Source organism: Ceratotherium simum, chromosome 32 (genome assembly GCF_057802395.1).
Source record: "Ceratotherium simum simum isolate JZ-2026a chromosome 32, ASM5780239v1, whole genome shotgun sequence".
Taxonomy (NCBI): Eukaryota; Metazoa; Chordata; class Mammalia; order Perissodactyla; family Rhinocerotidae; genus Ceratotherium; species Ceratotherium simum.
In genome coordinates, this window is record NC_141931.1 from 29,507,038 (window position 1) to 29,579,126 (window position 72,089).

A 72,089-nucleotide genomic window follows, 5' to 3' on the forward strand; every position below is an offset into this window, starting at 1 on the left:
TCGCTTGTCTAGAGCACAGCAGGGTTCCCAGGCAGAGGAGAGCCCGTGAGACAGAAGACGCAAGAACGTATATAGAAGTCGCTTGTCCAGAGAACAGCAGGGTTCCCAGGCAGAGGAGAGCCCGTGAGACAGAAGACGCAAGAACGTAGATAGAAGTCGCTTGTCTAGAGCACAGCAGGGTTCCCAGGCAGAGGAGAGCCTGTGAGACAGAAGATGCACAGGGCTTTCAGTTACCGCCTGGAAAGGGCATTAGGAAATAGTGATGGAGAATGTGACTGTATAAACTCTGTGAAGCTTCTTAAGCTTTACAATTTCCTAGTGTTTGCTTATTTTTGCTCTCCGTTATTTCTTTCCTCAGTGACTCACATAGTGTAGAAAACCTTCAAGTCGAACAGGCAGCGCAAAGGTGCCCTCTCCTGGCAGATCCGCGAGGAGCTTGACCAACAAGTGGTTCTCTGGCGCCACCAGGTGGCAGATTGGGCTAGGAGCTCTGATGCGGGCTGGGGAATAAATCCTTGAACGTAAAGGCAGGCGGTAATTATTCTGGGTTCCGTATTTGAGTATTTGCCTAGTCGCTGAAATTTATTTGTAATACCAAAATCAACACTCTCAGTGCCTCCCTGATCATTCTAGGACATGCACAGAACAACAAAAAAATTGAGCCACCTGAGCTGGTTCCCAGCTGAAGCAGAACAAGGCGATGCTCTCTGTGTGAACGTGACCCGTTTTGTACCGTTTCTCATTTTTGTGACATTTGTTGGTGGTTTTGCTATTTAAAATGGTCCTAGTAAAAAAACTATTTAAAAATTTGTAAAAAGTTTTCTATAAAATGTAAAGTGATATAAATGTGGTAGCTATTATTGGAACATATAGTACCCTGGCACTGTTTAATTTCTCAAGGCTCACATATGTGAATTGACATTCGTCAGCACCCAAGCTAAAGTATAAAGGTAAGATGAAAATTCTCTCTCCAGCACTCAGTGCCTTTGGAAGGTTTGAATTTAATTTGTACTAATAAGAAGACAGTGTAAAACGTGGAACTCAGACTAGGTAGCAAGATATTATGGTCAGTTAAAGCTATGTTGTTTAAAACATAGAAAATTAAACATCCCATGATATTTATTTATTTGCTGTTGCTTATCAAAACATTAATGAACGGCTTATATGTGTATCCAGTATGTTTGTATGTGTATGTTTGTATTTAAGAAAAGTAAGTTACAAATTGTATATGCTCTGGGTGATAGGTTTTGTGAGATATTTATGCACTTTTATTATATATGTATATGTATTACATATTTTATATAATTTATCCATCCGTATATGCCATAGATATGCGCACAGATTAGAAGGATCCACTACAAAGAGATGATTCTTCTTGGGTATTGGTATTTTACGCCCTTTTTATTTTCTTTCATGGAGCTTTTTTCAGTTTTCTTTGCATTCTGAATCAAGTAGAATTACTTCGTTAAATAGAAAAATATTGTAAATATTGTTAATAAAAAGCTCTATTAGCCAATTGGGCAGAATTTTTATTACACAACATAAAAAGAGAAACATCTGGCAATTAATTCATGAAAATGAGCCTTTTTAATCTAACATAATAAAGTAATTTATTACTTTATTAAATTTATTACAAATTAAATTTATTAATTTATTACTACAATATTACTTTATAGCGGCTTTAAGGAAAAAAATTGGCCCCCAAGCGTAGAGCTGAAATGCTGTCTCTGGTTCCTAAGAGACATGCCTCACAGAGAAAACACGTGTGTGAGATCAGCTTTGTTCACGCATGAATTATGGGGCTGTTGGCTGTGAGTTCAATGTTAGTGACTCAACGATATATACCCAATTCGGTGCCTTTAAACAGAAACCCATATAAACTGAGGTTATGCATTGATCGGTGATGAAAATGCTGTGAAAGAGGCTCACATAGAACTCACCCTGTTTTTTCCAGGAGAAGAGGGTCTGCGTCTGCTAATTCTGTGTTCACAGTGACTTTATAGAACATAACCACGGTGAATAATGGGAATTGAATGTATTAACTGAAAGTATTTCAGGAGGTCAGAGCGTTTTCAACACAGGAAATGAGGCGCTAACTATCTTTTACCAAAAATAATTCTCCAGGGCTCATGGCCCATGAATCGCCTAGAACCTCCTGCGCCCTGGGACACAGCCAGTTCCCCCAGCAGGAGGCAACACTGTTCCTGGACAGGGCTCAGCTGGGCTCGAGTCACTGCCCTGCGGGGACGAGTGGGGCGACCCCGCAGATCTCAGGATCTTCTGCGGAAACAGAGAACGCAGCACCGTCTTTGAGGGCTTTGTGAGGGTGGGCTGGGGTACTGTGTGAACCCCGTGTCTCACAGGCCTACTCTCCCTCAGGAACGCAGACCGGGCCCTTCAGCAACCACCCCCTCTGCAGTCACACTGGGACCAGAAAGAAGGGAAAACCACAAACTGTCTTCTTGAAACTCAAGCAGAAAAAGCTTGTCTCCACATCACCAGTGGATTTTGTGTCCTCTGGGTGTCAGGGATCAGCTGGAAACCAAACAGTGACTGGACAAAAGAGGAGACTCGCCCAGCTCTGTCTCCATGATCGCTGGGAAAGGTGAGGGGTGGGTGGGCAGCTCCCTTCTTCGGTGAGTCCCAGCAGAGAACACAAGGCCCCTTGGCAGACAAGCTGAGTGAAAGCAGAGGAGGGGCTGGCTGGGCCCCCGCCCTTCAGGGCTCGCAGACGGTTCACGGACTCCATTGGGTCACACATTTACCCAGATAGACTGGCAGTGTCTGAAGACCTAGGCCCCCACGTCTGTTCCTCAGTCCACGGTTCCAGCCACTGGTTTGTTCAGGAAGAGCATGAGATTCTAACTTTCCACATTAGAGTTTGGGGCAAGCGCTGACCCCCTACTAGTGTTCCTGAGCACTCCAGCACCACCCCATCTCATCTGATAGATGGAGCGCATTCACACCCAAGCCGTCCTGAGTGGAAGAACCCTGGGACCACCCCCCTCCCCTGGGAATCAGTGCCTGAGAGAGAGACAGAGACAGAGACAGAGATAGAGAGAGATAGAGACAGAGATACAGAGAGCGAGACAGAGACAGAGACAGAGAAACAGAGAAAGAAATCCCAGAGCAAATGCTAAACTTATATTTTGCAGGTGAAATATGCCCAGAAATGTCGGGACACCATGCATCTATTTCCTGAAAAACCAGAAAGCAAGATAAAAAGAAGAAAGAGCAAAGTTCACAGCCAGTCCCTCACTGTCATATATTTGAAAGACAGGCTTTCTACAAAACTCTGGTCAGGGCAGAAGTAACAGGGAATGTAGATGAAAGGAGACGGGCAAAACATTGGAGCCTGGCCAAGGCAGATACATTTGGGTCCATTACACTAGTCACTCTCCTTTGGTGTTTATTTGCAATTTTTCACACCCCAATTTTTTTAATAAAATGTAATCTATTAAAACAGTCACTCTCCTAAGACCCTCACGCTCAGTGGTTGGGAAACAAAGCTCACCAGGGGGCTGTCATTAGAAATAACAGCAACATCAGCTGCTGAGCCACCCCTAGGCCAATGAAATGGGAACTGGGGGAGACCTTTCACCGCCCGCCACCACCCCAGCCCCTTTCTTCTGAACGCCGCAGCAGATGGGGGTCCTCTTCTGGGACAGCCTGTGCGCAAGCTCGTCAGGGGAGATTGCTAAGCCCAGAGGACATGTGAGCTGCAGCTCTCTCTCTTCTCCTGGATGGGAACCAGAGTCCTAGAGCGTAGCAGCTGTGGTGTCAATGAAGTGCACACCCCTGGGCATCCCAGAGAACCATGACGACACAGATGCACCACACGGGTTCAGCGAGAAACAGCTTAAGAGCCTGGGGCCCTGCACGGGAGCTGGAGACAGATGAAGTCTGGAGAATCCCAGTCCTCATGTGTGAGGCCAGGATTGAAGCAGCTTACTGACCAAGACCATGCCACAGCACTGCTGTGGGCCCTGACTCTTGTGTCCAGGCAGACTCGCTGAAAACTGGCTCATTTGTTGATGTGAGATACTCCTCCTTTACAGAGGGCAAGAGCAACATCACGTGAATCAGAGCTAAGAAACAAAAATGTTGCAAGTGAGCAAATGAGCTATGGTTTAGGTATAAATGACCACAGGTACAGGCTAAGTGGACAGTTAGATTTGTGACTCCGTGTGGGAAACGTAGAGAATGAAAAATACGCACACACACAGGCATGTGCATGGACAACACACACACACATACATGTCCCCATACATACACACATGCAACACAAATACATGTGCATGCACAACACACACACATATACATGTTCCCATGCATACACACATGCACACACAACGCAAATACATGTGCATGTACAACACACACACATACATGTCTCCGTACATACACACATGCACACACACAACAGAAATACATGTGCATGCACAACACACACACATACATGTCCTCATACATACACACATACAACACAAACACATGTGCATGCACATCACAACACACATACATGAGCACACACATACATGCATGTGGACACACATGTGCCTGCATGTGCATACATGCATACACAGATATGTACATAGTGCTATGTGGATCGTTGGGTTAAGTGCTTTACATGCACTGTGTCATTTAATCCTAACACCTCTAGGTAGATATGATAGAAAATTTAAGGTTTAAGAGATTATGTAATTTGCACAGTCACATAACTAGTGAGTAGGGAGTCATGAACATGGGAACATTGAAGTCCAAGGTGGTGGGGCCGGGAGGGTCAGAAACCGTTCGATACTATCATGGAGTGTCAGAGACCCTCAAGGAGCCCACTCACTCTCCGGACCCATCCAATCCCTGGTCTTTCACAGTCTCTTCAAACCTCTCCTGGGAGCTTTGGTCAAACCATGACACCCCGTCCCCAGTTCCATCCCCAGGTGACTAACGTTCCATGTCACACAAACTGGGCTTCCTTCCTGCATCACTAACAAATGTCTTTTCATCTGGACAGGCATGTGGCAGACCCCTCTAGGGGTCCCAGAGCCAGGAGATTCACACAGACCCCGGTGGGCAGGGAGGTGGAGAGGGAGGGGGCTGGGCAGGGAGGTGGAGAGGACCTACCGAGGTCAGTCTGCAGGAGGAATAAAGGAGCAAGGTGATGGCAACAGTAACAGTAATATAATACCCACATCCTACTGGGACTGATCATGGGCTGGCCATCATCTCAACAACCTTGTGAGGTACCAAAATTATCCCCACTTAGCAGGGACGGAGCTGAGCACTGGAAGGTTACGTAACGTGCCAGGATCCCGGAGCCAGAAAGTGATGGGGCTGAGCTCACACTCAGGATGCCAGACTTCAGAAGCTGCTTCCAGTGTGGCCTGGGATAAGATGGGAATGGAAACCACGCAGAGGCCAGCCATCCCCAAACCAGATGTGTTCAGCCATGGGGCAATGAAAGCAGCTCTGGACCTCCATCCCTTCCCCAGGCCTTGTGCCAGGAGGGTGGACTCTGGGCTCATACAGTAGGCTGAGGGGGACATGTGGGGACAGACCGGGGGGTACCCTGGGCGCACACACCCAGGTTTCCCTCTGAGTAACTCCCTGAAGATGGAAGCCAAGACCTAGAGGCAGGCTGGCTGAAATGACCAGCAGGTCCAGTAAGTCCTATCCCCGGAGACTGTGTGCGCTGAAGGCACAGAGCCAGGCTGCAGAGGGACATGGATCACCCTGCACAAGGCTGCATGGACACCCAGCTGTCCTTTCGCAAGAGGACAGGACTCCTGCCCCTCCTGATACACTGAGTCTGAACAGACTGAACACTGAGTGCCCGGGCGGGGGATGACCCGAATCTCATCTCTGATTTGGAGTTTCCACGGGTATAATTTGACTCCCCAGAAGACTTTCCTAAAAAATGGAATTTAAAAATTACAATTTAGATTTTGAATGACAGCAAGGGCCTCTGTGTTCAACTGAGACAGCTCCCTGCCTTCACCCAGTTTTCTTCTGGATGTGTGAAGGTCCGGATTCTGCTGTAGGATCATCTCGGGGGACGAGTGGGGGCAGAGGAGTTCGGTCAAGGCGAGACAGGCCAGGATGGTAAGAGCTGCAGCAGTGCAGTGGGAGGCGAGGTTCACGGTCCTCTCATCTCAGCTCCTGAACACGTTTCCGTATTTCCTATCCCAATTTCTTTTAACATGAAGGCAAATGGTTGATGAGTCATTAAATATGTTTTTTTTGAGGGTCAGGCCACGTGGCACATCTTGTGAAAATCCCATCCCACTGTGCGCTCAGAAGATTCCTACCTCCTGTGTGGGTTCTCCATGGAGAGCGGTCACTGCTCTCGGGACGCCTCCTCTTTCAGTCACAGAACACAGTCCAGTCTTTGGATTTCTCAGGGAACTCGGCTTCTCCTCCAAGCAGGAATCCACCCAGATCAAACCCTGTCCCTCCCTTCCCTGGCCGAGGCCGCCCCTGCCTCGGAGAGCGCAGGCCCTACGCAGGGCGGGTGGACGCTTCAGACACGGATGGGTTTGTGTGGGTCGAGCAGGAGGAGGAAGAGGTGAGGCTGCCCTCAGTACTGTATGTTGAAAGGATAGTCCTTATGATTTTCAGCTCTGAAAAACAGAAAACAAAAACAGAAACAAACAAGGATTATTATTTTTAAGAGAAACATTTTAAAAGACACAGTTACATATTTTTAAACTCCCCACTGTATTCAATCAGTCTTTGGATTCAGCCAGTGGCCCATCCTCAAACAGAAAAGAATCATGAGAAAAAGGTGTAATTAACCTAAAATGTATATAACAAACACACTCGGGAACCAATCATTGAATCTGAATTTTCCGAAAGTAGTAAAGGAGCCATATTTACATGGGGAACCTTGCCAATCGGAGATTTCTGTTCAGGCTGAGGAGGACATTCATATCCTCTTCTGATAATTCAAAATCAAACACCTGGAACCAAAATAAAATGTTCACAGGAAATTCAGTTCAGTGACCATTAGTTGCCACATGTTACCTGCAAAGCACTATGGGGAAACAAAGATGCAAATGAGACACTTCACGTAACACCCAAAACTTCCCCTGAACGTCAGCCTCGGCTCCGGGATGCTCTTGGACCTGGACCATTTGCCCCAGGTTGGCTGAGCCTGGGCTGGTCAGGAGCCCTGGGGAAGACAGGATGCACAGCCTTCGTCCCATAGGAGCAAGGGACAAAGGGACACACTGCAACAGTTAAATGATACAGCAAAGAATTTTTCCCATTGCTCAAAAAAACCCCAACAGACTCCGGGACCATTAACTCTAACACTATCTATAACACAACACCATTTTTATTTCTGTTCCTTTTAAAACAGTGTTCTAAGCTGCCCACCCCCAATCCCTGCTTTTTTTGCCCCTAACACCCATGAGGATTGTGACCCATTCCTAAAATCGGAGGTTTTCACAGGGGTGAGCCAACCTCGCCCCACAGCTGCGGAGCTGGGAAAGAAGAGTGCACAGTGATTCCGTTTGCCCCCAGGAGGGGACATGCCACCGACCCCCAGCCTCGACCCCCAGGAGACCCTCCACCCCGATGTCTAGCAGCATCAGGGACTCTGTCAACAGTTCTGACTGGAGGGAGAGCTGGGCGCTGGGGCGTAGTTTGAAAGTGAACAGTTCTTGGAGGGTCCCTGCACATCAAGGTCGGGCAGCCTGGTGAGCATCACTGAGCAGCGCTGGGGGCGGGCAGTCCCGTGAGCTCTGGCCAGCACCCCGCCCACTCGTCACCTCTCCTTCCCCTGTAACCCTGGCGGCCAGCTCCCAGGCTGCTAGGTGCCTGTCCCCGCTGTTGGGATCCCCTTGATGTGGCTGATGCTTCATCCTCCCCCTCGGCTGGGTCAAAGCCACAGGGGCCAGGCCTGCTTGTCACAGTGGTGAGCCCCCCTAGCTAACACATGACACCAAACCCCCTGACATAAAAGAGGGAGAACACTTTCCTGGATGTTCTCGAGAATCCACTTTGGGGTGATGGACTTGGGAATCACTATCACATTCCTTTGGATCTGAAATCGGATCAAAATCTGCGGGAAAAAATAAAGTCTAATATCAGACAGAGGGAAATCACATCGGGTCAGCTCAGTCATCTCCCTTAGAGTTTGTGTTTTATTGTGCGCAAAGTCCAAAACTCAGGGGCAGCAGGAGCTTCTGTTCGCTCTACAAGCTCTTTTGTTTCAGAGTCCTTTAGAAACCAAACTAGCACTTTCTGAACACTGCCAGCAGTGTGTCTGTGGTGACTGCCGCCAGCCAAGGAGACGCTCAGAGGACCTTCATCAATGAGTCCGGTCCCCCAAACAACTGGACATTAGAGCAAGGAAGAGAGAGAGAAACTACTTTTCTGTTGCATCAGCTGTGGGGCTGAGGGACACAGCCACGGTGCTCCACATGCACAGAATCCCCCGCTGGGCATGGATGGGCTGAGAGACAAGAGCGTGTGGCCGGAAGAAACGGAACATGGCGGCCCCCAATGTGCTGGTGGGAACACCGGAAAGTTCTAGTCAGTCATCAGCCTGCCCAGAGTGAGTGGATCCTTCCTCTTTCCAGTTCATGGCCCCAAGATGAGGCAGAGGAGTGTCCTCCCAGCCCAGCGGGCAGGCCCCACCTACCTGAGCTGCAGACTTGTTGTACTTCTGTGCCATCCTCTGAATCACGGGGTCGTCCATCAGGTCCACCCCCTCTCTGGAGAGAAGAGCACAGGGCAGGCAGCTGTGAGATCAAACGTGCATGCTTCTTTCTTAAAAAAACAAAATTTTCTCCAGAATGGAAAATCTAGATTTATTTTTGTCTGATCATGATACTTGCTCAGTGTAGGAAATGTAAATGATGCAGAAAAGCTTATCACCCAAATCCCCCCATCTAGAGAGGACTCCTGTAACATTTCGGGGGAGACAGCTGGACACACGGCCTTTCCTGTATAGTTGGTGCTTTTTCTGAGAACCAGGTGGCATCCCCAGACCGTGTAAGACTACAGGTCCTCCACGCTTTGACGGGCCCCTCTGACATCTAAAGGCTCTCTGACTTCTTGGCTCTTCTTGTAGGACCAAGAGCAGAGCCTACAGCACCATGATAAATAATGGTTGGTGAGGATGATAATTTCAGAAAAGTTCACCTCCAATACCAAGAAAAAGTTGACACTGTGAACACGTGGAATCTTTAGTGCAGAGAATTTGAAGACGATGATGGCGGCTCTATCCCTTGATATCTGTCCAGCAGGGGGTGGGCTCTAATCACTCTGGAGAGCCACTTTTTTCAGCAAACATTTATTAAGCAGTTACTATGTTCAAGCACTGGCCTGGAAACAGCCCTCACCATCTACTGAAGGCATGAGCACAGCCCATTCCATTTGGGCATGGGCCCAGGATCTCAGCCGGCTGCCCTCCCCTCGCATGGCTCTTACCACTCGCTCTCTCACAGGGTTCCACCACCCCAAGATCAGCCGCAGATACGACCCGGCCTTCTAGGAATTCCCGAGCTGCTACCAAGTTCACACACACACACGCCCCATTTCACGTGGGGAACACACAGGTAATAACAGTCAAATAATCCCAGCCTTTCCTGGACCCCTGATATGTCCCAGGCATTGAGCTGGGGGCTGGGCAGAGAGTCATGCGTTGGGTGCCTTGAAGTAGCTCTGACAAATGAAAGAGACTGAGAAGAAAGTAATGACAAGATAGTGTGACATGGGCTGTGGACAAAACGTGAATAAGGGGAGTTAGCTGGGCTTCCTGGAGGAGGTGATGCCGAATTTTGCCTTTCATTAGAAATTGGAGTTAGCCAGATTAAAAAAAAAAAGACATTAACAGAATTTCTCGGTAAAGAGAACAGTATATGCAAACACTGTATACACAGAGACCAGAAAGAACATGTCCCATTCAAGGAACCCCACGTGGTTTCAAACAGTACAAGAGTGTTTGCAGGAAGAAATGAGGCCAAAGGTAGGCAGAGCCCAGACCAGCAAGAACTCTTAGGCCATGCCAAGAATTGAAGGAGTTTTAAGCAGGAAAGTGACATGAGCATACTGAGACAGCTCCCTTCAGCTACTGTGTGGGCATGGATTGGAACGGGGCAGATCTGGCAGGAGTTAAGAGGCGGCTATAATAACCTGAGAGAATTCCCACTTAACTAAGGCAGCGACGGTGAGGACAGAGACCAGGAGACAGACAGGGCAATCCGTGGACGTTGCTGATGGACTGGACTGTGGGGATCAGAAAGGGGTGACTCCCAGCTTTCTGGCCGAGGTGGCTGAGTGGGTGGTGGCTCATTAGCTGCTGTAGGGACCACAGTATACAGCTCAGGATCTGGGGAAAGTTGACATGTGGAGTTGGAATTCTATAGAGATGGAGATGTCCGTGAACCATCCCGACAGAGGTCTAGAGGAGGACCACATGTAGTCAAGGGCTCAGCAAAGAGGTTGCTCCCAGCTGGTTATGTCCCTAAATGGTCATTGCCCTTCTCGAGCCCTCAAAGCGGCTCTCCTCTGGCTCCCAGTGCCGCCTCCCTCCCTGAGCCCACAGGGTCCAGAGGTTCAGAAAGCGCCACCTGCAGGGAGCCTGTGGTCTCTCCACGCCCCGCCCACGACTTCGTTAGGCTCTCGGCTAAATAACCAAATTAAATTGGAAGTGCATCCATTTCCTGCTAGGGCCTCGACTCACAACCACTGACCAGCCTTACCTGGAACCACCAAGAGGCAGGTAAGCAGTCACAGACACACCTCTGGACTGGCAATAACGGATGAGGTTGTTCTGAGTAAGATGCGGGTGGCACTCGATCTACAAAAAGAATCGCAGCTTACCAGAGGAAATTGAGTCTCACAGCACGCTCGAAAAGAGGGCCTGCATTCACATGTGGGCTCTGTCATGGACGAGCTACGTGAGCATCTCAAGGCTCAAGGGTCTACGCTGTGACGTGAAAAGGCTGGACTAAGTGATCGCTGGGATGCCAGCCCGCTGTAAATGAGCCTGAGGGACACCTACGTCATCTGGATTCTCCCATGGCACCTGCTGAGTGAGGCCCTCCCACCTGCTCCTCTCCTTTACCTCCCCCGCAGCACGGGCACTACCCGACATCTCACGTGTGGCAGTTATCTGCTTTGTCTATCTGGTCCCACTAGGATGTGAGCATCATGAAGCAGGGGTTTTTGTTGAGTGAGTGAATGAAGCTGGGAGTTATATGTGACAAGCACATGCTACAGGCGACTCCAACGGACCATTTAAGAAACTTGAGTGCACGATTCTCTGAATTCTCATGCACAATCCTAGGTCCTAAGTTGACTTAAAATAAATACTCGTTTAGAGTGAAGTAAGAACTACCAACAGTGCCTCTGCGGGTGCCAAGCAGGCTCTCAGGAACACGATGGGCCGTCAGGAGAACCCCAAAAGAGAAGCCCCCAGGCTCTCTGAAAACTCTTGCAAGGGCGCGTTCCTGGGGCCTCACGATCCAAATCAGGAAACAGACCCTCCAGCCCCTCCTCAGCCCACAGACTGGACAACAGCCCTCCACGGTTTAAACTGCTGCTCAACAAAACCTAAGACAGAGAAGGAGCTGTCACGCACAGAAGCAGATTCTGTGCCCGTAAGGTTTTAAAGCAGAGACACTGAGCTATGCTACACCTCGGGACAGTGGCTACTCTTCACGAGCTGTGACTAGAAGCGCTTCAGGGAGGCGGAGAAAGTTCTGTTTCTTGCTCTGGGTGCTGAATGCTTGAGCGTGTTCACCTGTGGAAATCCACTGAGCTATGCCCTCTAAGATCCATGCACTGTCCTGTATCCACATCACACCTCGATTTAAAGAACAGAACCTCATGCTCTATTCTGAACAGCCCCAACCTGGGAACTACCCAAGCGCCCATCAACAACAGAATGGTGAACTCACTCGGTGGCATACCACATGGAAATAAGAATGATGAGTGATCATACACAAATACGGAAGACTCTAACAAACAGAATGTTGAGTGAAAGAAGCCAGATCCAAGAGTATGTACTGTGTAATTTATCTGTATAAAGTTCAAAACCTAATCGATGCTGTTGGAAGTCAGAGCAGAGGCTGCCTGTTGGGGGAAGGGGCACGGTTGGGGGCTTCTAGGTGCCGGTGGGGCCCTGGTCCTTGATCTGGATGCTGGTCACACAGCTAGGTTCAGTCATGAGAATTTATCAAGCCCTATTCTTATGGGTTCATTTTTTTGTATGCACATAACACTTTAATAAGAAGTTCAAATAAAATAAAGTACTGCAAAAAATGCCCTTTCTACATACAAAGCCAGCTGGTCTAGAAAACACAGTAAGTCTTTCCTCATAAGTCATTTCTCTGCAGTAAGGTCTCAGCAGAGTCTGTGCACCTGGTCTGACCTCTCTCAGCTCTCCACCCCTCTCAGGCTGCAATTGCACGGGCTGCAGGGAGGGGAGAGGGGTACCTGGTGCTTGCCCAGGAAGCTGGCGCCACCTTCGAGCACCGTCATCAATGAGGGATGAGGGCCTGCCAGGCCGCTTCACCACTTCTGCACACACCTGGTCATGCCCCCCACAACGGCCAGTGGAAAACCAAGCTCAGCCAAGCCCTTCCTTCCAAGGGCACCACCTGAGACCAGCCTTTAAAGCAAAGGTTCTTGCCTATTCACCCGTCACTTGCCTCACTGCTCTCTAAGTCAGGATTTTTAACAGACGTGGGGGAAAATGCCTCCTTCATGCTCTGTCCCCTGCTTCTGTGTCCAGTGTGGCCACGTGGAGATAACAGCTGAAAAGCCAACTCCATCCCTGAAAGCCTTGTGGCTGCCCACAAGCTCACCTGGTTAGTCACTGGCTTGAACCTCAGGTTGGGTTTATCCAAAATTCTCTGAAGCTGCTCGTGGCTGAAGTTGGACACCCCGATGTCTTTCACCAGCCCCGCAACCACCAGGTCCTCCATGGCCTGGAGAGAACAAGGAGTTATCTGGGCGTACGGGCTCTGTCTGCTCCACTGATGCTACACGGCGCACTACTCTAACACTGGCTCCGCCCACCAGTTTTAACTATTTCACTCAAGACTTCATCAGCATTTCCACACTCAAGGTCTCCCAGGTGCATCACTTCGTAGCTGAGGGACCTCAGCCACATCAGATGACCTCACTAAGCCTCCATGTCCTCGTCTGCAAGAGGGGATGACCTTGTCCAGGTCCCAGGGCTGGTTCCAGGATTCCATCAAAGGATGCACACGGAGCATCAGCTCAGGGCGGGATCTAGCAAACACTCGGCACCTCAGCTCTTGTTGCCGCTGGTACCCTGCGTATCTGCAGATATGGGGTTTGGCGAGGATGTCCACTGTGGCTTTCTCTCCTGGCCTCTCCTGCCACCGGGAGTATAACCTTTTCAAGCACCATGATGCATCACCACTCTCCTAGTCCACCCTCCATTTAACATTTTAAGGGACTCGAGGGCAGAGTGACCCAAAGTTTTGTGCTGATCACGGACCAGCAGGCCGGACTGGCCCTCAGCTTCAGAAAGAGTGTGGCCTGAGGCCACGGTAAGTGTCAGCGACAAGTTCACAGTGGCCCTGGGGCTGGTGACCAAGTCAGTGTGCACCAGCTATTGCCTCAAAGCTCCAACAATCACTGGGGTCCTCATTCATGCTGCACAAAAGCCCAGAGTTTAACCCAAGTCTTTCAGGAGAGGCAACATAGTGTGACAGAAAGGACTGGCTCCTGACACTGGTCCTGACAGCTCAGACATCTCTGGTAATCTCTGCTTCACTGGGAGGAGAGCACCGCCTGGCTTGGCACTCCTCCCTGCCTGTGCTCTCTTCCTTGCCCTGCATGGATGACCTCCGTGCTCCCATGCCTGCAGCCGTCAATCTCACACAAATGGCTCCAGAATCATCTCCCAAAACTCAGCAAGTTCCAATTTGAACCTGCTTCCCCCCCATGCCCTCACACTTGCCCTCCTCTACCCCCGTGTCGATTTGTAAGATTACCCACACTTGGTCGGCTGTGCTAGAAGCTGGGGTCAGCAGCAACCCTCCTGGTCCTCCTTCCACACCCTCAATTCACTGCCACGCATCTGACGCCCATCACCTCCCCTGACCCCCGCGCTCATCACTTTACTTCACGCCTCATGGCTTTTCGCCTGGACTCGGGCAGCAGGCTTGAAACGTGGTAACCCTCCCTCCAGTCTCCCAGCCCCACCCCAAACTTCACCATGCTGCCAAAGTTGTCACTCTGAAATGCTTACAAAAGAGTGAAAAGGAATTATAAAACATTAGTAGTGGTTACTGCCGGATAACGGAAAAATGGATTTTTTAATTTTATTTTTTATACTCTTCTGTATTTTCTGTAATGACCATGTGATATTTTTTAACCAAAAAAATAAACATTTGAGAATAAAAAGGAAATCTGAATTAGTTATTGCTAAAATAAATGTTTCAGAGATGAACCAAACAAAACTAAGGAAACCAGACAGCTGTCTGAGGTCTCTGAGGTCCTCAGCCAGGTATCCGTTCCAGCTTCACACTGTACACCTCCATCTCGAGGAGACAACCCAGCGTCTCTGAAACAAGAATCTCAGGATCTCACAGCTCAGCTTACCTCCCACGTGTCCAGGAAGTCCGTGTTACTGGGTATAATCATGCCACTGTGGTCCACGGGCACGTCTTTTTTCCCAGACTGTGAGAACCAGAAGAAAAGAGCTTACTGGGGGCTTGTGGTCACCCTTGAAGAGAAGACTGGGGTGAGGGAGAATCAAGACATAGGGGGGAGCACTGGAGCATGGATCAGCAAGTCTGGGTTGGAGCCATGGCCCTCACACTAAGCCGCCTGCCTTCCCTTCCCAAGGCCTGGCGTCACCTGTACAAGACCAAGGGTTGGATGGACTGGATGGCCAGCAAAGTTCCTGTTAGCCTTGAAGTTCACGGCCCACCTCCCACAGACGGGACAGGGAGACCCTGAGTCCTTGCCTGTTGTCAGAAAATCATTTAGCAACTTCAGGTAAAGAATGGGAAAAAGGGTCTTCCTCCACATCTTAAGAGCTCCCTCCATCGACCTTCTCCCAAGCCCACTGTTAGGATCTTCTTTTCTTAGAATTCTCATCACAGTGAGAGGGAATGGAGTGAGAATTAACACAAAGTGCGAGGGAGAGTAGGGCAGAGGGAGTGTAGGGCAGAGAGAGACGGCCTGAAAGGGCGAGTGTGAAGTCAGCCTTCAGAGCAGCTGCAGGTACCGATTCACAATCCACCTGCCTAGCCCACACACGGCTCCACGTAGCATGTCACAGGGGGCATGGTGGACAACTCGTGTTTACTTAACGCTTCCTTCTCTTGAGCAGCAGTGGGGAGAAGGTCTAAAACTGCAGCCTGGCCCACACGTTAGAGGAATTTTTCATGATGAACTGAAGCAACCAGCTCACTGCAAAGCCACCTCCCACGCTGACATTTCTCTCTGCCTCCGCACAAGTGCTTTCCTGGCCTCGGCCTCGGATGCTGCTCTCCCCACCAGCACACAGCACACCAGGCCCAGCGGTTCCCACCTGGCGGAAGACGTGCTGTCTACACCGCACTGAGGATAAGGCCCAAGGAGTCTCAGTATTTCTGCATGATGTTTGGATTCCCCTTCTAAGCATTTATGCTTTATTTCGTTAACTCTCAATGTCTCATAAATGGAATTCCACTTGGTAATTTGTTGAGCGATCGGAGGCCTTTTCCTTTTCTACCACCGAGGCATCTACCAGAAGATGAGGGCCCGGCAGAGCGACGGGTGTCTGACCTGAGCATCTGCTTCTGGGCCCCGATAATCTTAAATCTTTCTGTGCCTCAGTTTCATCATCTGTACGATGGAGATATTAACAGGACCCACCTGACAGAGCTGTTGTGAGGATTAAATGAGACCATATGTGTAATGAGCCTAAAACGGGACCTGCTTCTTCATTAAAACAATACTAAAAGCTGATAGTAAGTGCAACCCAGCTGTTATCATTATTTTAAGTATTATTCTCTGAGTGCACTGGATTTCAAGGAAACAGAAATCATTTCTGAGTCATGTTCTCTTGTTCTGCTTTCTGGGCATCTCTGTTCTCTACTGATGTGACGGATGCACAGCTGCCACATCCTCTAGTGAAACTAAACACAAAGCCTTCAAGTAAAGCTGCTCTAGAATGAAGTGGTTTTTGTGTTGGTGCATCATGAGATCCTCCAACAGCGGCACACACGGGAGATAACTGAGCGGCGCTCGCCCACTCTGATGTGGAGGGAATCCTTCCAAGGACTGCTATACACCCCGGTGCCACTGTGTGACCGTGTCCTTGTCCAGGCAGGCTGTCATCTTGGTCTGGGGCAGCAGTGCAGGGACATCCTGGCCAGGCCAACGTGAGACTGAGGCTGGGAGGCTGCTGAGCAGGGTGTAGAGGGAGAGAGGGGGTGTGAGACGCAATCAAGTGAAGAGAATAAAACCAAGTGAAGAAATCATCCACCACCACGCCCACTGGACCCTGCTGCAGGTGGACAAGTGAATGGCTGCCATATCGCAAAGGAGCAGCCACTCCCCAAAGAGAACAGGCCCTGCACGGAGAGACGGGGCCAAGACGCTCACGGGGCCCTGAGAGGTGACACAGCAACCGCTCTGAGCTCAGTATTTCCTGTCTCACACCTGCTCTCACCTAAAGACCTATGGGAAAACCACCACTCTCGTGGCTTGAAGAAATGACTGGCTTGGAAGAAAGAACGACAGTATGTCAGAACTGTGGGGGCCTCGGAGGTCCCCAAGTCCAGGCCTCTCCTGAGCTGAGGCCCCGAGATAACTGGATATGTGTGCGTGGCTGATGCAGCCCAGGAACCCAAATGCCCCAGCTGCTGGCCCAAGTTCTTTCCACCACCCGATGGGGCACAACCAGGAAGAAAGGTGCTGCCAGCAGGGTATCTCACCACCTCCTGAACGGTACCTTGAAACCCATGGGCCAGTGTATGAGGTAGAGGTCCAAGTAGCTCAGCTTCAAGGCATTGAGACTCTGGGTACATGCTAATTTCACCCGGGACTTCTTATGGAAGGTGCACCAGAGCTACAGAGGAGAGGAAAGAAGCACTGACACACGCAACAGAGCCTGTGTTAACCCAACGTCTGCCCCGGGCCCCACAAACCCAGGATCTGGAGGATGAACAACATCCAAGACCAGGTGCTATAAATATAGTAGGGCACTGGTGTTATCTGCAGACGGTTCCAGGACCCCCTCAGGGAGGGATCTCCAAAGCTGGGCTCCTTCTGCCTGATTTCTACTAAAGGGGAGTTGGGGACCCCATGAAATATTTGATGGGAAGGCTGTCTGGTTGTTTGGATCTATTGGGACCCCCCCCAAAAAAAAGTGCCTGCAGGCAGAAAGGATATGAGGAAAAATCAGAAGAATTTCTATGTTGTGTTTCTCACTTAAATGGCCAGCATGTTAAAGGTCCTCTGTTCCTAAGACCTCACGATCATGCACATTAAGGAAGTGGGGAAGTTAATATATACACCTTATCCTTGTTAGATATCCACCCCCTTTAAGGAGAAAATCAGCCACTTGCTTTCCCCTCATTATTTAGCACTAACTGTGACAGAAACTAATCTGAAGGTCCAATACAGCAAGAGAAAAAACAAAAATAAATAAAAGAAAGAGGATTAGAGGATATAAAAACAAACTACAAACCCAGCATATTAACAAAACAGAAAAAAACTATAAGTAAATACATCATAGTGTAAACAATAGTACTCTCCAGATGGTGAGGATATAAGTGATTTATTTCTTTCAATTATATTTCCATGACTTTTCCAAACTTCAAGCATAATGAGCACACTTGCATTGCTGGCTGTGACTCACTCAGGAATAACTAGTCCCCAGACTACTGGCCAGCCTTAGAAATCCCCGGTCACCCATCGCCCTACCGTCAGTGTCACGAGGGATTTCTGCTCCTCGGCCACCTTCACACCCAGGCCTCTCCTATACCAGCCCTCTGCTCTAACTATAGACAGCATTGAGGAGTTACAGAAATTACCTTAAATTAAAACAGAAAAGCAAATCTACTACAGAAACAACACTGAATCTTGCAATTATGGAAATTTAAATCACTTGGGAGATGATCAGATCCAGAACATCCTTTTACATGAGGAAGCTGGGACCCTGAGCCATCCAGTGACTGACCCTGTCTGTCACAGCTAGAACGTGAACCCGTGACTCCTGGCCTAACGGTCTTGATATTCTGCTTCCAAGTCGAATGCAAAGGAATTCTTTAATTCTCCACCATCTCGGTCTACCCCGGCATTCCTACAGGGCCCGCTCCTAACTGGCCTTCATAACCATTCCTCTTCTCCATCGTCTCCCTCTGTCCTAGTTCAGGCTGCCATCACCTCCCACCTACGCTGCCATTGATGTCTCCTGTCTCCTGGTCAAACGCTTCTTTCAGCTGCTACAATCTCCTGCCTACACACAAGTCTCGCTGATATAGAATATGAGCCCCCTACTTAACAACCTCCAACGCTGCTCCTCTGCCTATGGGAAAAAGAGTAAGCTCTCTAAATGACATCCAGGACTTCCAAGATCTGGCCCGTCCACTCCTTCAGCCTCACTTCTCTTTGTTCTCTGCTGCCTAACATTTTTCCATCCAGGAACGGCAAGCTTCTTATAGGCCCCTGTACCCCCCGCACACTGCCTGTGCCTCGTGCCTTTGCTCAGGTTGTCCCCTCCGCTTGTCACACTACCCTGATACCTTCACCTGCTCCACTCTTGGCGTGCACACAAAGCTGGAGAAGTCCTTGTCAGGTCTGGTTCAGGTAAAAATAGAGTCATCAGCACCTCTGAGGGGCCTGGGCATCCTCCACACGCTACTTCAGCCACTGTTACCCAAACCCCAGACCAGACCAGAGTGGTCTACACCCTGCTCTCCCTGCCCGGGAAGTCCTACCTTACTGGCAACGAACAGGTCCTCCCTCTTCACCACGCCCTCCTTGATCTTCCACAAGATCCCTGCTCCAACTGCACTCTCGCTGCGGTACAAGTAGGCACAGTCGAAGTGCCGATACCCCGCGTCTATTGCCACCTTCACAGCCTCCATCACTTCCCATGGAGCCGCCTGCGAAATGAACAAGACAGAAGCAATCCACCCACATTCAGGAGAACTCAACCCCAAATCCCCCTTTTCACTAAAACATAGAGTCAACAATACATAAAAAAGGAAGTCACTGAATTGGTACTGGTGTCAATCAGTCTGAAAACTAGGGGATGTCAGAGTCAGAAAGGATTTATAGGTAATCTACTTTCCAACTCCTTGACTTATTTGGGGAAAACTCTATGGGTATTTTTGGTCCCTGCAAGTAACCGAGCTAGACGCTGTGCTTCCTGAATGAATAAAGGAATCAATAATTGTAGGATGAATAATAATAATAACCGAGATACAAGGAGGTTAAGACTCACCCTCTATCCACAAAGACCACAAGTCCCAGTGTAAAGGTAAACTGGTGTGTACTCACACAAAGATAATCCATCACACGGAGCATCTGCCCAAGCCCCAGGCACAGCACGGGTTCTGTGGGGCATGTGGAAGTTCAGAAAAGAAGGCACTCCCTGTAAACGGGGCTGCTCAACGACGAGGACTGGAAACAGAGGGAGAAGCACGGCAAAGGCTCCCGGCACCAGGAGACGGAACGTTCCCAGAGAGCTTCACAGAGCACAAAGCACCCCTCACTTGAACTTCACACGTACCCCACGAGATGGACCAGTATAATGGTCTTCATTGAACAAGGAACAGATTCAGAGTGGCTGAAAGCTAATGAACCAAGTATCCATCTGAGTGAGAAAAAGAACACCAAGAAATTAGGAGGAAAGAGAAAATAAAAATAAGAAGGAATATCAGATAAAGATACGATAGAGAAAATCAACAAAGCTAGAGGTTGGTTCTTTGAAAAAGCTTAAGAAAGCAGATAAACTTCAGACAAGACTGAGAAGACCATTTTTTCCAAAATGACATGAATGAAAAATAGCCCATACAGATAAAATAGATTTAAAATATAAGAAAATATTATCAATAACTATAAGCCAACAACTCAGAAAAATGAAACAAAATGAAAAAATTCCTGGAAAAACTTAAGAAGAAATAATAAAGCATTATAAACCGATGTTACCACAATTTAAAAAAAGAAGAAATAAAAGCTCAATTGTCCTACAATTATTTCAAAAACGAAGCAATTAGTTAAACACACACACACACAGAGCTCTATAAAGTTTTCAAGAAAGAAATCATCCCAATTTAACACAAAATCTTTCAGACAAAAGAAAAAGAGGGAAGATTTCCAACTCATTCTACCAAAGCAGCATAATCCTGAAATCAAAAGTAGACAAAAATATTAAAAGGAAAGTTACACATTCATCTCACTTATGAATATAGTTGCAAAAATCCTAAGTAAAATAATATCAAATTGGATGCAACGATATATATGGAAAAATAATATACGCACCCACATTGAGTTAACTTAGATATCCAAGAATGGCCTGATATTAGAAAATCCACAATAATTTACCACATTAGTAGATTAAAAGAGGAAAAAAAACAACAACAAAAAATCATCTCAGTCGATGTTGGATAAGATTTAACACCCATTCTTGATTTAAACTCTCAATAAATTAGGCTAAAAGGACACTCTTTAACCTGATAAAGAATGTCCATATTTAAAACAACAGCAAGAACAAAATCAAGAACAAAAACAAACAAGCCAAAATACCTAGGGCAAACATCATCCTAATCCTGGAAATATCAGAAGCGTTCCTTTTAAAATCAGGAACAAGGCGAGAATGGCCACTACGGTAGAGGTCCTAGCCAGAACAAGCAGTTCAGAAAAGGCAATTTGGGACTTAAGGATTAGAAAAAAGGAAATGAAACTATCATTATTCGCAGATATGATCATTTATGTAGAAAATCCAAAAGAATCTATATAGGCAAATTAATAGAAATAATAGTATAGCTTAGCAAAGTGGCTGGAAACGTAATGAATATACTAAAGATGATTGTTTTTCTATGCACCAACAGCAAACAAGTTGAAAACAATTTCAGAGAAGTGTCATTTCCAATAGTATCACAGACTATCAAGTATCCAGGAATAAGTCCAGCAAATGAAGTGTATGTTCTCTACAGGAAAAACCATCCAACCACAAGAAGAGATACTTAGAGATGAAATATTCAGAGGAAAATCTAGATATTAGGATATTTGGAGTATAATTTACTAACAGAGAAAGATACCATGCTTGTAGAAAGCTGGATTTAACATCATAAAGATGTCAATTCTCCCCAAATTGATCCATAGATTTAACGTGATTCCACAGGCCCAGTCAGAGCTATATTTCCACCTCTCGAATCTGGGCTGTCCTTGTGTTTTATTTTGGCCAATAAAATGCCACAGAGAGGCCAGTTCCAGACTCAGGCCTCAGGACACCTCACAGGGCCCACATGGTCCTCCCTGCTCTCTTGTGCCTCACCTGTTACCATGAGAATACCCCCAGACTAGCCTGCTTGAGGAGGAGAGGTAAATGAAGCCAAGCGGAGTAGCCACAATGGTCCCAACTGAGACCGGACAAACCCCAGAAGTGTGAGGGAGTCAGGCCAAGATCCACAGAGCTGCCCAGATGACCACCTACGTGCAGGAGTAATAGACCACATGCTGTTGTAAGCCACCGAGTTTTGTGGTTGGTTGTCGATGTAGCATCTCTGGTGCAAGAGACAGCTGACGGTAATTTGGGTTGTTACACCATCCAAAGTAACTAAAACAAGCCTTTGCATGGATCAGGGAAGGGAGACTGTGATCAATGCAATTCTATGCAACTCAAGTCAATAACAACAACAAAGGAAAGTTTTGGCCTGTTAAGCACAGTTCTTACAGCTTTTCCTTACCCTGTGTGCAAGAACACGGGTGTGGACTCCTACATGGAGCTATGTGCAGAAGACACAGCACAAAAAAGAATTAAAGTCAGGCAAGAGGTCAAAACAGTTAAACCCATCGAGTGTTTACTGAACAGCTGCCAACTGCATGTCCTTGGCTAGATGCTGAGAACCACAATGAATAAAACTACATCCTTGGCCTCTAACAGTTGATAAGTGGATAGAAGAAATAACTGAAATAATAATTTGATGAGCAGGGGTTGATCATTCTAATTCCTACTCATCCAGTAACTTCCTATGTACCTTCTTAAATGAACATCTTTTTATCAAAGACTAAGTATTAAAAAAGAAGCACATTTGGGCCGGCCCCGTGGCTTAGCGGTTAAGTGTGCAAGCTCTGCTACTGGCGTCCCGGCTTCGGATCACAGGCGCACACTGACGCACCGCTTCTCCAGCCACGCTGAGGCCGCGTCCCACATACAGGAACTAGAAGGATGTGCAACTATGACATACAACTATCTACTGGGGCTTTGGGGAAAAGAAAAAAGAAGGAGGATTGGCAATAGATGTTAGCTTAGAGCCGGTCTTCTTCAGCAAAAAGAGGAGAATTAGCACGGATGTTAGCTCAGGGCTGATCTTCCTCAAAAAAAAAAAAAAAGCACATTTGAAAGGCTTTTTAGTTAGTGCTGTGTCTTAATCGCTGACAGGAATTACAAAGTCCAAAGTAGAGAAAGCGCCAAAGTGCTTCTGCTGTCAGGTTTTTACAGAGGGAAGGAGATGGAGTTCCAAAGTTTCTTTTTAAAACCCAGTTAGCAATGTCAGCAGTTCCTTATCCTTTTGATCCAGATAACATTTCCGAATCTTCTAGGTTGGCTGCTGTTCTGATCTAGTTAGGTGACTGTCACTCTCTCTGCCCCAACCCAAGCCTGACAATCTTTTCTTCTGTGCTTCCCCAAACATTATTTCTGAATAATTATGATATGGCCTCAATATGAAATACCAGAGGCACAACCTACACTATCAGAAAACCTGATATCTAACAAGTCCATCTATCAAACACAGGCGGAGGCCGCCCCAAGGGAGGTATGGGTGACCAGCTGACCCGGGTCACCGTTGCAGCAGGTGTCCCCGCGGGTGTCCTGGTGGGTGGCCCCGCAGGTGGCCCCTCCACTCAGGGCGCACCTCGGAAAGGAAAGGCGCCCCTCCTCCACTGGGAGGCTCCCTCACCTTGCAGGCGCCCAGGCCCAGAATAGGTATCTTATTTATCCTCTCCATGCTTCAGGACATGTCCGCGGCTGCCCCGAGAATCCCGAAGGACGCCACCTCGGCGGACACCCCGATTGTTAGGCGGCTCGGCGGCTGAAGGTCGGATGTTGGGAAGTGGATGTGCGCACGCGCCAGCCGTTGAGCCACACGCAGGACCGCTGCCGGCACCCAGTCTCCTAGCAACACGCCGGCAGAGCACAGCAGGGGCGTGATGGGGAGAGATGCTGGGCTGATGGGCTGGGGTCCCGAGGTTCCCAGGGTCAGCAGGGCCGGGACATCCCCAGGGCGGCCCGGGGAGGGCAAGGTCTGGGGCCCTGTGTCCACCGCTCGGACGAGGGTAAGCCCCGGACCCGCACCCCATGGGGATGGGGCTCCATGATAGGGAGGGAAGGCCTGATTCTTCCTTTAGAAATTGACGGGCTTGGGGCGGGGACCCTGAGGGTCTAACAGGCTCGTAGAAGAGTTTAGTGACCTTGGTTCTCCATCGATGGCCCGCTGCGCTGAGTTCAGTAAATGCTTTCTACCCCCTGCCGTCCGTGGGAACAGAGGGCAGCCTGGGGTCCTGGGGCGGAGGACCGGGGTTAGTACAGAACATGGCAGAGCACTGGACTGCTCCTCCCAGGACCAGGGACCAGACCATCATTGCTGGAGCCTGGGGTCCTCAGATGGAAGTGGACGGAGTCATTGCCCTGGCTGGGGTGAGGAGGCCTCGTGAGTGAACTGGACACCCTAGGATGATGGACGGAAACTGGGAGACATGGAGGATCCGAGGTCCCTCTCATCCCCCCTGGAGCCTGCAAGTCCTGCTCCTTTGCCCCCTGGGGCCTGAAAGCCCCACTGACTTGATGACCCCAAACAGATGTGTTTTAATTTCAGGTTTCCTGCCTGGGCCTGCAGTGCTGGAGCTGACCACCAGGGGGCGGCTGTGCCCACTGTGCTCAACGGAGCAGCTGGAGCCAGGAAGGGGCAGCCAGAGGTCCTTCTGCGGGTCGGTCCCCGTCTCCGACCCAACATGCACCTTTTATCCTTAGCACGCATGTCCACAATGTGAGCTGCTCAGATGCAGGAGGGGGCTCTGAGATCCTCTCATTATTCATTCAGCAACTGTGCCCCCAGCACTCACCCTGAACAGGGGCAGCTTTAGGCCAAAGGGCCAACATGGTCCCTGCCCTCCAGGAGCTCACAGCCTGGAGGGGGAAATGGACAAAACCATGAAAGCAAATTCATGTGGAAGAGAAGAGCAGATGCTACAGGGAAATGAAGCAGCATGCTAGAGGGAGGACTGGGAGGGTGAGGAGGCCAGGGATGGGTGCATGTGAGCATATGAGGAGGGATCCCTACTGGGCCTCTAGGGTGGGGTCCCCAGAGGCTGGTGTAGGGCCAGGAGCAAAGACTGGCCTCAGACCACCCATCAGGTGGCCTGCAGCCTGGGAAGACTTACTCTTGTGGGGTCCTGAGCTAAATAAATCATTTTAAATTGTGCAATTTAGAGGCATTAGGTACTTCCCCATGCTGTGCACCCGGGACTACTATCTAATTGCAGATTATTTTCATCTCCCCACAAGGAAAGCCCGTACCTAAAGCTGTCACTCCCCATTGGTCCCTTCCCCAAAACCCCAGCAGCGGCTAATCTGTTTTGTCTATTTCTTTACCTAGTCTGGATTATTCATATAAATAGAATCACAGATGTCACGTTTTATGTGTGCCTGCATATTTTAAGAGAGAACTAATTAATTTTTGCTTTTTATTAAAATAGCACTTTTTTATTTAAAAGGGAAATCCCAGATGAATCAAAGGTTACATGTGAAAACTGAAGCCCTTATAGGACGTAGATAAGTTCAAAATCTTGGGGTAGAAACCACTCTTCTAAGTGTCACATGAGAGCCAGGAGCCATAAAGAAACAGCTGGCCCTTCTGTGGCCAACCCAAAACAGGGGAAACATCACCAGTGGACGGACAAACCAAACCGGGAGGGCATTCCTCAGAACCCACAGCCAGAGAAAGTTTTAACATTCCCGTGGTACCAACAACTCTCAAAAATCAATATTTTAAAAAGGGTCAAAGAACAAATACCGGCAGTTCAAACAAGAGGCAATGCGTGTGGCCAAATGTCAGAGATGCTTGCCTCCCTGCCGAGGACACATACAAATGTGAACACTAGGGAGATGGCGTTTGTCACCATCACTGGCAGGTGTTTGTGTCTGGTGAGACAGCCCTGGTGACAGTGTGAGGAGGCAGAGGCCCCTCCAGACCTGCTGGAGGGAAGTGTGACACTGGAGGGAAGGACACAGGACACTCCCTTCTGGGGGAACAGCTCACAGGACCCATCAGGTCCCACAGATCCATACCTTTACCCAGCAGTGCTGATCCTAGGAATTTATCCAAAAGAAATTCTTCTACAATTTTTCAAAGATATAAGACTACTCATTACAGTCTACACAGACTATTCACCGCAGGACTATCGTCCCGGTCCTGGCTCTGTCCATGCACCTCCCCTCCTGCTCCATAACCCAGCTTCTGAGCTGAGCAGCCCAGCCCTGCCACCCAGGACAGAGGATGGTGCAGCCTGGCTGCTCCTGTCTGCTCCCTCTCCCTCCAGGAACGGAGCCCCTTCCCCTCAGTCAGGAAAGCACATTTAGGGCAGCTCAGCGAGTCACAGGGATGACCTTGAACATGCTCCATCCAGGTGAAACTCTCAGTTGCAACAGCAGGACCCACCTGAGCTTGTGTGAGCAGAGGAGGTCTTTACAAAACACAGAGGTGGCTCAGCGAAGCTACTGGAAGGTCAGAGCATGAGGCTGGGGCTTTGGAGATGGAAAAAGTGCTGGAACCAGGAGGGACTCCTGCCCCACCCCTGCGCCAGCCCCCAGCCCACATATCCAGCACATTCAGCTTCTATGTGGGAGGGGGCTTTGCTTAGTTGGGAGGAGGGAGAGAGCCCACATTTCCCCCTCAAAGTAGGGTCAGGTGGGTTCCACTTGGTCTGAGGCTATTGGGTGAAGCCATGGTCAGTGGTATGTCTGCCCAGACATGGAGCCTGCCAAGCAGAGAATATCTGTCCTCAAGGGGGGAACTCACCAGGTTCTCCCTGGAGGAAGAAGAAAGAAGCCGCTGATTGTAATAGGAGCAGGTGAGAGCAGAGGGCGGTGAGCAACAGCTACCAGGTGTGAGGGCAGTGCCACCTACTGGTTAGGGGCACAGACAGACCCAGTGACCTCAGAGAGGTGTTACCATTGGAGCCTCAGTTTCCTCCCTGTGAATGTGTGTCTATCCTTGCGCCACTACCTCACTGCCTTGTTTACTGCAGCTTAATAAAAAGTCTGGTGTTGTATGTCCTCCAACTTTGTTCTTTGGGATTGTTCTGACTATTCTTAGCCCTTTGTATCTCTCCATAAATTTTGAAATTAGCTCATCAGTTTCCACAAAGAGATATCTGCTGAGGCATTTTATAGGGATTGTATCAAAACAATAAATCAAACTGGGGAGAAGTGGCATTTTAAGATTATACCAGGGGAAAACACATCCTAACTTAAAAAGGAAGAAATATAAGCTGGGAACAAATATTTGCAACTTATATCTCAGGCAAAGGGCCTAACAACCCCTATAGATAAAGAGATCCTAGAAACTGATAGGAAAAAGAGAAGCCACACAATATAAAAATGGGCAAAAGACATTATCATACACTTCACAAAAGTAGCTTTAAACACATGAAATATGCTCAGTCTCAGTCATGATATGACAAAATTACTAAATCCAAAAGACTGAAAGTATACTGTGAAGCTGTGTAGAAAAGGAACTTTATTCTTTGTTGGTGGGAATGCAAGTTGCCTTCCAATGGAGGCACTTTGACCATATCTATCAAAATTACAAATGTATTTACCCTTTGATTCAACAATCCCCGTTCAGGGAATTTATACCATGGAAACACCTCTACCCTAGACATATGTACATAGTTATTCAGTGCAGCTTTTGTCATAGGAGCAAAAGATAGGATACAACCCAATTTCCTTCCTTAGCGATCTGGTTAAATGAATGATGACCATCCACGAGATGAAATACAGTGTAGGTGAGAAAAGACAGCAAAAGTACGAAGGAAGGGAGCTCTTTATCTACTGATTTGCAAAGCTGCCTCCCTGGTCCTGCTTGCTCCCAGCGCTGACCCTCGCTGTTCTGTTCCTCCCACTTGAAGATGGCTTTTTAGAGCACCTGGAGACATGGCTTGACTAGTGTGCCACCAATGCCAGGGTCACTGTGGCCACTGGGAGTTAAAGCCCAGGGATCCGGTTCCAGCATGGACACTGACCAAAGGGGGGACTCTAACCAGTCTCCTGGAAGACATTGCCTGGTTCCCCTGGTGAACTCAAATGCCAGTTCTCTGGGGTTACCAGTGGGAAGACGTCACAGGGAGTTCTTTTTCTATCTTGTAGGTTCAAGATAAACTTCATGGAGGAACCTAGGAGTGGGTTTCCTCACATGCCCATTTTAAAGATGACAAAACTGAGGACCTGTGAAGGGAATGGTCACATGGGGATCACGTGTAGCATGCACATTCAGACCAAGGAGCCCACATCCCCTCCAGCCCCACCCAAGTTGGTCTTGAGCTGCTGGACAAAGACATGTGTATGACCTGCTGATCCTGGCAGCTGCTCCCAACTGCGCTTGGACCCCTCATCTGTGATCCACATTCCCTCATTTAAGCCCTGCTCCAGTCAGCTCCATGCAAGCACGGCTGTGCCTTTTCTCTGCTGTATTCCCAAGCCTCCAAAATGGTGGCTCGCACAGAGCAGGCACTTACAGTGTATCGCATCAGTGTAATCCTCCCAACCGTTCTTTGAGGTAGCTGCTGTTCTTTTACAGATGTAAAACCCGAGACCCAAGGGGCGATTCATGTATTCAGCACCTGTGTCCCGCTCCCTGTAGTGTGCAGGCACCCGGTGTATAAATGAGAACCCCAGACACCTTCCCAACCCTCAGAGCCCACAGCCTAACAGGTGGGACAACATCTAACCCACAGCCAGTGAGTGGCGGCTACAAAGCTACAGCCAGCCACCTCTAGCTCAAGACCTTACACAGCCATGGAGCTAGAGGCAGCCCTGATACACGAGTGGAGCTAGATCTAGGACCAGCCACGGAATCAGACACCTCCAGCTTGAAGACTTGGACCAGCTCAAGAGTGACAGCCAGATCGGGTTCTAGATCCAGACCTAAAGCAATATCCATCATCAGTTCTCTCACCAAGTCTGGAACCGCAACCAGAATCAGAGTCAGCCACAGGACTACGGCCAGTTCTAGATCTAGCGTTGGCAGAACTGCTGGAGATGGAGCCCACGCCAGCACTGGCACCAGACCCCATGCCAGTTCCACACCCAAAGCCAGCTGCACCTCTAGCATCAGCCGCAGCGCTGGCTCCAGCGCTGGAGCTGGCGTTCCCTCCCTTGTGATGACAACTTTTGTTTCAGATTTTCCTTTTCTATTTCATATACTTTACGGTTTATAAGAGCTTATGTTTTAAAATTTACACACAGTGAAAATTTATCTTTTATTCATTTTAAATTTTTCAATTCAGTGGCATTAAGTAAATTCAATATGCTGTGCAACCATCACCACTGTCTATTTCTAGAATGTTTTTCTCACACCAAACAGAAATCCTGTACACATTAAAGTAGATGCCTGGATTCTGCCAGGCACTCTAGACCTGCTTCTGGCTCTGGGGCATTCCAGAAGCTCTGTTCAGGAGCCAGGGGTACTTGGCTCTTTCTGTGGGTGCAGAGTGGGAAACACTGGCACCAGGAAGGGTCCCAATCCACATACCCCTCACCCCCTGACCACCACTAATCTTCTTTCTGTTGCTATGCATATCCTTCTCCCTGGCCTGCAGCCCTCTCCTGAGCACAGGTGAGCCTTCCTCTGCCTCTCTCCCACCAGAGCTGCAGACTCCTAACAAAGCCAACCTGTGCTATGCCGTGAACCCCACCGCCCACTGTGACTATGTCCAGAAGAAGCGGACTTGCACCAAAAGGGCAAAGGTCAGGCATGGAGCCAGCTCAACCTTCCCTCACATGAAGCAGATGGGACTCGAGATAGACAAGGACACTTACTACTTGGTCCCTACCGCTGGCCAGCACAAGGCTGCAACCCCCAGTGTCTGGCTAGTCAGGTAGCTAAGCACTTACAGACTTCAGTGTCCCAGGCCACCTCCAGAGTCCAGATTCACCCGGCAACTCTCCTGCTGCCAGCCACGATGCCTGCCCTTCCACAGGCGGGCCTGGCTTCCCTTTGTCCACTCACGGCCTTAGGTGTCTTCTGCTCTTTGGGAACCAGAAGACTAGCTGACACTTGTCAAGGAGCACTGGCATAGCATCCTGCCCACCTCAGGGCAATGCTCTCTGCACACGTCTCTCACACCTTCCAGAGTGCTGGTCACAGCGACCAGTGCCCACGGGCACGTCTCGCCACCCAGCCACAAGTGCACCAATATGGAGCCCAGGACTGGCGGCAGCTCCCACTCCTGGTCCTCACACTCAGGTGTGTCCACCACCTCAGCAGCAGGCATGTCGCTGATGTGTTCAGCGTGCACTCAGTCGGCTCTGCCAGCTCTGGAGTGTGGGAGGTCACCACGAGCTTTGTCCTGGAGGCCTCTGACAGCCAAGAAAGGCAGCTCAGTGCCCGCCCCTTCTCCCTGGCAGCACTTCCGCAGCCTTTCCCTTCCCAATCTGTACCCACAAAATGAGCCAAGCCCCAGTTTCTAGAAGCCCCCAAATCTGCTCCCTGGCACGGGGTGCCCTGCAGAGTCCAGGGCCTCTGCTGACCCTGCCATACCCCACTGTTCTGAGCGGCCACCTCCTCGCGGTTCCCCCAGATCGACAGCATCAGTTTGGCCTCCAGCAGCACCTCCTCCTCTTCAGCGTCCACCACGCCTGTGACTGCCACACAGTCACAAGCACCGTCTCTGGGCTCTGCAACCACAGCTTTTCGCTGTTCTGCATCCAGCAGGTGGGCCACGCTGCTTCATCCTCAGCCTGGAGGAGGCCAACAGCAACATGAACAAGAGTGCCCTGGTGATGTGGACAGGTGGCTTGTCCCCTTGGTCCCCTTGTCTCCCGCCCACCCCCAATTTGCAGTGGCCCCTGACTCCCTGCCTGGCATTGCACCCTCTGTGATCTGGTCCAGAGGCCCTCACCCCTCACCCCCACTCCAGCCTCCCTACAGCCTTCCTCCCCCAGGCACCCCACCAAGCCCTTGCTCCCTCACAGCCCCCAGCCTGCAGCGCCCCTCCCCATAGCCCCCCATCCTCGATGGACTCACCTCCACGTCTGGGCTCAGGGGCCACCTCCTCGGGCTCCTGTGCACAGCACAGCCTTTGGGGTCAGACTCACCTGGGGCCACATCACAGCTCTGTGACAAGTAAGCTTATGTCGTGACTTCTCAGAACCTCAGTTGGGCCAGGCTTGGTCACTCAGCTGAGTGACCTTAAGCACTGGTGCCACTGCTCATCTATACAAGGAAGTGAACTCACTGAGTGCCCAGGAGGGGCTCCCTAATAACAGTAACTACCCCCAACCCTTCCTCTGTCATCATTGCGGGGCCACCTCCTCCTGGGGCTCCCTCCAGGCCCCCTTATACCAGCCAGGGAGGCCAGGGACAGGCTGGACCCTGTGTCCCAGGGTCCTGCCAGAGAAGACAGGAAGATGGGGTATAGAGGAGGCAGAAGGGGCGGCCTGACCTGTTCCCTGCCTGGGCACAGAATCCACTGCCCTCTCCAGGACCCCTGACCCAGCCATCCATCGAGCTGGCCCTTGGGGTGGAGTCTGAGGACCAGGACAGTGGGGTGGGGGTGTTCCGTGACTCTCATGTCCCCAGTCTCTGGCCCTCCTGGCTGGAGGTCCCAGGGCAGCAGCTGGTGGGAACACATGGTACTGGCCAGCTGTGAGCCATTGGTGTGTTGCACACGCTGTCTGTGTCTACGGACCTGAGGCCCGCTGCCCCGAGTGGGGTCCACAGGTGGGAGGGAGGCCCGTGTGTCCCTGGGCACTCAGTGCCCCACCACACCCACCCACGGGGGGGAGCCCGGTCACGTTCACACAGTTCTGTGTCCACCCCCTCATGGGACAAGTGGGAAACTGAGGCTAGGAGAGGCAGGAACTGGCCCGGGTCCCAGGAAGTGGGCGGAGTCCAGAGGAGAACGCAGGGTTCCGTACTCCTAGGCCAGAGCTCAACCCTCCCGTGGGGTTTGCTTTGGGAATGAGAGCCCCTAAGATCAAGGGGACCCCTGCCCACTCCTCCCATGTGCAGCTGTTTCCTCTGGGCATCCCCACGCAAGCACAAGTGTGGGTGGATACACACCTCTCCTGCCTATCCTTCTATATGCTTGGTGTGCAGAGAACATTTTTAGAGTATATGAGAAACTTAGCAGTGTTACCTGTGGAATGGAGCAACGAGGAAGAAATAATTGAAAACATTTTGGATGTTGTGAGATTATTTTTACAATATACATAATTTTTTTTAATTTTGAAAAAAATAGTTCATAAGGTGAAGCAGTGTGAGAAAAGGTATTTTTATATTTCTTTGAGCAGATCAAAAACGTAGGGCTAACGTACTTCTTATAGACATCATTTTGGAAATAATTACTTTATTGTTGATTATAGACAGATACAGAGAAAATTCACAAATTGTAAATCAAGTAGATTAGTATTTAGAATGTGCTTTTCTTGAGCTTGTGAAATATCTTGTGATTCTGTACAGATGGGTTTATTTATTTTGGAAATACAATTGAGGAAAAATAGTTGTATGATAAAAAATAGTTACCTACTGGTTGAGAATACTCCTTCTAATACAGTACTTCAGTCTTGGTGAACCGCATGGAGACTTCATAGTTTGGTTCTCCTGCCCTCTAGTGGTCATTTCTCAAAATGCAGACAAAGCTGTGTTAAGGTCAAATGTTTGAAACTGTTAATACAACCCAGGTGTGTGAATCATGCTCCGAATTTTGGAGATTTGAGGAAACTGAGAAATTTTCTCACTCAGTTTATCATCTTAATTTTGCAACATAATCAGTATGTCTCGATTACATACTCCCTTGAGAATACTGACATAAAACTGAATTCTGGCATCTCTTGACTATTTCACTTAGATAGTAAATTATCCAAAGCTACAGTAATTTTCCATAACTTTTTTACATATATAGTATAATACTAGACCTTATAACTACCGCATAAAGAGTTTTGCAAATAGATGAAACACTTTTAAATGGACTTACTCTGTTTCCCACTATTAGGTGTGTCCTTTCTATACTGTATTTTTTATTCCTTATAACTACCCCATACATTGTGAAGTATATACCATATCCAGATTTCATGAGGAAATAAAGTGATACTGAAGGAGGCTGATAAAACTTAGGAAGTGGTATACCCCAGGCTTAAAAGACTGAATTTTATGCCTTAACTTTCCTTCTTCTTTTTGAAATCCATTCAGTTAATTAACTTTAAATTAATTTAAAGTTATTTAACCAGAATAAATTGGTAGTGTGTTTTAAAGTTTTAACAATGTTAGTTTGTTTACAGCAACACTTGTATGTCATATTTTTTCATATGGTAATGTACGTGATCCTCAAAGGCCTAGGTTCTTCTATAAAGTTGAAGAATCAGGCCCCATGATTTTAGAGAAGATAAATTTTTAGGAAGTCTTAAAAAAGAGGTTTTTCATTTTTTAACTGAAGAACTTAGCAGCAGAAACTAGCACTTAAGTGTCCTTTTCATGGTAGACAGGAAATAGATGCTTGTGGGCCAAGAAAAAGTGCACCCTGGGAAAGAGTTACACCCTACAGAATTAAGAGGATGATAGATAAAAATGATTAACTCTGAAAAGAGTTTTCATTGCTGTGGAACTCCAGGCTAAACTTTCTTAGAGTCCTTGGGCTAAAGCAGATTCAATAAAACATCCCTTGGGCATTGCTCTTACAGCCAGTTCCAGGTCAGATCACCTCTGATTACGCTACTGGGCATCTACAGAAAGGTCACCCTGGTCATTCTAGCCAGCAATGACTTTCCCTCTCTCGAATTTCTAGGACATCTGGTTTATGCTGCTCATACAGTTCTGACTTTGCACACAGGAACAATGGCGCAACCCCTAAGACCTAAAGAAAGAGAATCACCCTATAAGAGTCAAGCACATAAAACCCATCCATAATGAACAAGGTTAGCTGCTTGTAAAACAACTGGAGATGTGTCTAGAAATGTGTGACACTTCACAGGATCAAGTGACTGGAGTGAAGCCTCAGGGACAGAGGTCAGAGCCTCAGCTGTAAACAGGAAAGCTCAAATCTGGGGCCAGTTGTACCACATCCTGTGTGAAGAGCCTATGAAAATATTTATGTGATTGTTTTGATGTTAATTTAATAATAATAGCTATGTGAAATACTTAAAACCCAATCCTTCTTAGTATTAATTCAAGAAATTCTCACCCCCATCTCTTGTTAACCACACATTCACAATGAATAAACCGAGACATGGACAAGTTCAGTAACTTCCAGGATTTCGATCTATAAGTGATGGAGCAGGACTCATTCCTGGGTTCTAGATCAGCACACAAGCACCCACTATTCTGCCTTGGTCTGCCCACAAGTGCCCAGATATTTGGTCAAACATTATTCTGGGTGTTTCTGTGAGGGTTTTTCTGGATGAGATTAACATTTTAAACGGCAGAATAAAGGAGATTGCCCTCCCTAATGCAGGCAGGCCTCATCCAATCCTTTGAAGGACTAAATAGAACAATAAGGCTGATTCTCCCGAGTAAGAAGGAACTCCTCCTGCCTGATGGCCTTTGACCTGGGACACTGGTCCTCTCCTGCTTTCAGACTTGGACTCAGACTGGAATTTACACCGTCACCTCTCCTGAGTCTCTAGCTTGTTGACTGTTGACATTGGGATTTCTCAGCCTCCATAGTCATGTGAACCAATTCCTTACAATAAAAATTAAATATATATATTTATATATATATATTTATATCATATATTTATATTTTATATTATTATATATATTATATATTATAGATATTTACATATTTATATTTATATTTACATACAGACGAAGAGACCCCAGACTAATACAGGTTTTTGTACTGAGAATGGGGATACTATATATACAAATACATAAATATACATATATATACACATATAAGAAACCCTCATGTGCTATAAGTTCCCAACAATGTGGAAATTATGTTATCTTTCTTGTATATCTAGCACCTGTTATAATTCCTGCTGCAGTGTAGGCTTCCTAAATTAAGTATGTGTTTATCGGAGAGAAGAAGTGTCAAGACTGCAAGGATTTGCCCTTATTCTTTTCACATAGCACTGCCTGGAAAAGGGACCAGACCTTGGTGGAGAGGAAGAATTCTTTCACTTATTTATCAGTCATTTATTGCGTATGTAGTATGTACTATGAAACAGATCTTGTGCTAAGTGAAAGAATACAGAGATAAAATACACAATTCCTACCCTCACGGGCCTCATACTTCTTAGGATGACAAGTAAAATCTATACGGATAAAATCCTAATTAACAGGGTGACCTCCGCATTAATCACGAACGTGTATGGACCTAATAACGGAGCTTCAACATATATGAACCCAAAGCTGATACAAATGAGAAGGGAAACAGATCTGCAATCATAGCTGGAGATTTCAATAGGCTGCTCACTAATCGATGGAATGAGTACACAAAAATTCAGTAAGGACAGGGAAGATCTGAACAACTCTACCCACCGCCGGGACATCACTAGCAGGTACAGAGCACCGGACCCAAACAAAGCAGAACGCACATTCTCTTCAGAAGCACTTGGAACATTCCCCAAGAGAGACCGTATCTTGGGCGTAAAATGAGTTTGGGTACGTTTAAAAGGATGGAAATCCTCCGACATTTGCTTCCCCCCCAGCCGCAAAGCCTCCCCTCTCCGGGTGCAGGCGGAGAGAACTCGGAAGGGACAAGGTTGCATTCGGGGTGCCAGGCAGCAACTGTTTACAATTACACGAGCCTGCGCTAAACAGTGTTAGAGGGCGGGAGAGGAGTGGAAGATTGTGAGAGATGTGGGAGAGGTATAACGAACACGACTCGACCTCCGGTAGCGACCGTGGGGAGGAGGAGAGGCGTGTCAGCCAGGAATCGCCCCAGGCGTCTGGCTTGGGTAACTGGATGAATAACTGTACGGTTTCCCAATAATAAAAACAAAAGACAGGCCCCCTCTTTCTTGTCTTCCTGCAACAGGAACGATTGCTCCAGCTCGTCTTCCTTCTCAAGTCCCGCCCTTCCACCTACCGGCTCTGGAGAGGACCAGGCAGCGGAACCGCCGGCTAGCGCGCCGCCATGTTCAGAGGAGCGGAAGTGGAGCTCACGGGGAGCCGTAAAGCGCGCCTCCCTTCCGGTTCACGACAGCAGCGCCGACCGTCCCCGCCGGCCCGCCTCGGGTAAGCGCCTGTGCCGGACCCTCGCGAATTCGCTCTTTTCCGCATTCGGGGCCCGTGTCTGTCGTCGCCCCCCCTCCCTCCAAACCTTGGATCATGTTCAAGAAATTCGATGAAAAGGAAAATGTGTCCAACTGCATCCAGTTGAAAACCTCGGTTATTAAGGGTATCAAGAGCCAGTTGGTAGAGCAGTTTCCAGGCGTCGAGCCGTGGCTCCCTCAAATCATGCCCAGGAAGGACCCCGTGAAGATCGTGCGGTGCCACGAGCACATCGAGATCCTGACCGTCAACGGGGAGTTACTGTTTTTCAGACAGAGAGAAGGGCCCTTCTACCCGACCCTCAGGCTGCTTCACAAGTATCCTTTCATCCTGCCGCGCCAGCAGGTGGATAAAGGAGCCATCAAATTCGTCCTCAGTGGAGCCAACATCATGTGCCCGGGCCTGACCTCCCCTGGAGCCAGGCTCTACCCTGCTGCGGAAGACACGGTGGTTGCGATCATGGCGGAGGGGAAACAGCACGCGCTGTGTGTCGGGGTCATGAAGATGTCTGCGGAGGACATTGGGCGAGTCAACAAAGGGATCGGCATCGAGAACATCCATTATTTAAATGACGGGCTGTGGCATATGAAGACGTACAAATGAGCCGCCGAAGGAATGCGCCGGGGCTAAATGTGGACACTGTGCTGTATCTGTGTTGGTGTCTGTGTGTGCTGGCAGGAAGGCACTGCCTCTGTGGTTATGCTGAATAAATTCAACAGATGCTAAAAAAAAAAAAAAAAAAAAAAAAAAGACAAAAGTAAAGATTTGGAACGAGCCCACGTGTTTGTGTATCTGTGTCATTGTGTGCGTGTGAGTGCGTGCGTGTGTGTGTGTGTGTGTGTGTGTTTGCAGAGGGGTGATTAGTTTAGATTTGCTGTCTCCTCTGCCCAAGCGGATATCAGTTCAAACACAGGTAAATTGTCTCTCGTAGAAGCAAAGATTTCGAAGTCAAGAGGGTACAGTTGGTAGACAGACCCAAAGTTGTGAGGGAACAGATGGGAGGAAAAAAATGATGGGAGAGGGGCCCTAAACAACTCTATAAATATGAACACTTAAGGGATGAGCAGAAGATGGGAAGCTTGAACAGTTGTACTAGAAGCAGAAAATCCAGTAAAAAATATACAGCAGGCGTTGTTGTCCACCCAACAAATATCACCCCTTCCTCCTCGCTGGCAGAACTGTGTCCATCCGTTTTCTAGTTTTCTACCTGAATCAGGAAAATTCTGATTAGTCTAGGCCTGTCATGGTGGTCTTTCCCTATGAGAATTAATTCATTTATAGGTGGGCATGGGACCTAAAGCCAAGTAGGATCTTCTCTATTTAGGAACCCTTAGGAAAATAGGCGTCTTTTCTACCATGGTTTTGCGTCATTTATAGGTGGGTATGTAACCTGTGTTAGGAGGGGCTACTAAAAGATTTCTGGAAAAAGTTTTCAGGCTCTCAAAGATAGGTAAATGGGGAGAAACACTCCCTGCTTTGGATGGGCATTGGCATGTGCAATTTTGCTCTTGCCAAAGATACACACACACACCACCTTGATAAACGTAAAGTCTGAAAATGGTAAAATTGAAAATGAAAAGCAGCAGTGCCCTTGATTCATGAAATGATGATTAATCAACCATGGAGTCTCCATATATTGGTGCCTCTTATTAAGGGGTGGTGGCTAAGTTATGTGAGATAAAATTTCCATATAGACTACTTCATTTTTACTTGAGTTTTCTGAAATTTAAAGCCAAAGATATCCCAATTTTTGTAGAATGTCATCATAGACACAACTGAAAAATTCCTTTAAGGAGGATAAAGTAAGTCGACTGAAAGCTTGTCAGTGACTTTCATATGAGCAGTTTCAGTGTAATTTATATGAACGCAAGACACACTGCAGTTGATTTAGGGGTGAATGGAAAGGGAGAAGGTAGGTTGTGGAAGTTTAGACTTCATTTTATTCCTTATAGAATTTTGGTTGTAAATGAAAAGATACTGGGTGAAAGCTAGAGGAAGGTTATAGTCAAGATATTTTATTTTGTTTTGGAATTTAGATTATTTTGCTATTATTTTTATAATTTGTTGTTGTTGCATGTTTGTTAATGGGATGTCTGAGTATGTTTATATGATGAGGGGAAAGATTAACTAAGAGAGGAACTACTTGACAGGGATATGATCAGTGGAATAGGGAAGCAGGAAGGAAGGGAGGCGGAAGGACTGGCCTTCTGTTCTCATAAATCCACACATTTGGATTATCTCCTTTCACCACAAAGTTGTCATGTAACAGCTCTTAAACACTTCTCATCATAACACTATTTTCTCCTTAAAGGATTGGGGTTTTGCACTTATTAATTCTCCACCCCAATCAGCACCACTAACTCTGGCCCTTGGTGGATACCTGTGGGGCACCTCTAAATTTCTCATGATAAATATGCTGGAGCACCAGTGACTGACAAACACTGAGGGAGACAGTCAAGGTAAGCAACCCTACAGTTCTTCTTTTACCATATCCTAACCAACTCTCTCCACAAAAGTTGAAGGAGGACCCTCTGGATCCATGCTAAGCCACTTCTTTCAGGTCTCTTCATCCATGCATATGCACCTATCTTCCATTCCTTCCGGGTTCACCTGGTCTTATTGGATACTGTTGCAATCCTACCAAACAACTCAGAATGGAAAGGCTGTGTATACTTTGGAAAGGAGATGGAGATCAAGAGCTCTCTGAACTTCCTGGAATTTCGTACAAAATTTGGTGTGTATATGCATAGATAGATTTATATGTTAAAGTGTTCTCTACAATCATCATATGTTTCAAGTGATCTGTGAGCCAAAAGGGTATTATGAACAATTAAAGTAGAAGAGGATCATCTCTACTTACTCTTAGCTAATGCCAGGGCCTAGTTCAGTGATAAGGATGCTAGCTAAAAAAATACAAATGATAGCCACGTCTTACTTCAAGAATCTACCCACTCCTGGGCTATTTAGCCCAGAATAGCTCAACAAACATTATTGGGTCCTTACTTTGGGGCCAGACACTGGGCTAGAAGCAAGGGATAGAAATATAGATATAATACCACCCTAACTGTTTTCCAGGAGCTTAGTCTTGTTAGGAAGGCAAGCTTATAGATATATAATTTCACTTTCATATATTTGTGTATGTAAAAATTGTATATAGTAAATATCTGAATTGTCTGTTATAGTATGACTAAATTAGGGAAAGTTGTCTCTGTGTAGAGAATCAAAGAGAGTTTCTGAATGAGAGGCTGAGTGGAAATAGAAAAAAAAATTATTAAAGGTGCCTTCTTAATGAAAATGCTGAATAAAATTTCAGGAAAAGAAATAGTGTGAACAATGCAGAAATCACAGAAATACAAGCAGCTTGGCTTTTATAGGCCATGGTTTTCTAGGAAAAGGTGAGGGGAGATGAAGCTGGAGGCTCCTGGTAGAGACCCATTTTTAACATGCTAAAGAACTTATATACTTACGGTTGAAATGGGTCTTTAAAAGGCTGTTGAGAACGAAGGAGACACAAACAATATTATATTTTGGACAGTGGTGGTGAGGAAGTGTTCAAGTGGAGTGAAGACTAGAGGAAGTAACTAATATTACAGTGTTGCAAGTATTTCAGACAAAAGATGATGACACTGATTAAAAGGATTTGAATTATTTTAAATATATTTGTGGAGTAAAATTTCTTAGGATGATTACTGGATTGGTTAATATCAGGAAAGGAAGTTTTCAAATGAGTCCTGGATTTCTTGGTCAGGAACTTGGTGAAAGCTGATCCCATAAATGGAACAGGAGCTACAAGGGAAAGAGTTGGGATGGGGCAGTAGGAGAGGAAAACGAAATAATTTCAGGAGGCATATTAAACCTGAATTTCTTATAGGGCATCCAAATGGAACTACTCAGCAGACATAGAGACAATAAGTGTCTGAAGAGCAGGCAATGCCGGGACTTTTGTACAAATTTGAGAGCTGTTGGTACATAGATGGTAGCCCAAATGATGAACAACAAATTCCTGTGAGTGATAAAATCAAAAAGCTAAAGATGGGATGGTGGGAGCACTGACATTAATGCATGAATGGAGGAACATCTGTGCATTTATAAAACTAACAGGAAAGAGTTATTGAGACTATTAACCTTATGATCGACTATCTAATTTCTGGGAAGAGTAAAGCATTTTCCTCCACCTCTAGAGGAGTAGGTCTGTACATAGAATCAGTGACTTACAGTGTCTGGAAAAGTCATAAGGAATTTTGAAGGGGACTCATTGATAAATAAAGAGTTTTGTCCCTACTCAAATATGCAGTGCCCACTGATAGCAGAAAAGGGAGATGTGCATTTTCACAGCAGTCATTAATGGACAATCCCACTAAACTTGGATCACTATTTGACCAGTTAATATTCCTAATTCTGGCCAGCTACTTTGAAAATCTATGTCATTTTTAGAATTTAGAGAAAGAGTTGTGTTGAGAGAGGTAATCCAGCACAGCCCTGAAGGCAGGCCAAGAATGCAGGCTCTGACCACTCAGAGCCATTTTCAGGATTGTGTTGGCAGGCATTAACCAGAAAAGATAGGGTAACATCTGGAAAAAGAGCAGGCTTGCTTCTGCTTACCATAACAGCAGTGAATGCAACAAGTTCAGATTCCTTTCCTGTAACATAACCCACTGTGTTTGCAGTCATCCCTGATAGGGCCCTTGCATCGCCTCTGTGGGACTTGATGGGCATGGAGAATCAATGCAAATGAACATGAAGCTCTGGCCACTGCTTTTGTCATGACTCCTAAAGTCCTTTATCCCTGACTCAGGTGTCTTATGTCTTCTGCCTGCATCCATGAAACAAGCCAGCTTGTTGGCTTGCAAATAGAGTAAAAATCTGAGACCCTGCACATTTCTTGATAGTTCTGATGATGAGGATGGGATGCTCACAGAGACTTGGCCTCTGGAAGAGAAAAAATGAGGACGCCAAAGGCTAGGTGGAAGGAAAGGAGAAGACTTTTCAGGGTTCGTAGGGAATGCTCTCACCGTACTAGTGGGTGAGAAGGAGTCAGGGTACCCCCTCTCCTATCTGTTCAGGAATATTTAGAGGCTGAGCAGGAAGAAGTAGGATTGAAACCAACCCTTCAAATGGTACCTTGGCTGTCGTTCACTCTCTTCCTAATGGAAGAAGAGAGGGATGGTATCATGGACAAAGGCAGTGAACCCCAGGCCCCCAGCTGAAAGGTGATATGGCTGTGACTGCTGAATTAAATGATCTCTACAAGAGGGTATAGGGCTTTGGAGGAAAAGTGTGTTTATTGAGCTAAACAGGTAGCCTCTGAAAACCCAAAGTAACTGCAAAGCTTTGCTTCCTGTTGAGAAGCTACGCCCTTCCCTGCAGGCCCCTCCTGCCTCCCTGCCCATGCCCCCTGCCTCAGCTGCTCTAAGAACAAAGCTGAATGAATTGGGGAAGTTCAGTGGGGTACGGACTAAAATGACCAAACATTCACTTTGCTGGGATTGAGGTGGTTCCAGGATCCTGGACTTTTAGTGGAAAAATCAGGAAAGTCCAGGCACATGCGTATGGGTGGCTCATTCTAAGAGGAACTCAAACTTCTATGACTCTGTTGGGTCCAGATGCCAAGTCACCATCCTGCTTTGTTCTGTGGGGAGAGCAGTGCTGGGTGCAGGGGTGGCCCAAAGTGCTGATGGCAGAAACAAAGTTCCCCTGAGCCCGTGGTCTTTCTGGATGCTGAGACATACACATGGAATGGGGCCAAAGGAGAACAATGCCCCCTGGCTGCTCCGCCATCCGCCGTCAGCAAGCTAGCTTCTCCTGCCACCTTTGAGTAGCAAGAGCTCTCAGCTGAGAGACCTCACGCACTCCTGTGGCTATTAGAGCCCCTAATGCACAGGTTTTAAATCCTTGGTCTGCGTTACCATTGGGGGCAGGGGTGAGAAATACCTGAATTCAACTGATAGGGTTTGAGAAAAACTCACAGAGAAAGAAAAAATGGTAACAAACTACCAGCTCATCTAAAAAGAAATACGTAACTAGAATAGTCCTCTATCTATTAAAGTCAAGTAATTAAATTAAATTTGTAGTTAAAATGCTTCAAACAAAGAAAACTCCAGACCCAGAAAATTTCACTGGGGAATTCTATCAGGCATCTGAGGAAGAAATAATAAAAATTTTACAGAATTTCTTCTTCAATAAAGAAGTTTAGGGGAAACTTCCCAACTCGTTTTATGAGGCCAGTATTACACAAAAATCCAAACCAAAGACATTATAGGAAAACAAAAGTACAGATCAATATCTTTCATGAACATAAACACAAATATCCTCAAAAAACGTTAGCAAAGTGAGCCCAGCAACACGAAAAAATGGCAAAATCTGGGGTTTATTCTTGAAATGGAAGGCTGGTTCAATATTCAGAAATCAATGAACAAAATAAATCATATTAATAGATTAAAGAAGGAAAAGCAGATGATCATTTCACTAGATGCAGAAAAAACTATTTGGCATAATTCAATATTAATTCATTCAATAAAAGAAATCTTCCTCACCCTGATAAAATAGATCTACAAAATACCTACAGCTAACATATATTTACTGGTGAAAGACAGAATGCTTTCTTCCTAAAACCAGGAAAGAGACAGGAATGCCCCCTATAACGACTTCCATTCATCATTCTAGGTAGTGCAACAAGGGGAAAAAAGAAATAAAAGGCACACAGCTTGCAAATAAAAAATAAAACTGTCTCTATTCACAGACAACTTGACCTTGTCTAAGTAGACAATCCAAAAGAATCTACAACGAAAGCTACTAGAGCAGATGCTTGAAATTAGCAAATCAGTATTTAAAAATCAATCGCATGTCTATATGTTAGCAATGAACAATTGGAAATTGAAATTTAAAAATAGACTCTTTTCAGTAGTACCAAAAAACTTGAAATACTTACGTATCAGTCTAACAAAGTATGTGCATCATGCATGTGCCAAAACCACAAGACACTTAGGAAAGGAGCACAGATGAAAGGAGACTTGAATAAACACAGCAGTGTGCTCTGTTCATGAACTGGAAGACTCAGTAAGGTGATAATGTCAATTCTCCCAGAATTAGTGTATGGGTTTAATATAATTTGAGTCAAAATTACACAGGATTTTTTATAAGAATTGACAACCATTTCTAAAATTCTAAAGGCAATTCAAAGGAACAGAATAGCTCAAACCATTTTGAAAAAGAGCGAACAAAATTGGAGGGCTTATACCATCTGACTCCAAGGCTTACGGATGCTACAGTAGACAAGTCTATGTGCTGTGAGCAAATGGATAGACACAGGAGTCAGTGCAACTGAAAAGGGTCTAGAAATAGACCCGGTAAATATGGTCAATTGATTTTCTACAAAGTTGCAAAGGCAATTCAGTTAAAGAAGAATAGTCTTTTCAACAGATGGTGCTACGGGCATCTCTATTGCAAAAATATGGAACTTTGGCCTGTATCTTGCAATGTATACAAAAGTTAACTCAAAATGGATTATAGACCGAAATGTTAAAACATATCAAATTTCTAGAAGTAAACATAGGAGAAAAACCTTGTGACCCTGAGTTCGGCAACGATTTCTTCGACATAACACCAACATCACTACCCTTAAATGAAAAAAATAGAACGATTTAAAATTAAGAACTTCTGAGTTTTGAAAGATGCTGTTAAGAAAATGAAAGACGATCCATATACTAAAAGAAAATATTGGAAAACATATATTTAATAAATAATTAGCATTCGGAATATGTAACAAACTCTCAAAACTCAATGGTGGAAAAGCAGCAGCAATAAACAACTGGGCAAAAGATTTGAACAGACCCGTCACTAAATAAGATACATGAATAGCAAGTAAGCACATGAAAGGATGCTCAACATCCTTAACCATTACAGAAATTCACATTAAACCACAATGACATACATATCTACTAGAACCAACAACAGCAAAAAGGGTGGCCATATAAGTGTTGGCAAAAATGCTGAGCAAAGTGAACTCCAATCCATTGCTGATAGGAATGCAAATGGCATAGCCACTTTGGAAAGAAAAAGCTCATCGTAGCTGTATTTGTAATTCCCCAAACTGGAAGCACGTAAAGGGACGTTCCCTACCATTGTCACACATTCAGTCACTCTCAGTCTTTATTTTACTAGGAAACTTTAATGGTAAACACATTACAAATGATGACCACTAAGGATTTTGAATATTATAAATCGAGGTTTTTAAATTCTAAGGATTAAGGATAATGTACACCTTGGTACTTTTTTATTTTTTACCTCTATGCACTTGCTCACACTTTTAAAAATCAAAGTCTACGTTAACCCTGAGACCCCAGTCCCTTCAGTTCATCCTTACATGATAAACTCCAGGAAAACTTCAAAACATTTACAAAGAGCGTGATTGCAATCTTGCATGCTTTTTCAGCAGAGCTAAATTCAGGATACAATTATTTTCTTTAAAAACTTCAGTCAGCTCAACATATTTTCAAAAGAGGAAATTCCAAGGCTTTGAAAAGCACATCTGTGTTACAGAGAAAACGTTTTCTAAGCAGGAAACATCTTTCTGACTATGCAAAACATCAAATTTTCAATCGCATGTTTCAGAGTTATCTCTGTCAAAAGACTTTTTTTCTTCAGTAAGAATGATTTAGAAATGTGGGCAAGCAATCATGGAAATATCAGAAGCTTAGCCAAACAACCATGAAAACCAAATGCTATATTAAATGATTTTCTTAGGGAAGAATTTTTAAAGTAAGCTCTCTGCATTTCCAATATGTTGAGGATTTGACCTGAAGATGACCGTGCCTTGCAAAAGCATGAAATAAGCAGCATCTCCAATGGCTCCTTACAGACATACCAACCATTGGTAACTATGTCTATATTCTTTTGAGGTCAAATGTCGATTGATTCTCTTAAATTTGTATTTATCTCTACATCTCACTAAAAATTTACAATAATGTAAAAAAAGAGTAAGAAGAACAGTTAGATGGAAATTCCAACATTTGTGAAAACATAGGTGAGCCTGGAGGGCATGATGCTAAGTGAAGACTCATTCTTTTTCTTATTATTATTTTTAATATTTATTTATTTATTTTTATTGCAGTAACATTGGTTTATAACATTGTATAAATTTCAGGTGTACATCATTATACCTCTATTTCTGCATAGATTACATCATGTTCACCACCCAAATACTAATTACCATCCATCACCACACACATGTGCCTAATCATCCCTTTTGTACTCCTCCCTCCCTCATTCCCCTCTGGTAACCACCAATCCATTCTCTGTCTCTATGTGTTTGTTTGTTGTTGGTTTTATCTTCTACTTATGAGTGAGATCATATGGTATCTGACCTTCTCCCTCTGACTTATTTCACTTAGCATAATACCCTCAAGGTCCATCCGTATGGTCACAAATGGCTGGATTTCATTGCTTCTTATGGCTGAGTAGTATTTCATTATGTATATATACTACACCTTCTTCATCTATTTGTCCCTTGCTGGACCCTTAGGTTGCTTCAAAGTCTTGGCTATTGTGAATAATGCTGCAATGAACACAGGGGTGCAGGTATGAAAGCCATTGCAGATTCTCAAGCCAAAGAGAGCTGTGATTGGTTTGTTGTGTTTATTGGTTGCGCTGTTTTTTTCTCTCTTATTAACCATCCAAGTTCTACTAGCTGACATTTGAGAGGCTGCACTAAGGTTTTGATTATCACTCTTTTAATTACCAGTAAAGCGCCATTTCAGTGAATATGATTGAAAAGTGGGCCTTTAACAAAGCAATGCCCTCATTCTGGTGGATGCACTAAAGAGGCCTAGGTTTATTGCTTTTGTTAAAATTCAGTTAATATGCAATCACTCTGTGATTACAGGATGCTATTTGCACTGTATATTTGTAGATGGACACAGGAGAAATTCCCTGAGCTGTGGGTACTTCCCCACAGGATTGAGTGGTGGTGAACTCTCCATGGCTGCTACCACCATTTCTCCATCCTTCCTTTCCTGGCGCCTCGTTTTCCAAACTTACACCATCTTCCCTCCGCAGCCACCTCTCTCCCCATATAACTGTCTATAATTTATAAGAACAACTCTCTGAGATGGGATTATAAGCTCCTTTTTGGAGCTGACAAACAAGGCACAGAGGGGCTAGACTAATTACCCAAGGTCACAGAGCCTGTGAATCATGGAGAAGGGATTGGATCTTATTCTGACTCCAGAATCTGTGAGCAAGTCTGCAGAAGGTGCCACAATATTTCCCCTACTGATTTAGCATGTTATTTCACATGTTAACTCACCCCCAAGAGTGCAAGAACTTCTGTTAGTTTCCTATTACTTAAAAAAAAAAGTTATAGAGAGCCTTAGTTTTCAGTATGATCATCTCCACAAGCTAACCACCCCACTGCAATCCAGCCAACCTGTGTTTCTCACGCTCACAGACTTTCTGTGGACATTTTGCAGTCTAGCTTTGGTTCAAATTATTCTTTTATTTTGAGCTTGCTATTCCCTCTTGGCCTAATTACATTATTACTTTTCCTTGGAACTTAATGAAAGTTCTCCATTTCCTCTATTAGATTCTCCTTTATTATGCCATTCACCAAAAATCGAATCTTCTGAAATCTTAACAGAACATAACGTCCGTATATCTCACTTTGCCATTTTATCACACTGGCTTCAAGGGATCAAGTAATAGCTGCATCATTTGTCATCTAGCTGCAAACACACAGTGCTGGGTGCTTCTGGAACCACAGAGCAATGTGAAACAGGGCTCTTGCACTCAGTGAATTTATATGTATATGAAGTCAAGATATAAATATGAAAGTTTTTATAAAACCAAACTCTGAATGTTAAGACAAAATGAGAGCAAAGGAGCTGGAATTACACAGACATGATATGTGAGGGAAAAAATCACCATATGCATGAAGAGGAGGAAGAGGTAAGTCATGTTGAGCAATCAGGGAAAATTTATGGAGGAGACAAATGAAGCCCAGATGCCATAAAAATGTAACTTGTATTCCCTTTGGGCGGAAGTGGAAAGTAAGAATGGAAAAGGTGGATGAAAGCCATGAAGCAGAGGGCCTTGAGTTCTCAGTCATGGCGTTCATCTGAGGGCAACTGATCACGCACTCTTTTGATCCCAGCAATGGAGTGTTTATTTTGGAAGTGTCCCCAGAGAGAGACCAGACATAGGAAGCTGAAAGCTCAAAACATGGATGGCTGAGACCCTGAACTCAGGGTGAGCGTGAGAAGGGAAGGGAGAGGAAAGAAAGGTGAAAAGTCATGTCTATGAGTTATATATACATTGTTGTATGTGTGAGTACGTATGTGTGTGTGTGTGAGTGTGCACATGCACGCTTTAGCAGGAGCAAAATATTTGAGAATTGAACAGGCCAAATCTGTGTGGACTTTTTCCTACAGAATCCCCAAATAATTAGCAATTCAACAGAAACAGTGAAGTCTGTTACCTGACATCCTCCAGCCTAGCAAGAACAACTCGGCCGTAGACACTCTCCACTCTTCTACCTGATGGGCTGGAGTTATTTGGTATTGTCCTGGTATCTGAACTGTATCTTTTTATCCTGCCCCACAATAAACATTGAAGAACACCATGCATATGATTAGGGAATGTGTGTGTGTTTGTTTTCTTTTTAAACTCAACGTGAACTACAAAAGCCTAGATCTGTTCAGCGCTAGGAACCTGGATGATTTACAACATGTGATCAAATTCAGGTGAAATAAAATTGGTGCAGAAATCTAGCTACGAAAGAAACACCAAAGAAGAATAAAATATAAAGCGCAGGGTTTTTTCCCATCAAATTCTAGTTCAGGGATAGATTATGCATATGTTCATATATTTAAACACCTAAAAATTAAGAAATGTAGGATATAAAATATGCACAAAATCTAAAACATGAAATTAGAGTAGAATGATTATGTAGTGTAGTTTTCCCCTTAGAATATTTCAATATTTGAATTTAATAATGCATTAAATTCTTAACACTAAAAACAATTTTATAAAGCACAATTTCTGAATTTTAATACACAATCCAACAATTCCACAATAATGGAGAAGCCTTCGGCACTTCTCATAGCTTTTAAAATTATAACCCTTCCTTTTAGGCCTACAGCTAGATCTCTAAAGAAGAATTAGCTATTTTTAACATTAGAAAATACAATTTTTATTGATAACTGCATGTTAGATGTTTCTTGCCCAGAGAGTTAGATAGGAAAGGACACTCTTCCCTCATCTCTCTCTCTCTCTCTCTCTCTCTCTCTGTCACACACACACACACACATACACAGAGACACCACTACACAATCAAGTCTTTTCATTCAAAACAAGTAGTTTGAGCAAAGTCATCATAATAGCACATGAAACACAAACTGCCTCCTTTTTGGGAAGAGGAGGGTGGAATTGGGAGTGAAAATGTAATAAACAGATGTAGATAATCAGTTGGAAGAAATAATAGAAAGCCCTATTTTGTTAATAAAATTTTAAAAATTCATCTGAAGCCATCGACTTAATTTATGTATTCATTTATTCTTACATTAACTCATTTAACAACTATTAATTAACACCCATGTGAAATGGAAATTAAAATAGGCAAGTCTTTTTGGTTGCAATTAAGAAAATGCCATTGCTCCAGTAGAAGCAAAACATGGTGGGCTGTTGTAAAGATTTGGGGTGTCTAAAGGAAGGCCCAGGCTGGCAGAGGACCTGGTTCTCACTGGGCTGTGCTCACAGACCCATCATCACTCAACGTGACAAGACTCTGATCTCTCTTTGCTCTGCTCTGTTCTTTCCCTTCTTGCACACCAACTTGCTCTGATTTTGTTGTACATGAGTCAGAACTGCCCAGACTATTCTGAGTCAGCATGGACACCAGTCCAGCCCACCCACAGGCACTGATTAGTGTCTGAAACCCAAATCCAGATTCCAGGAAGAATGGATACAGTTGGCCCTGCTTTGATCTCATCACACCTCAGGCTCATCAATTACATTTAGGAATGGGTCAGGCAGTGTAAACGCTGCTCCAGGATCCTAGCCCCATGGATGGATAAGGAGTAGTTCTTGGAAAAGGGAGTGAGGCCGGCAGCGGAGTCAGGAGCTGTGAGACCCAGTGGTTTCAGTGTTATCATTCCAGCACCTCCCTTTATGACTTCGATGTAAAATCCACAGACAATATTATATAACTAGACAAATGACTTTTAAAAGTCAATACACTGCCCTAATTATAAAGTAGAGCAAAATAAAAGGAAGATAATTTAAGATAAAATGGTACGATTTCAATATTTAAGTACTTGGGCACAACTATACTGAAAACATAAGTAGGTACTCAGATGCTTATGTAACATACACACGGTCACTGCAAATGTGGAAGTTATGGGTACAATTCAATGCAGGTGAGTTACGTTTCATCCTCAAAGGCTACAAGCAGCAACGTCCCCTATGATGTGATTTTGCTGAAATGTGGAGAGTTTTGGGTAAATTTCTAAATCAATTACAATCTTCTCTCAATTTGCACATTAGTTGAATTTCTGTAAAATTTAGAGTGTGTGAAAACCATGCAAAAACATGTGTGTGTTTTATTTAACCTGAGTCTGCTCAGATAAAAAGTTTTTCGCTTTTCTGAGTGTCCTGCAGCACATTGGAAAGCTGGGTAAGATGCTGATGGTTCTACCCATGTCTGAGACTGTTCGTGCACTGCAGCATATCCAGGTTCTCTGACATAGTCTACTAAATGACAGTAGCACCACAATCATTGTCACAATCCAAAACGTCCCCACAAATTCCAGACTACTGCTCCCATAAAGACCATGGGCATAGAAATACATTTCTTGCAAGAGTACTATACAATCATAAAATTCCACCTCTTAGCTGCCTTTCAGTTCTCAAACCCTGACATTTCTCTCTTCAAAGTGACCAATGTACTCCTTAAATATATTGGCAATTTTTAACCCAGATCTTACTTGGCCTACTATTTCTTTGCCCAAATTCAAGCAGTTTCCTGTGTAGACATCTCTTCTGATACCCTCTCTTTACTGTTGCTGTTCATCAAGTCTCAGTCCTAAAATTTCTCCCCTTCTCGTCCCACATCCTCCTTGGATAGTCTCTGTCCTCTCTCTGTAATGAACACTAGGCTGATGGTTCAAGTGTTTATATTTTTGGGCCAGAATTCTCTTCAGAAATCCACAGAATATGTTCCACTGTCTACTGAAAATTGCCCTTTGATAGTCACACAGGGACTTCAAATGCAACATCTACAAAAACGGCCTTACATCTCCCCACCATCCTGCCTCTGCCTGGACCCCAGTGACTCCATCCTAGTTTAATGGAGTTATAGGTGCAATAAGATCCTATAACTAAGAAGCTACCCTTCTGCGTGGGCAGAGATGGATGGTCACATTACAGCACAATTATCTTTGATCTTCTAATTCATTGAATGATTCTCTTGGTTATTTAAATATTAGTAGACTAATAGAGATCCAGGCCCTGTGCATAGATAATACCACAATCTTCTGGTTATAGGTGAGTGTGTGTATGACCATACAAGGAAAAGCTGAATTTCCCTGTGGTATGTAGAGCCTGTGGAGAGGGCGGGCAGTGTGAATGAGAAGCAAGGGAAACTTGCAAGGAAGAGACTGTGATTCTTATCCCTTCTCTCCAAGAGAGATGAAGAGGAGCCTGGAGGTGTTGATCTTGGGTCTGACCACGGTCTACTGGCAGATAAATTTTGGCTGGGCACGTGGCTACTCATGCACAGACCACGTTCCCCAGACTAAGTGCAGGCCACTGGAATGGGGTGGAAGTGTTGTCTGCATATCTGGTGACCTCAATGTCAGAGTTCATTGGTCTGGGCTTTCTTGTTCCTCCCAACATGGAACATGGACATGGCCATGACCTGGCTTCCATTCTGCAAAGTAGGACAAGTCTCCAGAGAGAGATTCCTGGCCTAGGCTTCCATGAATGAGTTGTGAAAAAATGGTTATAACTTTATTTTCATTAACATCTAAGAAATTTACCATTTCCTTTCACTATTATTTAGAAAAATCTCCAACAGCATCAGCAATGCTTCTGTCTCTGTCACCAATAGTTTCATATCATATCACAGTAATTAGTGACATTTCAAGATGAGCGTGTTGAAGCTCATGACTACTGGATGGAGATAATAGGGTCTCTTCTGGACTATGTTATTTAGTGTCTTATGCAAGAAGCACAAATATTACTGTAGATATTACCCTGCTCAGGCTGCCATAACAAAATATCACAGATTGTGTGGCTTAAACAACAGACATTTATTTCTCACAGTTCTGGAGGCTAGAAGTCCAAGACCAAGGTGCTGGCTCATTCAGTGTTTGGTCAGGCCTCTCTTCTTCGCTTGCTGTGTGTTCACGTGGCCTTTCCTCGGTAAGTGCATGTGCAAAGAGAGAGAGAAATGGGGAGAGAATGAGAGAGGGCGGAAGTGAGCCAGCTTTCTGGCATCTCTTCTTATAAGGACACTAATCCTATTGGATTAGGGCCCTACCCTTGTCACCTCATCTAAATTTAGTCACCTTCTTACTCTAAAAACAGCCACACTGGGGATTAGGGCCTCAATATATGAATTGTTTAGGGGGAAGAGACACACATTCAGTCCATAACACTACCATAATTTTTAAAAAATTAAATTTTTGTATTTTACATTTTGAGAATTATATTCATAGATTGCTCTTTTTTAATCCTCCTTATTTTATGTTTTACATTTAAAATATTTTTTGAGGGCCGGCCCCGTGGCTTGGTGGTTAAGTGAGCGCGCTCCACTGCTGGCGACCCGGGTTCGGATCCCGGGCTCGCACCGACGCGCTGCTTCTCCGGCCATGCTGAGGCCGCGTCCCACATACAGCAACTAGAAGGATGTGCAGCTATGACACACAACTATCTACTGGGGCTTTGGGGGGAAAAAATAAATAAATAAAATCTAAAAAAAAATAAAATAAAATAAAATAAAATAAAATAAAATATTTTTTGAGGAGTCTATAGGCCTTATCAGGCTGCCACAGAGAAGACTGCACAGAACAAGCCTAAGAACGCTTGCCTAGAGTGTGGCTTCACAACATTCAGGGAAGAAACTGAGTCTCTGACGACTCCATGGGACAGGCTGCTCCACCAGCCTGGGTACTCTGGGCGGAATTGCTACACGAAAGAGAAATCAAATTCCATATTACTTAACTCACACCTCCACATGCCTCTCCATGTAGGAGTTTAACCTGACGAGTGCACCCAGGCTAGACCACGGGGCTGTGTGTCCATGGTGAGTCCTGTTTCTGGAGAAGCAGGGGTCTATGTCTGGAAGCTCCTCTGGGTCTGGCCACCCTGGAAGGATACTGAGCTCCGGGAAACTGTGGATGGGATTTGAGCCTCGGTCTACGGCAGGAATTTATCCAAGAGGGCACTTTCAAGGTACAGGATAGTGTGACACAGTGTGGCCATGACTACTCATCCTTTCTCACCGTGTTATTGAAGTTTCAATCCGCTCCTTTGGACTGAGGACTCCTTGGGATTCTAAGGCAATCCCCTAGGCTAATGGGAATCATTTATGAGGGGTCTTGGACTTGATGCTACTTAAATGAAGTGGATGATAAAGACACGTACTGGGAAAGTGAAAGAGGGGGTCAATGTCTGCACCCTGCACTGGTCAATGGGGTTGTGCACCAGTTATGGCGTCTCCAGTTCCCCCAAGACAGAGATCTGGGAGTCATCTCAATGCTCGGGTCTCTCTCTAACCCCATTGTTGTGTGCTTCCACCTCCTAAACAGCCCCCTTTTTTGTTATTCCCACTGCACTCACTCACATTGCAGCCATGATGATCCCAGAGGTGCTGCAGCAGACTCCTGGCCTCCCTACCTCTGCTCTTTTGTTTTCTCAAAACAGTCTTCTTGCTACATTCAGAGGAATCCTTCTGAAATTCAAATCTGATCATGCCTCTCACCTAGTTATCAGTCTTCAAAGGCTGCACTACTCTTGGGATAAAATTGGAATGCCTTAAATGGAGTGCAAGACGCTTCATAATTCGGGCTCAAATTCTCAGGCCTCCCCTCTCACCAGCTTTGCTAATTCTAGTACTCCATATCACAGAATGCCTGGATTTGAACTTTTTCTAAGGCACCATGCTGTCCCCTGCCTTTGGGTTTTAACTTCTCTGTTCTCTCTGCGTAGAACATACTCCCTGCCTTCAGGTGGCTCGCTCTAACTCCTTCTGTGTTAACTGTGTGTTGCAACCTGCAGACTTTCCTGATCCCAAGTCTGAGCCAGTGCCCCTTACATGCCCCCATTGCCCCAGGTGCCAACCACTGCTCTGCTGCCCTGGACATTTGTACAGTAGCCGTCTGTTCATATGTTTGTATGATCCATGAAAATTTGTTTTCACCTACTACATACTGTGTTCTCAATAAATACTGATTAAATAGGTAAATAATCAAATCAGTGAACTCCATAATCAAATAATGGGATTCCCAGGTGGGAGGAAGACATGGGTATTAACTTCCCCCCCGTCGTGCTAAGTAAACTAACTGTCAGAGAATGCTGTTGTTTAAGGAAAATAAACTGATGATTTAACTCAGCAGAAAACTGGTTAGGTGACAGAAAACAGGAGGGGCTAACTTTAATGTGATGAATTTTTTAAAAATACAATGTCTAATCCGGGTTCTTTGTGAACTGGTTGCATGAAATTAGTCAAATTGCCTTATCCACATCCAAGTGTTGTTATAAAATTTAAATAAAATGATGTAAGTATTTAGAAGCTGTAAAAGTATCTCCCCAAATAATGCAAAGTCTAAAATCCCATTATGAATAAATATCTATATAAATCAATAAAATAACAAGTCTAAAGGGCATCTGAATAACTTGGAGATCGATGTTCACGTAAGTATTAGGTCTTATCTTGGAATACCTGTGTTCAAATAGCCAACCTCGTGCTTGTTCTGGGTGGTGGCAAGCAATATATGTTTTCTCCATTCTTCTTCTGCATTTGGAATCAAATGAAAGAAACACAGAAAAATCAGGCAGATGGGGATTAAAATATTCATTATTATAGACACTGTCAGGAAACACAGTTTAATTGTGTGACAACATGTTCTTACTAATACTATGAAGAACTCACAAAATTTAGTGTCAAAAACTGTTGGAATTCAGGCTTTGAAACCTCTTAGCTGTAGTGATTACAGCCAAGACATATGTCCTTGTTTGAACCTTAATTTCAGTATCTATAAATGGAAATAAATGCAATATCAACCCTACATACAACTATCTCTTGTAGTTGTTTTGTAGATCTCATTGATAACATGAGAATATATTTCAAGTATTTTTAAATGGTGTCGACATTTTATTAATTAGGCGTTAAAGTAACAATAATACACTGTATTAGCTGTGAGATGATATGAGATTTAGTTACCCAACAGATTGAGAGGTACTGGCTGTAGGGCAGTTTATGCACCAGGCACTCTCTCGGTGTGTAGTTTGGGGACAAATGTGTAGTTCCACGTGTACGTGAATACATTTATGTGTATTTGCCCATTTTTCTTCAATATTTTAGTCAACCATGCATTTGAGCATATTTCTTCTAGTCATATCATTTTATCATATTGTATAAAGAAAATTCATTTGGGTTCTCTTCAGTTTTTTTGAAAATATGACCTAAATGCATTTTCTCAGCTAGAAAATCTTTTCTTGTTGTGAGTACCCTCTCTCTGTTGACATCACCCATTTTATCTTCTTTCTTGTTTATTCTGAGCTCCAGGTTACTGACTAGTTGGGTAAGTTCTGATTTTAGAAAACATTGTTGTCCCCCTGGTCCAAGCAAAGAGAGGCTTTGACTTGTAGCCAGTGAGTTTAGGAAGAGGGAAAAATCAGAAAGCAAATGAGTGAGTGAGAAGTGAAAATATCTCTCTGGTACCTGGTATAGAATGTAGAATCATGGCCATAAACGATGTTCAACTTGCTTATCCACTCATGCAACTCCTTTAGCTCTTGAATGGGGAAGAGTGAACGAGTGTCCTTAAACCCTGATTCTCAACCACCACCACCACCATAAACCAAATTCCAATAGTAGGTTTCATGTGCAGACATATTATTCACAATTAAATGACAGAGAAATGATGATGAACAACTTCCAAATCCACCAAAATGAGCAGCAGCCACACACTTTTTATAGAGAAAGTATATAGCTTATAAACATTACATACCTACAGAAACACCACAGTTCCTATAAAAAAAACTGTTACTTGAGTAATATAATAATATTGTGAAAGTATGAGTCTGGAATGCCTACATCCTGCTGTGAATCAGACACTCCTTCTCACCATGAGCTTCCACCATGAGATATCTGTCAAAATCCAGCCTAGGAAAGTCAAGCGACACTTCCTTATCAATGGATCTGTGGCCCTCAAATCCAATGCAAAATCCAATATATAACAATACTATTCAGCTGAGCTAGTTCTCAATTAACCTAAATCCAAAAGATGCTAAAGTCTTGCCCAGTTGTTGACACTGAAGGGGGTTCCTCTTTCTGGACTCGATGTTGTCATTCTAGGCAAAGATTACTTTTAAACCCCAAACTTCGATTCTTGAAGCCAACTGGCATTTTTTATTATATAAAATACACATTTTATATTTAGAATGCCTGTACATGTGTGTGCATGTATGTAGATACATAAGTAAAAAGGTCTACTAGTCTTGAGAATGAATGACTCTCCTAGGTAAAATTTCACCATGCACATTAAGCCAAGTAAAAAATAGTTTAAAAAACAGTTATTATATACGAAAAACATAAAAGAGAATTTGTCACAATCAGGTATTTTATTTCTCTTCTCTCTTCATTCTGATTATATAAGTGCAATTTATTTTTAATTCTCCTTGAAATATTTTGCTCTATTTAGGTAAACAAGGCTATTTTACTCAGAAAAGTGTTTTTAAATTTTCTTGGATGGCTGCTGCAGTGACTTGAATGGTGACCCCTAAAAGATATGTCCCCTGGGAACCTCAGAAAATGACCTTAGAATAAGAATCTTTGCAGATGTAATTAAGATAATGATCTCAAGATACTATCACCCTGGATTAGGTTGGTTCCCGACTCCAATGACTGGTATTCTATAAGAGCAAGGAGAGTCGTGCAGATGCAGAGGGAAGAAGGCCATATGAAGACACAGGCAGAGACTGGAGTGATACAGCTACAAGCCACGGGAGTCCCAGGATTGCCATAATCACCACAAGCTAAGAGAGAGGCATCAGACAGATTCTCCCCAGAAGCTCCAGAAGGAGCCAGCCCTGCTGACACCTTGATTTTGGACTTCTGGCCTCCAGAGCTGTTGAGAATAAATTTGTGTCATTGTTTTGTTTTTTTTTTTTTTTTTTTTTAAGATTTTATTTATTTTATTTTTTTTCCCCCCAAAGCCCCAGTGGATAGTTGTATGTCGTAGCTGCACATCCTTCTAGTTGCTGTATGTGGGACTCGGCCTCAGGATGAACGGAGAAGCGGTGCCTCGATGCGCACCCGGGATCCGAACCCGGGCCACCAGCATCGCAGCGCGTGCACTTAACCACCAAGCCACAGGGCCGGCCCTGTGTCATTGTTAAGCCAAGTTTGTGGTAACTTGTACAGCAGCCCTGAGAAACAAATAGAGTAGCTAATTAGAAAATTCAAAACAACTTTGTTTAGATCATTTCCTATTGACTTTCACTAAGATAGCTCAATAAGAAATTGTCATAAAAAAAGAACACCAATTTCCTGCCTTTGGATTTTGCTTTTTTTTTATGTTCTGAATTTTTAAAACTTTTATTTTATTTCAAAAATAACTAGGTCAGCTAGAGTTTATAACTTATCATCATTCAAATTATGAGTTGGAAGAAGGAACTAACAAAAGACCTTTAACAGTGAAGCGTGGGCATTTCAACTTATCCTTCTTAGCCCTCTTGGTCAATAAAGTGTAAAGTCATTACGTTCCTTTTGAGAACTTGGTATATAATTTAGATGATCTCAAAATGTAGATGGTCATCTAGGAAGAAGGACTTCAGGGATATAAGATGAAAAAAGTCATCAGAAATGAAATAGTTTGTTGTTGTAATCAACACTATCATCATCATCAAAAAATTACTCCTGAGGTTATAGTACTGCATGCAGACCATTGAAGTGCGTTCCAGAAGGTCTACTATAAGGTATGGTTCCACCCTCAAGATGGACACATCTTACATAGAGGAATACAGGTAAATTTACCTTGTCTGAATCTTTCTGAGACTTGTTTGTACATTTCCAGGTAGAAGACAGAATCAACAGAACTTAATCATCACATGCATACGGACTAAGAATAAATTGGGGGAAAATCCAAGTCGATCCCATGTATCTAAATCTGAGAGAATAGTGGTGCTGCTGAGAAAATATAGCGTCCTGTGGGCTGGTGTTTACAGGAGAAGGTGTGTGTGCTCTTTTGTAGATACACTGAGTGGACGGTATAACGGGACAGCTGTGTTATATAACATTCAGTTGCAGATTTGTGTGTGAATTTGAAGATAGATGTTAGGAATTAAGAAGTAGTTTTGAGCATCCTCAATGCACAGTTGTCATTCCTCTGTTTTAAAGGAATAGCTTTCCAAGGCTTACCTAGTATGACCATTTTGTTTGGGTCTACTTATTATCTACTTCCCCCTTTCTGAATAAAATCACCTAGATTTTTGTTTATTTCCCCAACCCTCAAAACCATTTTGTTCCAGAAGCAACTAGACCCCCTGCACCCCTGGTCTCAGCCGGCATTTATCAGTGCAGTCCCAGCCCTGGTCCCATTGATTGTTTTAGGGATCTGGGCAATTACGTACACCTGTTTGGCCCCATCAGAATGATGCCCAGGACCTTATTTAAGGATTGAGGAGGAAACTGGGCAGCAGGCTTGGAACTGTGGCAAGCAGTTTCCTACCAAAAGGAAAGACAGCCTGAGTTTGAAGCCCAGATGCAGTAGGGGGGGAGGTCCAAGAAGATGGGAAGAGCAGAACTGGGGCTCTGGCAAAAGTGCCTGTGAAGCCCAAAATTCCTCTGACCTTTCAGTTACGTGTGTTCATAACTTTCCTTTATAGTTTTAGTCAATTTGATTTGCAGCCTTCAAGTCACATTTTTGTTACACTGTCACATTTGCTAATATACTTGATTCATGAGATTGAATTTACAGATTGCACAGGATAGTCAAACCCTGCATTAGCATCATATATTTCTAACTAAATGCTAGGAAAGCATTGGCAATTTCATCTGAGAACTGCACACTATTAGGAACCTCTAAAATCGTCTAGTTCAATCTCTCCTTTCGTAAATGAGAAAGTGAGGCCATCAAAAGTAATTGAAATTGTCCAATTTAATAGAATTAGATAATAACATAGTTAAGATTAAAAATCAGTTCTCTTTGGCACAGAAATCACTTCTCTGAGCACAGAGCATATTTCATCGTGTTTTCCACGAACTTTGAAATCCCAGTGCAAGTAGCCAAGCTAAGCCAGCCAAGAGCGCTTTGCCAAAGTGGGAGCATAGTGGGGCATCAACTCTCCAACTCGGAGCAGAAGTCGAGGAACAAACTGTGAAGGGGAGTAGAATATATTTTTGGCCCTGGAAAGACTTCTGCCTGCCTCATGGAACAACAACTGCAGAAACAAAATGAAAGGAGAGGGAGAGAGAGAAGTACATTACCTGCCACCCCACCTTCATGGCTTTATTGATTTAACAAGTGAGTGCGTTTACTTTATTCCAGATCCCCTGTGGAGCCTGGGGATGAAGTGCTGAACAGAACCAGCTCTGCCCTTATGCATTCCCATCTGGTAGGAAGGGGACTCGAGGAAAGAGACAATTACAACACTGACAGAGGGTAAGTTCAAAGGCTGCCTCAGGGAACGCACACCTGTCTCCAGACTGAAGGGTAGGGAGGGCATAGGCAGGTGGAAGTGGGAAGGGGCGTTTCAGGTGAGAGAAGAGCATAAGCAAAGGTTTGTGGCTGAGAGCAAAAAGACAGGAAACACAGAGAAATTCCTGTCATTCGTGTGGCTGGGTCGTGGAGCCACAGAGTGGCAGTGATGCAAGAGAGGAACTGGCTACCCAACAGAGAGATGGAAGACCACAGGAGTCCAGCAACAGGAGTTAAACACTTCCTATGAGAGAGCATGCATGAGCCCTTCGTTGCAGGAAAGGGCTGAGTTTCCAGGTGTAATTTGGATAGTGACTTTGCAATTTAGAAAATCATTTTCAAAGCAACTGATCTTTCAAAATTTTAAAGGCCGTATGCCAAACAACATTCACAATAATAAGTTTTTGGTTTTTGCTTATAGACACATGACAGGTGGCTTTCCTTTCACATATTATAAGACATTCTTAGGTTTAGAAAACTGGAATGCATGACTGAACAAAATTTCTGCTAACAGTCATTTATTTATCTGTGTCTTTGAAGAAATAAAAGATTGCTGTCTTTAAAATTGTATTACAGCAGAAGCTGTCTTTTCTACAAAGAGGTATCTAGATGGAGTATTTGAACATTCCACTCCTGATATAACAAAGTCTCATTTATTCTGATAACATCCTTTTTTTCTTATTGTATACATATATTTGTTAAATTATGTCATGGATATTCTTAGGGTACTTTGAATAAAAATAGCAGATGTCTATATTTTCCAGCTTTCTGTGGATCCTTTAAACATATATAATCCCTCACTCAATTGTAATCTTCTTTCTAACTAAAAATATTTGTTGGACACATCTTTTCATATTAAGCTATGTGTGCCTTATGTACAGTCTCTTTGGCTTCCTAAAATAATATTTCCATAGTATTTGTGGTTAACAAACCACTTGCCAAACTTTTGACATACTAATAAATGATCAGTCTACACCAAAGATGCCATGTTCTCTCAAATTTCCTAGTGGGATTTGGACAGAACATTTCATTTCCTGTGACGTTTTTAACCCACTTCCAGCCAATTGCAAGAGTTCCTAGCTTCTCAAAAGTAAAGGTAGGAAGCTTGAGTTCAAACACATTTCTGAATTCCATTCAGTTATTAGGAGCACAGCACAGTCCAAGTTCTGTGAGTGCCTTTATAGCTACACCTCTGAAACCCAGTGTGTAGAGTAGGCTGAGCTCATTATTTATAAAATGTCTCAAAAACTGAGCAAGTCTGAAGCTCTAATTTTATTGGGGTGTAGTACATACATACAATGTATATAATACAATACATACAATGACATAAACACATTGTAGGTGTACAGTTCCATGAGCATTTTCATCATCCCATAAAAACCCTGCCCCAGGAAACCACTTACTTTCTATCATCATAGCTCAGTTCTGCCAGCTCTACAACTTCAAATACATGGACTCACACAGTATGTAGTCTTTTATTTATGGGTGACTTTCCCTGGCTTATGTTTGAGATTCATCCATGTTGTGATTCTGTGTCATCTGCTCTTTCTAATTGCTGAGTAGTGCTCAATGGTATAACTATGCTGCCATTTTTTTTATCCATATGCTTATGGGTGGACCACTGGGCTGTTTTCAGTTTTAGATTAGATACCAGTCTTGCCATGTACAAGTTTTTTTCCAGAAATATGGTTCATTTCTTTTGGGTAAATACTCATGAGTCAAATTGCTGGGCCATGATGTTAAATTCCCAGCAGCAGTATAAAAGATATCCAGTGGCTATACATCCTCACCAATATTTGATATTGTTAGTGTTTTAATTTCAGATTATATTGTTTATAAAGTGGTATCTAATTATAGTTTTAATTTGCATGTTTCTGATTATCAAGGACATTGAGCATCTTTTCATATATTTATCGGACACTCTATTGTGAAGCAGTGCTAGTTCAAATCCTTTGCCCATTACTTATTGATTTTTGTCTTCCTATTATTGTGTTGTAAGAATTATTTGTATATTCTAGATAAATATTCCTTATTATATATTTATCTATATCTATATATAAATTACCCATGTCTGTGGTTTTCAATTTATTTCCTTAATGGTGTCTTTAGAAAAGCAGGTGATTTTAATTTTTATAATGTCCAATTTATCATTTAAAAAATTTATATTTTGATGTCCAATGTATCATTTATAAAATTTATATTTTGTGCTTTTTAGGTCCCATCTATGTTTTAATAAATACTATACAATTAGATCTATAATCCGTTTCAAATATATTTTGTAAATAGTGTGAGGTAGAGGTTCCAGTTTATTTTTTGCATGCAGATATACAAGTAATGGCACTTTTTGTTAAAAAAATTATCCTTTCCCTTTGAAATGTATTTGTGCCAATGAATAATTGATCATATGTATGTGGGTCTATTCTTGGACTCTGGTTTTTTTCCATTAGTCTGTATGTTTAAATTTACGCCAGCTCTGAACTGTTTCTTTTTTGGTGAGGAAGATCAGCCCTGAGCTAACATCTGTTGCCAATCCTCCTCTTTTTGCTGAGGAAGATTGGCCCTGGGCTAACATCCGTTCCCATCTTCCTCTACTTTATATGTGGGACGCCACCACAGCATGGCTTGATAAGTGGTGCATAGGTCCATGCCCAGGATCCGGGCATGTGAACCCCAGGCCGCCGAAGCAGAGTGCACGAATTTAACGACTACACCAGCAGGCCAGCCCTGAACTGTCTTAATTATGGTTAATTACTTAATTAATAGTAACTTTTGAAAGAATATAATGTCTTCCAACTTTATTTCCTTTTTCAAAATTATTTCTGCTCTTCTAGGTCCTTTAAATATCCATTTAAATTTTAGAATCAGCTTGTCAATTTCTACAAAAGAAATGTCTGCCAGTATATGGATTGGGATTACATTTAATCCACAGATGTATATGGAAAGAATTGACATTTTATTGATATCATTATCATGGCATATCTTAGTATTTTTTTGGATTTTCTTTCATTTCTCTCAACACCGTATTATATTATTCAGCACAGATAGCTTCCATAATTTTGTTATATATATTCCCAGATATTTCGTGGTTTTGATGCCATTTTATATGATTTTTAAATTACATTTTCTAGTTGTTTGGAATATATATAGAATCATAATTTGTTTTTGTAAAAGGTTTTGTAACCTACTCCTTGCTAAATTTATTAATCCTAGTAGATTAATTTTGTTTATTTCTTAGGATTTTATACAAAGACAATATATAATCTGTGAAGATGGTATTTTAGTTCTTCATTTCAAGTCTTTCTTCTTTTTCTCGCCTTCTTGCACTGGGTAGGAGCTCTGGTAAAATATTGACTCCCAGCAGAGAGCAGACACTCTTGCTTTTTTCCTAATCTTATGAGAAAAACACTCAATCTTTCACATTAAGGATTATGTCAGCTATAGTTTTTTGTTTTTGTTTTTGTTTTCTTAGATGGTCTTAATCAGTTTGAGGAAGTGTCATTGTTTTTCTGGTTTTCTGAGAGTTTTTCACGGATGGATATAAAATTTTGTCAAACGCAATTTCTGCATCTCTATGATAGTTATGTATTTTCTTTTTATTCTGTTCATCTGGTGAATTACATTGATTGGCTTTTTTGATCAACCTTGCATTCCCAGAATAATAACGATTTGGTTGTGGTGTATGTTCCTTTTAAATATTTGACTTAATTTGTCAATATTTCGATGAGATTTTCAAAATTTAAATTGAGCACATTTTATTTAAATTGAGCATAGTATTTTGATATCTTTATCAGGTTTTGGTAACAAGGCTATTTGTTATGAAATGAGTTAGGGAACAATCTGTTTTCCTCTTTTTTTTGGAAGAAGTTCCTGTAATTGTTATTATTTCTATGTTAAAATTTGATATAATTTACTAGCGAACCTATCTGAGACTGGTGTTTTCTTTGCCAAATATTTTAATTGTTAATTTCATTTCTTTAATAGTTATTCAGCTTCTCTCTCTCTCTCTGAGAATAATTTTGCTAGAGGTCTATCAATTTTATTAATCACAAAGAAACAACTCCTTTTTTTCACTGTAATGGAATAGTATTCATCTTTCAATATTTTGGTATATATAAGTACTGTACATCACACTATATATAGGCTTGGCATTTTATACTTATAAGCGTGTTCTCATTTCATTAAATTACTGTAAGCATCAATATCAATGCTGGTATCAGATTCCATTTTATTGACATTTATGTATCTTTTTTTCTAACACAAAAGCTTTAATAAACATCTTTATGCAGAAATACTTTCTAGTTTCAGATTACTTGTTACAGTAAAATTACTGGAAGCAGTATTTCAGAATCAAAGCGTAAGCGGAGAAAAACTGCCGAATTATTGTCCAGAAAGTTTTCAAATAAACAACTTCTGCTTTGTTAATTTTTAATTGTTTTCACTTCATTAAGTTTTTCCCACTGATCTTTATTATTTTTTCTTCCTACTTGTTCTGAGTTTGATTTTCTCTTTTTTATATCTTCTTAAGGTGAAAACATTAATTATTAATGTATTAATGGTATTAAGCCTTTATTTTTGCCTAATGTTGTCATTTAAAGTGATAAATTTTCTTCTAAGGAACACTTTAGATGTACACTACAATATTACTCTGCTTTTTCATTTTCATTCAGTTCAAAACGTATTCTAATTTCTTTTGTGATTTCTTATTTGAATAATGAGTGATTTAAAAATGTGCTATTTGGTTTGTAAATATATGGCGGTTTCTCTAGAGTTCTAACTTTGCTTGGTTTAAATTGAAGAAAACATGCCAATCCCACAGGACTGGAGGCTGTCTCCTCTAGTGGAACTCCACAAATTCTAAGTAATTTCTTTTTCCCACAGGATGTTTAGAAATGTGTTATTACATTTCTAAATATTTGGGGGTTCTCAAGAAACATTAATGCTACTGGTTTCCATAGAGGAAATTTTGTTGATTCAACAAAATATGGTCATGTTTTGATAGCATTTCATAGCTTCTAGAGCAAAATATATGTATCAAAATATAGAAGTTCTTTTACCCTTAAAGAATTATATCATCTGTATGAGAGCTGCCCATAACACAGAAGTCGAGGTTACCTTGGGCCTGTCTCACCTTTTAAAGATCCAGGTCCCTGCTTTTGCATCCTCCATTGCAAATATGTGGAGCGTAAGGCAGTAAAAGGGTTTTGTTAAACTGAAATAGAATCCACCCACTCTGAAACGGCTGATGGCTATCTTCTGAAGTCTCTCTTGGACCACAAGCTCCTTTTTCACTAACATCTCCCCATCAACACCGCTCAGGCTGGAAAATGAGCTTTGGGAGGTTCGGTATAGACAGAGCACAACCATTCACTTTCTTACTGTTAGGTGTACTGTGCTAGTCTCCAGGACACTGGTACCCTCTCGGTTCCCATGAGTGAGCTCTCCTAGTGGGCCCCCTTGCCTCCTGCCAGTCTCCACCACCCTTGTAAACTCCACCTGTGAACTCCTCTAGGCAACCGTGTTGCCTGGTCGGCTTTATTGCAGCCTTTACTACATTATTGTAAGATATGTACCTTGTACGTATCTCAGTTATGCTTTTCTGGATTGTAGTCGGCACTCAAAATATGTATATATGGAATTTATTCCAGGCCTATTATATACAGTAAGACACAATCTTTAAGAGGCTTACAGTTTAATTGAGGAGTCAGAATGCAAGTACATATAGTAATAATACTAAAACGTACTCTAAATCCTAAATTTATGGCATGACTAATACTACTATAGTCTTTCGGATAAGAGAATTAACTGAGATTGCTGGGACTGCCTAGAATAAAAAGTTCTTGGAGCTCATGGAGTGCTTGGCATATGATAAATTGTCAGTAACAATAATTATAGAAAATGGTAAAAAAAAGTATGTGTGAGGGTGCGTGCATGTGTATGATTTATCTCCATAGACTTGCATTGAGAGGAGAAGGAAACAAGAATGGGTAGAAACATCAGAATGAAGACTTCCCAGTGCTATTGTTGCAGCAATAGACAAGAGATTATGAGGAACTTCCCATTACTGTAATGGAAAGAAAGGGAGAGGATTAAGGGATTTTGCTTACTATGTAGAGGATTACATGTGTGGGGCAAACATGGGAAAGGAAAAGAAGAACTACAGTGATGGGAATCGCTGGGGCATTCTGTGTTAGCTGGATGTCTCTATGGCCACATGATCAGCAGCAATAGTAATAGTAGCGCACAGTAGAGATAAAGCGCTTGATCAGGGGTCACAGGTTCATCCTGAAATTGCAGACTTTGAAGAGCGCCTGGTTGTGCTGGAGGCCTTATGATTTCAATGAGATGGGTTAAAACTCACAGGACAGCCCTGTTGATTGAATGCAGAACCACGGGCCCACCCACATCTGCAGCTCTTCCCTCATTTCCATGGTTCCTGCGGGCTTATTTCAGCTCTGAAAACCTCTCGCTCGTTATGAACTTCACCATCCTATTACTGGCATGAATATGGATTTCTAGGAAGTAAAGGTAAGCCACCAGTCAAGGTTTACCAATCTGATATTGGCCTGATGCCCAAGGCCAAGATACAAGGACTGACTCAGGAAAGTGATTTGAAACAGTGCTTGACATTCATGCAATAAGCTACAAATGTCAATTGGTGCTTGAGGTAAACATTTATGTTCCAGGGTAAATGTTACAGCGTCTGGTGTTCATGACCATGTGTCATTCAAGAACACATCTAAAGGACAGAAATACATCTTGGAAATAGCTTTCATTCCTAATCCATGTTTCTGTTTAACTTCAAAACCATTTAATCCACCAGTTCATTGTAATCATCGAAACAAAGAACACACTAAACATTCCTTCACGGTAAAAATAAAACAAAACCAAGTACTTTTCTCTGCGTTAGATTCCTTTTGAATACTAATACATGAAAGCCCAGATTAAATTAATCTCAGCTGTCACAGTCGCACTTGGCAAATGAATCATAAAATAGCTTCCTCTTCATATGACAAATTGTCCTTGACAGCAAATTAAAATCTTAATAAGGGTTTCCAAAATACACATGCATATATAATCTCCTTTATTGAAGCTCAATGTCAAAATACAAATTATTTTGCTTTGTATTTTAGAAATTGTGAATTTTTAAGAATATCTTCCAGATCTTTTTATCTGGTGGTTTCAAATTCTCTATACACTTGAATACCTTTTACTTACCTACAAAATAATTGTTTTGGAGATGTCACTAGACTTGTTGGATAATGATTTGTTCTTTAACATCACATAAAAATCGTGTATTGACTGTTTACCTAAATAATACAAATATCAATGGTGTCACTCTTGGCCTCTTACCTTTCCTCAATAACAACAGCGCTTCTCCGTGTTATGATGTGACATAGAGAAGACCTATTACAGAGGCAGACTCCTGGTTACATTGCAGAGGAAGAAATGCAAGTCCTCGAATAGGGAGAAGTTGTAGAAAGACACATTAGAAATCAGGTGGAGACTTATAGCTTCAACTCCAACATATGAAGAGTTGGAAGTTGTCATCACTGTGCTCACAAGAAAAAAACTGAATTACATGAAAAAACTCAATAAGATGTCAGGTCTAGGTACCACTCCTAAATCTGGAGAGAAAGGTGAATCTGGAAAGTCACAGCCAGGATCTGATAACCTGGAACAGAAATTACTAGAACCATACACTGGTAGAAACAGTTAAATGGTAATTTTGATGACTTGCTGGAGGTGGAGTATGGACAAGTGTGAGAGTGAGAAATTGGTGGGGACCACAGAAAAAGGGTTTTACCTCCAGGAACTCCGTGAAGAGCCAAGGAAGATCCTCTTGTGGCTCTGGCAGTGGAGAGGGAGTAATCATTGTGAAATACACCCAAGATTTCTCTGTAATGAAATCCCACTCTGTGGGGAGATTTTACTAGGGCCTTATCCTACCTGGGAAAGGACCAGTTCACCAACCGCAGCCCCCTCCAGCATTGCTGAAGCCAAGTAGCACTTAGGAAGGTTACAGCCCAGGGTCTCAGGCCCACCAAGAGACTGAGATTTAATCATAAGATAGCGGAGCACTTCCCCTCTCCCACACCCTACCCCACATCAGCAGGACTCCTGTATAATAACAGTAGATTGTCATTGAGAAAGCTGAGAGATTCAGACTCCATCTAAGGAGGAATTCTTAGGGAAGACTCACAGACAGGGGAGACAAAGACCACAAAACTAGAGGAATTTGAAGCCTCTGGCGCGTAGAGCTACAGCAAACATGAAACAGAGCCCCAACTTCACATGAAAGGTCTATTTACCTCAGTTCGTATTACCCAGCACGTCACGTCAACAAAAAATCACAAGGCATGCTAAAGGGTGAGAAAATGTACAGTCTGGAAAGACAAAACAAGCATTAGAATTATACTTAGATATGACACAGATTTGGGAATTATTTACAATAACTATGATTCACGTATTAAGGGCTCTAATCGAAAAAGTAGACAACTTGAAGGAAGGAATGAATAATGTAAGCAGGGAGGTGGAATCTACATGGGCTCATCGTAGATTTGACATGGCCAGGGAAAGAGTCACTGAGCTTGAGGACATGTGAACTGAAACTTCCAAACTAAAATACAAAGAGAAAAAAAGAATAAAAAAAATAAATAAATAAGGAAGGAAGCACAGAGGGAGAGAAGAAGGGAGGGAGAGAGGGTGAAATATGACTGGGGTCTGGATTTTATATCTCCGGTAATTTGGGGATGGCTAAAAAATAAAAAAGACAAAGTTCTAGTCAAGATCACATAATCTTGGAATATTTAATAGATAAGTAGATGCCTAAGGGACCATGGAAGCAAGGATTTGAGTAGTTTATATCCTGCTCAAAGAGGCATATTTTAACCAAAGTTTGCATAAAACATTTTTTCTCCCAATGCAACATCTTCCTTTTCTTCCTAATCTCAATCTTGTCCTCTATGAGTCTCAGAGGGAATATTAACTGCTGGCAAACACGAAGCCTTCTCAGTTTCCTGGCATTTACGTCCAAACTATGAGTCTACGTGGGTAAGAGAGGCTGGCAACGTTCTAGTAATTATTATAGTCATAAGACTGTCTGCATATCTAGGACAAGAAGGGCTGACTATAAACTGTTCTCAGACCAGTTTTTCTCCATTTCAGTATTCCAGGATTTTTATAGATTTTTAGATAAAATCTCATTTCAATAAGCGATTTATGTATGAGAGATATGCAATAATTTCAAAGTTGCTGTGTTTTTAATAACAAATTTTACACTATTTGCAAGCTCATGTTTTGATTCACGTAAGCTTACTGTCTTGTATTTTCTGTATTATTCCTTCCAAAATTGCATTTGATGCTTGATGACTAGGCTTACTTAGAGACTCAGCAATTAGGTCTCATAGTGATTGAATTTTTTAAATGGAATGTTTGGCAGCTATTTCTTGATATTAGCCTTGACTGTATTAGGGTCATCCTAGATCAATCAGGGTATAAATAATAATCTATAAAAAATAAGTTTGTGACTAAAGTTTTGTATCAAAGAACACTTGGTTTAGTTTGAAACACTGAAACATTATATGGCCTTTGCTGAGAGGTTGTGTGTATCCTAGGGTTTCAGATCATGGGCTCTGGAACAACTTTCTGGGGTGGAATCCTGTCTCTATGCCTTAGAGGCTGTGTGACTTTGGGGAAGTAACTTAATCTCTACATTCCTCAGTATTTTCATATGTAAGATTGAGATAATAATAATGCCTACCTTGTTTAGTTCTCATGGAGATTAAACATGTTAACATACGTAAATCAGTAAGAAGAAGGACTAAAGTAATTACTCAATGAGCATTTGCTATTATTTTAACACTGTCTTTGGTCCTAAAAATTATACTGCCCTGGGGCTACATGTACATGTTGTTGAAGCCAATTGTTCTATTTGGTAAAATCATTTTTAAAAAAGATAGACAAGTATTTGTAGTCTTTTAATGCATGCTATTGTTTGCCTGTTGTTTTACTTGCCACCCAATGATGCAGAATTTGATCCAAATGCACAATGCTTCCTGCCATAATCAATCACCAATGTATCTTAATGAGTTTTCGTGTCTTTCACAGTGTCCTGTCTTACCCCAACTTGACTCATCAGCAGGATTTCCTGGAGCACCTGTTAAGCGATTCCTGAATCTCTCATCTGAAGGTCTGGAATGTGGCAGCTCAGAATCTATGTTTTTATCAAGCACCTCAGCTACTTTAATGACTAGCTCACCTGGGGAAATATTGGCCTAAAAATCTGCATATTAGTTGATTTCTATGTCCCAAGACAGTTGGAAACCAGCATATTTTTCATCTATATTGGAAACCATGTTAGAAAAACTAATATCTGAGATTAGTGAGAACTTTGTGAGTTTTGTGATCTATTGATATGGTTTAACTTGACTCTCAGTTGTTAGGAGAATCCATTCTTTTCTATAGTGGGAATGTAGCAGGCAGATTAATACCCTCCCTCACTCTAAAGATATCCACATCCAGATCTTTAGATCCTGCTAACATGTTATAAGGTAAGGTAAGGGGGAATTAAGGTTCCAGATGAAAATAAGATTGTTAATCAGTCGACCTTAAAATAAGGAGATTCTCCTGGATTATCCAAGTGGGCCAATATAATTACAAGAGTCCTTTAAAGAGGAAGAGGGAGACAAAAGAGAAAGTCAGTCAGAGACAAATTTGAAGATGCCAGGCTACTGGCTTTGAAGAGAGAGGAAGGGGCCATGAGCCAAGGATTGCAGGCAGCCTTTGGAAGCTGGAAAAGGCAAGGATACAGATTCTTCCTAAAGCCTCCAGAAGGAACACAGCCCTGATTTTAGCTCAGGGAGACCCATTTTGGACTTTTGACTTCCCAAACCGTGAGATGATAAATTCGGAGAAAATTTAGTTAACCTTCAGTTTGGCGATGAATTTCTACATATAGCAAAACAGCATGATCCGTTAAAGAAAAAATTGATATGACACTCACACATGTATGCACACACACAATATGGAGTGAATGAGAGATAAATCTTGCTATTTTAAGCCTTTCTGATTGAGAGTTTTTACCATAGCATTAGGATAACCTCATCTCTTCTGACTGGTAAAAGCCAGAAGAATCAAGCTGTGTATTGTGGAATCACTCAGGAGCAGAAATGAGACCAAGTTCCTTTCTGCTACCTCAATTAGTAGAAGCTGACCTTTGAAATGCTAGTAGGAGAAGTAGATCCTAGGATTGAGATGGCATGGAGGGGGTGTTACTTCCTCTGAATCTATTTTATTTGAATATGAAAGGCAAGAATGAGCTCTCATCCTGGAGGACTCAATCGCTTTTAGCAGTTAAGCATTTATATTACATTCATCTTTTGGAAGGAAGACATGAAATAAAGGAACAACAAAAGCAGTGGCAACAAATACAAAAGTAAACTTGAACTCGGGTTTTAGATAGCATATTCTGGTGAAAATCTTGTTCCTACTATTGGTAGTTATAAAGAACTTTAATGTGTATGCACATCCTCTGGGAATCCTGTTAAGTCTACATTCTGATTCAGTAGATCTCGGGTATGGATAAGATTCTGCATTCCCAACCAGCCCCATTTGGTGCTGAATCGTAGACCACATTTTGACAAATAGGACGTAGAATATACACATGTAAATAGAGTATTTTTATTTCGTTTGAAGATATAATTCCAATTTTAGGAAATAAAGATGTACCTAGGCAGGTAATTATGGTAGTTTCTCAAAATATGAATTAGCTAATTCAAATTAAAATCAAATTCAAATCTAAATTCAAATCATTTGCTGGCTATCTGTTTTCTTTGATTTCTCAACATTGGCTTAATCGCATAATATATCATTTCCCTCGGCTCAGAAAGGATTCCTAAATACTATCTATGACTGAAGATTTTAAAAAAGAGAGAAAAATAATGTCAAAATATAAATTAAGAAGAAAACAATCCTAAAACTGTTCAGGATATTGCTTTTTTATTTTGCTTTGTTGGGTGGAAGAAGATAGGACATGTTATATTTATCAAAGAAGATTTAAAACAAGGATTTGGAATATTACAATTTATTACTAACCACTTTTTCTTACTTGTAGCATCAAATAAGGTGCTCAATGGAACAAGCATGTATTCAATTGTAATACTAATGTTCATACCAGGTTAAAACTCGAATCCAAACGCCAAGACTTTTAGAAAACTAAATTCTTTGATGTTATCTCAATATTTTTTTCCCAAAGAGAAAACCTTGTTATTGGTGCTCTGACCTTTCCCTCAGGTTATAGTCTCAAATGATTGTTTAAAAAGCAGTACTCTAATAGTCAAACTACAAATTAATTTATTATTGGAATGCTTCTTAGCGAATCTCTTTTATAGATTTGCTAGAATAAAAATGTTTGTTAAGTATCAGTTCTGTTGTTATTCTTATTTGTAGAACGGAGAATAGAGGCTCAAAATCCTGAGACATCCAAGATAGCACTACCAGCTGAAAGAAGCTTAAACCAAAGAGCAGGAGTCCCTTTAGCTACTTATTTTACAGATGCATGATATAAAACCATGTAGGAAAAACTGGAATGAGAAATATTAGATGCTGAATTTAAGTTTCATCTGAGTTACTGGAATTTAATTTTAGAAATATGTATTCGGATCATGAGTTCTTTTCTAATCAAAATCAAGAAATGTGACTCAAATAAACATTATTAGGTTACTCTATTACTGGAAAACTTTGAATCAGTGATTTTTAATGTTACATGACTGTCTTTATTGCAAAATGTTTTCATATATTAAATGTCAAATGACTCATACACAAAGCCAAACAAATGTTTACATATTTAAGAAAATAACAGGCATTAGTTTTTTTTTAAATAAACTTTATTTTAGAGTAGTTTTAGATTGGCAGAAAATTGTGAAATGGTACCAAGATTCCACGTATCCCACACCCAGTTTCCCCTACTATTAACATCGTACCTTACTCTAGTACATTTGTCGAAATTAAGAAGATAATATTGATATATTATTAACTAAAGCCCATATTTTATTCAGATTTCCTTAGTTTTTACCTAATTTCCTTTTCTGTTTCAACATCCCGTCTAGGATACCACATTACTTTTAGTTGTCATGTCTTTTAAGCTCCTGTTAGCCGTGATGGTTTCTCAGACTTCATTTGTTTTTTGATGACCTTGACAGTTTTGAGGAGGACTGGTGAGGTATTTTGTAGAATTTGCCTCAATGGGATTTGTCTGATGTTTTTTTTCTCATGATGAGACCAGGGTTACGGGTTTTGGGGAGTAAGATCACAGAAGTAAAGTGTCATTTCATCACATCATATCAAGGTACATGCTAATTGTTGACATTAACTCATCAATGTTGATGTTAACCTTGATCACCTGGGTGGGGTAGGGTTTTTCAGGATTCTCTACTACAAAGTTACTCTTTTCCACTTTTCCATATTGTCCTCTTTGGAAGGGAAGCTTAAAAACTGCTCCAACTCTTTGAGGGTGGAATATCTA

General features: G+C 43.4%; 2 protein-coding genes across 2 annotated transcripts; one reads left to right on the top strand and one right to left on the bottom strand.

Moving 5' to 3' along the window:
• Window positions 1-5,906: 5,906 nt before the first annotated feature.
• On the bottom strand, window positions 5,907-34,201 carry AKR1E2 (aldo-keto reductase family 1 member E2). The gene is made up of 12 exons (XM_014783697.2): window positions 31,962-34,201; window positions 30,462-30,650; window positions 29,976-30,175; window positions 18,927-19,094; window positions 16,937-17,053; window positions 14,593-14,670; window positions 12,822-12,944; window positions 10,713-10,810; window positions 8,648-8,720; window positions 7,976-8,065; window positions 6,877-6,959; window positions 5,907-6,620 (listed from the first exon to the last, which is right to left on the bottom strand). The coding sequence occupies exons 3-12, from the start codon at window positions 30,024-30,026 to the stop codon at window positions 6,578-6,580; spliced, it is 924 nt and encodes a 307-aa protein (XP_014639183.2). The 5' UTR covers window positions 30,027-30,175; window positions 30,462-30,650; window positions 31,962-34,201; the 3' UTR covers window positions 5,907-6,577.
• A 1,374-nt stretch (window positions 34,202-35,575) lies between these two features.
• LOC101387971 (malignant T-cell-amplified sequence 1-like) lies at window positions 35,576-36,407 on the top strand. The gene has a single exon (XM_004425414.3). The coding sequence runs from the start codon at window positions 35,709-35,711 to the stop codon at window positions 36,252-36,254; it is 546 nt and encodes a 181-aa protein (XP_004425471.1). The 5' UTR covers window positions 35,576-35,708; the 3' UTR covers window positions 36,255-36,407.
• Window positions 36,408-72,089: the final 35,682 nt, after the last annotated feature.

Excerpts from the sequence above, each read along its gene's own strand:
- AKR1E2 (XM_014783697.2), bottom strand. The coding sequence starts at position 30,026 with ATGCTGTCGATCTGGGGGAACCGCGAGGAGGTGGCCGCTCAGAACAGT. Across the intron at positions 14,671-16,936 it reads ACTGGCCCATGGGTTTCAAG|TCTGGGAAAAAAGACGTGCC; the intron begins GTACCGTTCAGG and ends TGGTTCTCACAG. Across the intron at positions 12,945-14,592 it reads ACTTCCTGGACACGTGGGAG|GCCATGGAGGACCTGGTGGT; the intron begins GTAAGCTGAGCT and ends TGTTCTCTCCAG.
- LOC101387971 (XM_004425414.3), top strand. The coding sequence starts at position 35,709 with ATGTTCAAGAAATTCGATGAAAAGGAAAATGTGTCCAACTGCATCCAG.